At 31.2% G+C, this 72,089-nt stretch overlaps 7 protein-coding genes and 1 pseudogene across 15 annotated transcripts; 4 read left to right on the top strand and 4 right to left on the bottom strand.

Moving 5' to 3' along the window:
* Positions 1-24,480: 24,480 nt before the first annotated feature.
* On the top strand, positions 24,481-29,328 carry LOC114419562 (dof zinc finger protein DOF1.4-like). Of its 2 annotated transcripts, none has more exons than XM_028385273.1 (2): positions 24,481-24,611; positions 27,771-29,328. In XM_028385273.1, the coding sequence occupies exon 2, from the start codon at positions 27,792-27,794 to the stop codon at positions 28,737-28,739; it is 948 nt and encodes a 315-aa protein (XP_028241074.1). In that variant the 5' UTR covers positions 24,481-24,611; positions 27,771-27,791; the 3' UTR covers positions 28,740-29,328. The 2 variants fall into 2 exon arrangements, with proteins under 2 accessions (XP_028241074.1, XP_028241073.1); XM_028385272.1 differs by lacking the exon at positions 24,481-24,611 and adding an exon at positions 27,384-27,571.
* A 6,448-nt stretch (positions 29,329-35,776) lies between these two features.
* On the bottom strand, positions 35,777-37,250 carry LOC114419560 (dof zinc finger protein DOF2.2-like). Its single transcript, XM_028385270.1, has one exon. It carries the CDS (start codon positions 37,237-37,239, stop codon positions 36,373-36,375), a length of 867 nt encoding a protein of 288 aa, XP_028241071.1. The 5' UTR covers positions 37,240-37,250; the 3' UTR covers positions 35,777-36,372.
* A 7,165-nt stretch (positions 37,251-44,415) lies between these two features.
* Positions 44,416-45,902, top strand: LOC114419561 (uncharacterized protein C6G9.01c-like). Its single transcript, XM_028385271.1, has 2 exons — positions 44,416-44,801; positions 45,178-45,902. The coding sequence occupies exon 2, from the start codon at positions 45,194-45,196 to the stop codon at positions 45,578-45,580; it is 387 nt and encodes a 128-aa protein (XP_028241072.1). The 5' UTR covers positions 44,416-44,801; positions 45,178-45,193; the 3' UTR covers positions 45,581-45,902.
* Positions 45,903-47,913: 2,011 nt separating this feature from the next.
* On the bottom strand, positions 47,914-50,590 carry LOC114419559 (40S ribosomal protein S6-like). The gene is made up of 6 exons (XM_028385269.1): positions 50,436-50,590; positions 50,291-50,355; positions 49,647-49,704; positions 49,436-49,544; positions 48,871-49,143; positions 47,914-48,356 (listed from the first exon to the last, which is right to left on the bottom strand). Exons 1-6 carry the CDS (start codon positions 50,439-50,441, stop codon positions 48,118-48,120), a joined length of 750 nt encoding a protein of 249 aa, XP_028241070.1. The 5' UTR covers positions 50,442-50,590; the 3' UTR covers positions 47,914-48,117.
* Positions 50,591-54,564: 3,974 nt separating this feature from the next.
* On the top strand, positions 54,565-57,009 carry LOC114419557 (30S ribosomal protein S5, chloroplastic-like). Its single transcript, XM_028385266.1, has 2 exons — positions 54,565-55,315; positions 56,522-57,009. The coding sequence occupies exons 1-2, from the start codon at positions 54,663-54,665 to the stop codon at positions 56,769-56,771; spliced, it is 903 nt and encodes a 300-aa protein (XP_028241067.1). The 5' UTR covers positions 54,565-54,662; the 3' UTR covers positions 56,772-57,009.
* Positions 57,010-57,320: 311 nt separating this feature from the next.
* Positions 57,321-58,899, bottom strand: LOC114419558. 2 transcript variants are annotated; one of them, XM_028385268.1, is made up of 4 exons: positions 58,584-58,899; positions 58,335-58,492; positions 57,646-57,685; positions 57,321-57,592 (listed from the first exon to the last, which is right to left on the bottom strand). In XM_028385268.1, the coding sequence occupies exons 1-4, from the start codon at positions 58,668-58,670 to the stop codon at positions 57,554-57,556; spliced, it is 324 nt and encodes a 107-aa protein (XP_028241069.1). In that variant the 5' UTR covers positions 58,671-58,899; the 3' UTR covers positions 57,321-57,553. The 2 variants fall into 2 exon arrangements, with proteins under 2 accessions (XP_028241069.1, XP_028241068.1); XM_028385267.1 differs by having other exon boundaries at positions 57,321-57,685; positions 58,584-58,893.
* Positions 58,900-60,043: 1,144 nt separating this feature from the next.
* On the top strand, positions 60,044-65,153 carry LOC114420668 (annotated as a pseudogene). Its single transcript, XR_003668396.1, has 7 exons — positions 60,044-60,316; positions 60,350-61,129; positions 61,236-61,457; positions 62,239-62,301; positions 62,475-62,535; positions 62,639-62,937; positions 63,734-65,153. The product of XR_003668396.1 is annotated as a pre-mRNA-splicing factor CWC22 homolog (transcript).
* A 733-nt stretch (positions 65,154-65,886) lies between these two features.
* On the bottom strand, positions 65,887-71,432 carry LOC114419556 (protein SMG7L-like). Of its 6 annotated transcripts, none has more exons than XM_028385260.1 (6): positions 71,162-71,432; positions 69,697-69,878; positions 69,002-69,604; positions 68,773-68,895; positions 68,464-68,672; positions 65,887-68,087 (listed from the first exon to the last, which is right to left on the bottom strand). In XM_028385260.1, the coding sequence occupies exons 2-6, from the start codon at positions 69,754-69,756 to the stop codon at positions 66,068-66,070; spliced, it is 3,015 nt and encodes a 1,004-aa protein (XP_028241061.1). In that variant the 5' UTR covers positions 69,757-69,878; positions 71,162-71,432; the 3' UTR covers positions 65,887-66,067. The 6 variants fall into 6 exon arrangements, with proteins under 6 accessions (XP_028241061.1, XP_028241063.1, XP_028241060.1 ...); XM_028385262.1 differs by having other exon boundaries at positions 69,697-69,846; XM_028385259.1 differs by having other exon boundaries at positions 69,697-69,824.
* Between the last annotated feature and the right edge of the window lie 657 nt (positions 71,433-72,089).

Genomic DNA, 72,089 nt, shown 5'->3' with positions numbered 1-72,089 from the left:
TGTGAATTGTTGTAGATCCCTCATAAACTCTTCCCAGGGCAACCAGGCGAGAAGGATATTCTTCAATATACAACCCACATTTGTATGAGTCACCGGTGTCTAGATCGTTCCCTGAGGGATCAACACAACTCTCCTTTGTGCTGACACGAGCAGCTGAAGGACCAACATCAGGTTCAGGAGGCAGTGCGAGTCCCTGTGATTGCATTTGACTGAGGGATAACATTAGTCGTCGAGTGACTTTTTCTGTGATTGAATCCTCTAGTTGGTCCTTGATTTGTTGCGTCAACTGTTGCAGGTATTCGGGAGCAATGGAGGAGGTCCTTGAAGCTGATCCAAAGTATTGTTTGATGGTTATACCGGCTCCTATAGCACGCACACGACCAGGGTGTTCTGGTCGCCCAATGGCAGCAGTCAGTATATCATGACGTCCATGGGTAACAAAGGAACCCTGTGAGGCCTGCTCCTCAAGCGCATCCTGTGAAGAACACATTTATTTTATACTTAATCACACAATAAAAAAAATAATTACAATTATGAATTGAAAGTGACTTACAATCTTGTCAGCAATTTCCTTTGCTGCTTCAGATGTCATGTCACCAGTTTTCTTGGTGCGGGCTAGCTTCCACTTCACGTGTCGTTTGATGGGAGATGGAGGATCAATGACGGTGTCAGTGCTTCCGGATTGAGTTGCTTCCTCTAATTTTTTCTTTCTCTTCTCATCCATCAACTTTTTTTCTAAATATTCATAACCCCCACGAGACATCACGTGAGGGGCAGTGTTTTGTTTTTGGACGGCCTGTGCTTTTTTTCGCACATTCTGTAAAAATGAAACATTAATGAAACTCATGATTACAATGTATTATAATAAGTTCATTTAAAGTTAAAAAAATGAAAATTCCAAATTAGTTACCTCCCATGAAGGGTCTCTATGGCTCTGGCAAAATTGGGTCCATTTCTCCTTGCTAATGCCGTACATTTTGCATACAGTGTCATCAACACTATCTTTGTCAGCTGCAAGTGCCCATTTCGACGTCAAATCAGACTTAAACTGTCTCCACCGCTCCCCCACAGTCTGAAGTATTTTCTTTTTTGTCCTTAAATCAGATGCTTCAGGGATATCAAATTCAGCCTAACAAAGAGTAAATTAGGTTTTATTAATACTAAATTCAAATATTTGGCTAACAAACAATATGGAACATGAAATAATACATGATACCTGAATATCCTCCCATATCAAATCCTTCTGAGTAATAGGGACATGCTTCCAATTTTCGTATGTGACATCCACCTTATCACGAGCAACGATCCCTAAATATGTTCTAAATTTCTTGCTGTGGGGACCGTCTGCTTTGCCAGTAACAGGATCCACATGGACAAGGGGTCTCTCTGCCCCAACTGGTCTAGTCGCCAATAATCTTAGGCGTGAGGCCTTTCTAGTCCGCTTCAATGGTGGTGACGACGAATGCGATGCTACACCAGTAGAAGGAGGAGGAGGCGGAGGAGAGTTTGACTGTGTAGCCATTTGGCTGTGAAAAAAAAACATTAATTCAATATGTTATCAAAAATAAATGCGTATGAATGTAATTAAATGAATTGAAATTAAGTACAAAATAAAAAAAAATTACATTAGACGATGTTAATTAATTCTCCTTCATCGTGATCATTACGATTAGCATGAACATCGTCAGTTTCTTCTCTGACGACATTAGGTGACAATTGTGTGGACAAAGGACTAACATAAGTATCAATGTATGAATAATCATCTTCAACATTGACACCTATTGTTTTTCCATGTAAAACCACTGACCACCTTTGACCACAAGGGTCTTCGACATAAAATACTTGTTTCGCTTGTTCTGCCATAATGAAAGGATCATTCTGGTATGCGAGTTTGTTAAGATCCACCAACGTAAATCCCACATCATCGGTCCGCACACCGGTATTACTGTCAACCCACTTACATTTGAAAACACAGACAGTGAATTTGACTTAGTTAAGCTCCCAAATTTCTTCAATGAAACCAAAGTAAGGGATGAAAGCTACACAAGGATTGTCATCATGTACACTAGCGAAGTGTTGAGATTCAGCCCTTAAGGTAACCCCACTGTTTTGCATTGTACTTTTTTGGTCTTGTGCTTTTGTATAGAAGGAATACTTGTTTATATCATATACTTGCCAAGTTATAACATTTCTTTTAGGCCCATCTGCTAGCTTTCTCAACATTTCAGAAGCATTATCATCAGCCAAGATTGTGTGTTTAAACCAATCTAGGAAAGTCTTGTTATTTTTTTGAACACTGAGTTCTTCGACATTTTTGGATTACTTTGTTTGACTAAATTTTCATGACGAACTATGTATGGCAAAACTTCATTACTATTATTCAACACATACAAGTGAGCTTGTTGCAAATCTTCTACACTTGGAGTGATGACATGCAGTCCTCTTGAACCCTTACCTCTTACTCTTTCGTCATGCCGAGACTCGGGAAGCCCAACAGGTTTAGCTTTTTCAATGTACTCTGAACAAAATTCAATGGCTTCTTCTGCAATGTACCTTTCAACAATAGATGCTTCAGGACGGTGTAGATTTTTGGTATACCCTTTTAAGATCTTCATGTATCGCTCAACCGGATACATCCACCGCAAATAAACAGGACCACAACATTTGATTTCTCTGACTAGATGAATAATTAAGTGAACCATGATGTCAAAGAATGCAGGCGGAAAATACATCTCCAACTCACACAATATAATAGCAGCCTCATTTTCCAGTTCGTCTAACTTCACAGGATCAAGAACTTTGCTACATATAGAATTGAAGAAAAAACACAGCCGAGTTATGGCAAGCCTGACTTTGTTAGGCAAAATGTCTCGTATGGCCACCGATAACAATTGTTGCATCAAGACGTGACAATCATGAGACTTTAAGCCTACCAACTTAAGATCCTTCAAATGCACAAGGCTCTTAATATTTGAAGAGTATCCTTGTGGAACTTTGACCCGTCGTAGGCATTGACAAAAACTGAACTTTTCCTTTCTGGACAAAGTATGACAAGCTGGAGGCAAGTATATTTTTCTACCATCAGACCTTGGATGTAACGACGCTCGAATACCCATCTCAGCTAGATCTTGACGAGTATTCAAACCATCTTTTGTCTTGCCGTGAATGTTAAGGAGCGTCCCAATGAGACTATCACATACATTTTTCTCCACATGCATAACATCAATACAATGTCTAACATCTAGATCAACCCAGTACGGAAGATCAAACAAAATCGACCTTTTCTTCCATATGCAAGTCTTATTTTTGTCTTTCTTTTGGACCTTTCCAAATATTGTATTTAGGTGTTGAACCCGCTGGAAAATCTGGTCACCGGTCAACGGTACCGGTGCATTTTCATGCTCTTGACTTCCATTAAATGCTTTTTTCAATCGTCGGTAAGGATGATGAGGTTTAAGAAAACGTCGATGCCTAGTGTAAACTGTTTTTCTTCCATGTTTCAGTTGTATGTAGCTTGTGTCTTCTTCACAGATGGGGCATGCACGATGGCCTTTAACACTGTAACCGCTCAAATTCCCATATGCTGGAAAATCATTAATGGTACAAAAAAGCATTGCACGTAAATTAAATGTCTCATTCCGAAACCCATCAAACACTAAAACTCCTTCGTCCCACAACTTTGTAAGGTCTTCAATCAAGGGATTGAGATAAACATCGATGTCATTTCCTGGCTGTCTTGGGCCCGTTATCATCATAGACAACATCATGTATTTTCGTTTCATACACAACCAAGGAGGCAAATTGTAAATCACTAGCAAAACTGGCCACGAACTGTGTTGCGTGCTTAAACTGCCATATGGATTCATTCCATCAGTGGCTAGTCCAAGCCTAAGATTTCTTGCCTCTTTGCCAAAATCCGGATACAAACGGTCTATCTTCTTCCATTGCAAGGAATCAGCCGGATGACGAAGCATTCCATCACAGTTTCTCCCATTTGCATGCCATGTAAGGTCTTTTGCGTCGTCTCCATTAGCAAACATACGCTTAAACCTTGGAATGATCGGAAGATACCACAACACCTTCGCTGGGGGGCCCTTGTTTGAGTTTTCATCACTACTACACTCCTCATCATCCTTGAGTTTGTACCGTGATACCCCACACCTAGGGCATTTCGACATTTCTTAAAATTGATGTCTGTATAATATGCAATCATTCGGGCAAGCATGAATCTTCTGATACTCCATACCCATGGGACACAATATTTTCTTTGCTTAATAAATATTACTAATATAGTATGTTAGATTGTTAGCCTAGTTCATAATATTTATATTAATATTTTATTTTCTGTCAGATAAAGATTATATCAATAAAAATGATTTTAATATTTAATTATATCATTAAGGATAAATTTATCTAAACTAAGTAACTTTATATGATAGAATAACAAATATTAATTATTGATGAAAAAAAATCAACATCATATATATCAGCACCAAAAAAAAAATATTATGTATATTTTTTTACTGCACCATATCACGTATATGTCAAATTATAATTATAATAGGATATTGACCTTTTTTTTTCTATCTACAAATGACATTATTTACTCTACTTTCACTTATTTAAGAAAGACACTCACCATGAGCCTGCCCCACTCATTCTCTCAAGCAAAATGCTAGGTGCTAAGAGAAATCCAATTAATAGCAACTATGAAATCCAATTAATAGCAACCAGATCACAATTCTGCACCATCGAAGACCATCCAATTAATAGCAACCTTCCTACCCACATGCAAACTTTAATAAACAAGTGACTAGCCCATTCGAAGATAGCAAGAAAATCCTATCCACCATAGTCTGGGCACAAGGTTTCAGCTATTATCTATAAAAAAATTCATCTTTCATTCTATTAAGTTTCAATTATTTTTATTGCTGAAAATGATCTTTAATTTTTGTTTTAGCTTCAGAAACTAGAAGAGTTAAGATAAAACAAATTAATGGATCAATCAAGTAAAATGTATTTGAACAGAAATCATACTACCATTCTTCGAATTGCTAAGAAACGACAGTTTGCGGTGAGAAGAACTTTTTTTGTGAAAGAGAGATGGAGGAATTGGGAAGGGAACTTTTTGTTGAAGAAAGAATTTTTCAATTCAAACTTCTTCTATACGCAACGAAAGTCTATCAGGATCAATTCAGCAAAATCATCCTTTTTCCAATAATTTATTATTTTTTATCTAAAGTTAAGTAGCTTGGGCTTAACGTGCCTGAAAAAAAAAAGTAGACTTTCCTTTACAACTTATCAACTTAACGTAATTTAACTATAAATATTATTAAGCTTGGGCTTAACGTAGATTTTCCAATTATATTTTATAAAAATAATTGCAACTCCAATAAAAACAATTTAACTATATATTATTATTAACGTAATTTCTATTTCTACTACTCTTAAAAACAATTTAACTATATATTGTTATAAATCATGTGGATACATTTTTCCTTTTCCCATATAACCCCAGAATTTCAACAGTTGGCATCAATTTAACTATATATTGTTACAATCTAAATACGTCAGTGGCATCAATTTTTCCTTTTCCCATATAACTCCAGAATTTCAACAGTTGGTCAACTTGAATCTCCTATTATAGAGGCATTTTCATTCACACACCCCAAATTGTTGGAAAAATAAAATAAACAATAAGCAAGAAAAACACACACGTGCTTTTCTCCTAATAATCACCTCAAGCGCAACCAGGGAGGGGATATCCCCAAAATGCTCCACAATTAAGAAAACATGTGACATTTTCATGAATTACGGAGAACACCAAACAAAAATTAAATTAATGCAAATGGCAGAGTAATATATAAAAATGAATTCTAAAAACTGTAAAAGACAACAGAAGAGGGGGGAAAGAGAAGCGCACCTGGAAGCGCACCTGAGTTCTTCGAGGAGAGGTATTAAATTTGAATTTGTGAATACTACTCTTGCAGTAATTGTGGGACCAATTTGAGGGTTTAGGGTTTTACAGGAGAAATGACGTATAGGCCCAATTTAAGAATTTAGTTTGACAAAAATTGGACACCATGATTTTTATAATTGGTTTCGGGTCTTATTTAACGTAGACCCAACTGAACCTAATATAGGATAACCTTTTTTAAATTTTAAAAACTTTTTAAAAATTAGTAAAATGTTTACAAGAATTTTTAATGTAATATATATTTCTTCAAAATCAATTCTTGATAATCTGAAACAAACATAAGTAAGAATTAGAAAGAACGTGAAAAAATTATTTTATTATTTGATAAATCATGATATTAAATTATAACTTTGATTTTAAAGACTTTCAACTAGATAATTAAAATTAATATTTTTTTATTAATTGATAAAATCGTGATATTAAATTATAATTTTGATTTTTAAAGACTTTCAAGTTTCAACTATATAAATTTAAATTAATAAATCTAATTTCAATTTTATGATTAATTTCAAATATCAAACAAGCATTTTTAACATTTCAAATCCCAATAGTATATTCCCCAAGTTTAATAAAATTCATATCAACCCGTTAGTTAGGTGCACTTCATGCAGCTAGCAATAAATCAATAAATTAAATAATAAAAAAACAAAAATCATGAACTCGGAGTTTATATAGATGCGTGGATGTACCTTGGAGTGTTGGTACTATCTAATACACTTTTTCTAAAACTATTATGATTTAGAAAATTTACTATGCATTAGCTGTGTACATAATTTTATATGGTATATGAATTTTAAATTATTTTAGAAATCATATCAATATTAATTTATGGTTAAATAATAAAATTAAATTATTTTACATTATTAAAATATCATCATTAAATTTTATTATTTGTATTCTTAATACAATACGTGATTTTTTTTATGTCATTCAAATTTTTTAAGAAATGTGATTAAATAATTTGTTTTATTCTTTAAAAATTACTCTGAAAATTATTAAGATTCATTATCTTGTGTTTTTACTTTATTATTTTTCAACTCATTAATTGATTGACGTGTCTTATGATTCATTTTGTCCTAAAATTGTTAATGTTTATTAGGATATACCTTTACTAAACTATAGTTTTTAAAAACTAGATGAACGAAAAATACGTTTTAATCAAATAAATAATGTATGCATACATTCTATGACTTTTTTGACAGTAAGTTATAGTATTGTAAATTTCTGTAATAATTATATTAAAAATTATATCAAAATATTTTTCAATTAATTGATATTATAAAAAAATTGTAACAATTTTTGTTTGCTACTAAGTATATAAATCAATTAATAAGATTGTTTTAATTTAACTAGTGATTTTAAATTTAAGTTTTAATACAATATTAAATATTAATAAGGATGACTTTTTTATAATAAGAACTCGGTGATAATCATTTCATAAATGATAATCATACTAAATTTGAGTGTGTCGTGGTTACCAGACCAAATATGTTATTCATGTTCTCAAACTTAGTTCGTGAATTAAAATTTAAAGTTTTATTAAGTAAATCTAAAAAAAATATTTAATTGAGTATTAAAATAACTTTTGACAAAAAATATTCATCACTATTTAAATATAATTTTTTTTCTTTGTTTCTTCTTTCCTAAATAATTTTTTTATTAAATTTATTAACAAAAAATTCACATAATTAACAAATGAAGTTAAAAATAATAAAAAAATGACAAATATAATAAAAATAAATTACATGTGGATTATAATTAACTCTATATTTAAAGACTTAAAACATAATTTCCATGTCTCATGAAAATAATTTTATTTTTGTTCTGAAAAATTTGTTTAAAAATAATAAAAATATCATTTTTTTTCAAATATAATAATTAAATAATAATATATTAATAATAAATTTTAATTTTTTTACTATATAATTATTTTTACCAACATTCTATAAAAATTCTATAAAAGTTAAACTCTATTATTAAAAACAATTTTTTTTTTCAAATTAATTAATATCAAATAATTTATATAAATATGTGTTATATTTAAATGATAATCATGAAATAATAAAATTAAAATTACGAAATTCATTTTAAAAATTTAGTTTAATTTTTAAATGTTTACCTTTTGAATTTATTATTGTTTATTAATTATTATATATTTTTTAATTAAAATATAATTAATAACGCAATATATGATTTTTTAAAAAATATATAAACAATTAAAGAAATTATATTAACATCAGTTATTTGAAAACTGATGTCGTTAAGCACTTACAACATCGGTTTTCAAATAACAGATGTTAAAACTGAATTTAGTATGATTTTAACATCGGTTATTTGAAAATCGATGTTGTAAGTGTTTAACCACATCAGTTTTCAAATAACCGATGTTAATTTAACATCGGTTATTTGAAAACTGATGTGGTTAAACACTTACAACATCGATTTTCAAATAACCGATGTTAAAATCATACTAAATTCAGTTTTAACATCTGTTATTTGAAAACCGATGTTGTAAGTGCTTAACAACATCGGTTTTTAAATAACCGATGTTAATAGGACGATGTTAAAACTCATTTTTTTAGTAGTGTCTATATATACACAATCATGCACTTCTATTACCATCCTTATAACTTACACTATATATTCTTCAAGGACCACCTCTCTCATTACCGACTTTAATGTTGGTCCCCCTTTGTACGATGAAAACTGGGAGTATGAAATTGAACTTCGTATATATTTACATAAGGAGAGTACTCAACACAAAAATCCAAATATATCCAATATAACACCCATATATCAGAATTCTCAACGACTCAACGAGCGTACAGAGAGTAGTTGACTGTGGATGATGCAAAAAAAATAAAATTGAGTATCTAAACTAGTGCAGATTGAACACATGGTAAAAAAAATATGCAGTGCAAGAAGCAAGAACAAAGAAACATTCCAGTTGTCCCGCAAATCCCTCTTATACTGATAATGTTTTTTTACAGTTTTTTTCTTATATAAGCAAAAGAAAATTTATTAATAATGAAGTCTCTCGCTAATCAGAGAATTTCTTGTAGTGAAGCGATACTCAAACCAACGTATATACATCAAGGAACACCAATCAAAACCACATACAATAGCTTAGAGTTTAGAGCACATGTTAATAGAAGCAATAGGATTTGATCACTGCTATGGAAAGAGCAAGGGACCTCCTAGCCTTAGAACTAAACCAATGCCAAGACCTTGCTTTAATTAGTTTTTTTTTATAATTATTTTCTAAGAGAGTAATAACATATCCTATCATTAATTCGCTTAATATATATTTTATATGAAAAGTATTAGATAAAAGATAAAATAATTAAAAGAAATGCATGTTAACAATTTTCAAAGTCTATCTTGGATAAAAATAAAAAAATATCCTTTTTTTCATCCTATAATTAAAAAAATTAGAAGTGCATTCAATTTGATATATATTTTATTTTTGGATCATGTTAATCAATGTCTAAACAAAAGTGATTATGAAATATGAATCAATAAATAAGTTTTTTATTATAATGTAGCACTAATGACTTTAAATACCATATTTTTTAATAACATTATATTATACTTTTTTTTATATAGACCATAGGTATATATATCTTCCACTCCACCGTTATGAATGACAAAATATTTCTACCAAATATTTAACATAATTGTGTATAAAAAATTGAAACTCAAGAATACTAGTTATTGAGTATGCTTAGTAGTGTTTCTTTTAGTGGCGCATGTCTGTCTCTATTTCTATTTTGTTAAAGTATTTTTATTACACTAAATTTAATATATTTAATAAATTTTCTTATTAATATTTAATACATATTTTACATGTAATTACTTTATTTTTCGATATCACATGTGATTAATTTATCACTTGAAAGTGTGTAAACTATATGCATATTTCGTTGTAAGATCATTGAGAGCCTATCACCAAAGAAAAATTATTTATTTATTAAATTAATATCCATTTTAAGATTTTTTTTGTAAAGAATAAAAAAAATATAAAAGGGTGTGTATGGGTATTTGATTCATTAATTAATAATAAAATATTATTATTTATTAATTTTTTAGACAAATCTGTTAATTTAATAGATAGTAAAATAGGATATTTAATCTTAATAGTTTTTTATTCATTAATTAATTAAGATATTCCATTTAAAAGATAAACCAATAAACTAATAAACTTAATTAAAAACATACACTATTATAATATTTCATCATACATATACAATGAAATTTAATTGTATACTAATAAACTAACATGTACGATTTTTGTTGGACGAGATAAATCTAATGCTTTGGTGTAACGATTTTTAATCTTTGTCAATCCGTTTCTTTCCACTGCACAATGCCCTAAAAACTCAAGAACAATAACGAGTTGCAAAACAGTAATAAACTAAGACATGTAATAGGTAATTAATTTAATTAGACAGCCAAAAAACTAACACATACAACCTAAAAAGTAAAATAACAATTTAGATAAAGTAAATACTGTTGTTATGTAAAAGAAGAAGAAAGATACAGCAATTATAATTTTTCTAGTATGTTCAACAGCTATATTGGATAATAAATGACTAAGCATTGGAAGGAAAAGGAGAATGCAGTATTCCTTCTTTTCCATTGATTAATCCTGAAAAGGAGGAGAAAAAAAAGGTAAATAAAATGGTCCTATCATATAGCAATGAATTTAATATTATATTTTTACTGATTAGAAACAGCTATAAGGTTTTATTAAGGTGCATATCCCGTACACGATAAATCATTAATTTTAAAAAATAAGAAACAACCATATCTTTAATTTGATTTTTAAAAATTCCACTCAAATTAATTTAAAAAATTCATAAAAAGTCCTTGAGAAAAAAATATCAAATGCCTTTCAAAATCAATGTAAGATAATTTACTATTTTTTTCGAAACCTATAATTTAGGTATTTGCTCAAAAATGAAGACGAGTACGTGTATAACCATATTATAATTACTAATTCGGATGATAAAAGAATATTTGAAGTAACAGAGTATATAGAAACATATCATACTCATCTGCAACATTGAAAGTGGATGAACTCACTTCATGTGCAGTGGTTTCATCGAACAAAATCAAAGAATTTATATTACCAAGAGATGAATTATTTGATAGTATCCTTAGATTATATAAAATGATGAAGAGAAACATGAATACCTACAGTACATTCATGTCCAAGGGAAGGATTTAAGTAAAAAAATAAAAATGAAATTAAGGAAAAAAAATCCTATTTCTTCACTCCACCAATTGCCATATTTCCATTTTTATACTCACCAAGAACATGTTAACCGGTAGCGCATCAATACTAAGGTACATCTGAAAAAAATATCAATGGGTGTGAGTGAGAGAAGAGAACAATTCCACGCAAAGAAGAAGACAAAAAAGGTGCATAAATTACATGTAAATCAAAATTTAAGGTAAATAAATTACTATCATTGTGATTGGCATGAGAATCAATTATCATACAACGCTTAGGTGTTCACGAGTCGGGATTCCTAAACCTATTTTTTAACCCAATCAAAATTTTAGATTTATGTAAAAGAAAAAATTATAGAACCAACCCAACCCATCATAAACGAGTCAGATTAGGTTAATTGAGTTTAAATATATTAAAATTTTAAAATAATAATTTATTTTTGTCTAAATTTTTTAATTTCATAATGATTAAATAAATTCAAAAAAAATTAAATTGTGAAAATATTTGACTAATAAAATTAATGATTTTAATATTAATGTATTTTTTTAATTTTAAATAGAAATAAAATATGATATTAGCACCTGAATATATAAACAAAATCAAGACAAAAATAAAAATAACTTTAAAAAGAAAAAAATCATGAAATTTTAATTTTATAATTTAATAAATTATGTGAGTTAAAAATTACTAATGTATTTTATATTTAATAATTAATTTATATATATAACAAATTAAATTATATGATATGAGTTAAATTAAGTTTAAAAACAGTATTTATTACTCAATTTATATATAACTCAATCTTAATTGGATTGGATCACAGTTTGACTTGAACCCGTGAATATCCTACACATAACACATGCATGAGTCTCCTAAATAAATAATAATCATATTTAAACAAAAGAAAGGGGAAGGAAACATTCTTAGTCACTGTCATAGTGGTTGTGTTAAGCAGAGAAACTCATACAAGAAAAAACCCGAATCGAACAGAGCATATAAAGATGAAGAACTCACGTAGAAATGAGAGAGTTTAGGAGAACAACCTCTATGCCAACAGCCTCATGAAGTGCCTCCTTCCAACACTGCACATTGTGTTTCTTCGTCTTAATGTTGCTCAACACGTTCCTATTTTCCTTGGAATTTTTATCCGACTGCATTAGCTTCTGCAAAGCGGCAGCACATTATCGACCTATGAAGAATCAAAATGAATTAGAAAGGTGAATGGAGCAAGAAAGAAGAATTCTTGAAAGAAAAAGAAGAAACATTTTATGCTTCTGATTGGAAAGGGAGTTTTGAAACCATCCTTCTATTTTCCTTCTTTCATGTTGTTATTCTTGTTTTAATTTAGCCACAACCACAGACACATACAAAGAAAGAAATAGAATGACATTAAGACAAGAGAGAATGGGTAAACGTGAACAAACATGTTAGGAGAGTGAGAAGTTACTTATGAGCAGTTCTACGTTAAGGGAAGGGAAAAAGGAATTGCACCGTTTGAAAGAGAGTGGACAATTTGTGTCGAGTTTTTTTTTTTTCAATTTATCCTTGAAATAATACACATTTTATTTTAGCACTCAAATAATCAGGGGACAAAAACATCTGGTTCTCCAAAAAAAATAGATTTTCATAATTTTTTTACCCATTTTTAAAGAACAAAAAAAACGAGATAATTTCAATTTTTTACTTTTCTAGTTATTTATATATTATTATAGATTAAGGATCTGATGAGTATTTACTTTCTACATTCATTAGTTCATGTTGTGATCACATATTTAGATGTGTAAAAAAAATGATTTGTGAAAATTTAACTATTTGTTTTTACAGAAACTTAACAATTTAATTTTTAAAAAAATATGTATTGAAAACAACAACATTGACCATGTATACACGAATGCTATTGACATGACCATAAAAAATATTAATTGCAAAACATAACATTGAAAAAATATTAAATTAAAAGTAAATGTTAACTAGTATTTTAAAGATATTGGTTAAAAAATTTAATGTAATAATATTTTTATTGAGAGACAAAAAATTATGTTGTCTATTATTTGTTTTACATTTTTGTATAATATAATAAATACTTTTCTTTTTAATTCCTTAATCAATAGATACTCATTATCAAAAGACCCTAAATTAAATTAACTTATCTTTACATTCAAAATCAATCCAATTTCAATACACAAAATGCTTAACTGACTACTGATGGAGTCCTCTCAAGTGTCACAATCGGAGTGCGATCATCGTGAACCATCACTTGGATCATCGGAATCTCTCTCCTCATGTTCACCATACATGAGAGTACATCAAGAGTGTTGTCTTGAGTCAAGTTTATTTACCTTTCTTTTTTTTTCTTTATATTTTATTTAAATTCTATGTAAAAGAATTTTGTTGATTCGAACACATCCTTAGTCATAACATAAATAATTTACTCGTGATTAGTTTTTTGAGTGTAATGAAGAGGTATTTAGAATTTTTTATTTGACATCTAACTAATTATCTTACCATCAGATCTACTTATTTTAAGTAATATCTTTAATTATGACTTTATATCTAAGTCAAAAATTGAATCTAAATTTTGGTTAAGAAATCAAGTGTTTGTTAAACCATTACAAGGTTGATGGTGTTTCAAAAAATTTATTATGTAATGTAATTTAATTCCATCTTTCGAGCCTGAAAAATCTTAGAAGTACTACAACAGTACCAACTATATAGTACTAGGTTAATTAAAAATCATTATAAAAATGGACGGTGTAAGATGTTGATAAGTTCTTTATTTGTAGTCTAACTCCTGAACCTAAATTCTGATAACTAATTACATCATTTCATTTTTATTAAATAAAACAAATGATAACGAATCTCAAACATTATATTAAATTTTGGTTACCTACTCATTGCAATCCTGACAGTTATAGACAAAAAGAAAATTGATTTAGTTTTAATATTAATAAGCTGTTAAAACACATTTGAGAAGTCCTTTTGACCTAGGATACAGTGAGAGCTTGTGTCTGTGTTGTGCGGAATCCATTTTCAGTTCCATGGATACCATTGGCCCATAAGTTTCCTCACTGGGTTAAAATAAGAGAAGAAGTTTTTTTATCTGGCAGCCCATATTTGATCAATGAGTACTGGCTTAAAGGACCCCCAATTCCACAGTAGCATGAGCCCCTAAAAAAGTAACAAAAATGTTTTATAGCATTATTCATAAAGTACGTAAATACCCAGTCTTGGAACAAAATAAGTATATGTTTGAATTGAAGTAAAAAAAAAAAAAAGAATCTTGATCATTTTTATAAAATTACTTTTGTCACCTAAAAATTAAACGTGCACTAAAAATGCAAATCTTCTATTTTGTAGCCCAAGTTTGATCAATGGTTACCGTCGTACTGACATAAGACCATTATGGTCTAATATAGCTTGGCACGGCTTAATTAGTGGCTTTCCCTATATTAATGAAGTTTCATTTTTTGTTGGCACTTGTCCGCTACAATTTTTTTATTGGTAAACATTAATTACAGGTAAAAAAAAAGTTTATAATAATTTATACACATTAAACTAAATTCCATGATACTTATTTGCTGCATATGAATGTTAAGTAGTTGTATATAGCTTGCTATATATTACTAGTATATTTTTAGTTTTTCTGCGATGGCCCAACATTCTCTCATTTCTTAAAGGGTAAGCAGAGAATTGCTGAGGCATGCCAATATCTGGCAGCATATATTGTTTATTTTATTACGTACCCAAGTGTCACATTGTTGTTTTCTTCTCCAGATTTGAAATTGAGGGTGGACTACCTGCTCTACTATATATTTCTAATTGGAATGGAAAAACACGGTTCCCACTATCATTATCATGACGTTACAAGATATATGCCGAGAGACTTTTATATAAGCATATGAGACGTATATATTAAACTAATAATAAATTATTAATTATTGTTGTTAATGTAAAATGATTATTTAGTACATAAATTTGTACAATCATTTGTAAAAAAAATGATAATATGTCACATATGTATTAAACTAATCTACACTACTATCTTTTCAAGAATTCTTTCATTTATTAAATATAGAAGTAGGTGGCAGTGGGTGACTGAGAAGTCAACCCCTACAGTTTTATTTGCAGGAGAAACCATCAAATCTCAACCAAAAACCAGAAAACCCAGCAATTATGTTATGGTATCATGAGATAATGGGTATATCTTGACTTCTTCGGTCAAAAAATGAAATGATTAGTAGATACAATATATGAAGTTATAATTGTGCAGATTTGAACAAGCAGAGATGCAGAGAATTACGTAACCACGGGCAAGGTTTGGATTTATATTAACTACTTTTTAGTTGTACGGCCATGTCTTGATATTTCATCGGTTTAGATAAGTATGGAAAACTGTCCGAGTGATGAAAATTGGTGCTGAAAAAGTATGACTCGTAGAAAATAGCTATAGCTACTAACGGGTGATTACTCAAAGGACTAATGTATTTATTTTGGTGTATTCTAATTACATTATGAATGGGACAATCTCTAACATAAGTTGTATTAAGACTTGCACTATTCATAATATAATTAGAGTGCATCAGAGCAAATACTATAGTGTGTTAATACCAAGGATGGTAGGATAAGTAGCTGTGAACACCATCATTTTAATTCTGGACCAAGTGATCCTAAATCCTCAAGACATCACATTGGTTGAAGTGCCTTGCTAGTCAAGATGATGCACTCGTGAATCACAAAAGACTGGGAAACTTGTTGTAAAATTGATTTGAATGAAATTAATTTTAATTAAAATTATGAACGAATATAGTATGTTTGAATTTTTTTATTATAAAAACAAGTTAAAGTAAAATTTAGTATAAATTTTCAGGGTTAAAAATCACTACAAATTTCAAAAAAAAAATGTCACGGATTAACATAGGTTTAGATATATCCGTAGCTCCATGCCAATATTTTAGCCTAGAAAAATGGTGTATATATATCACTAATATTTAAAATATTAGATTGATTAATCATGTTTTTTATGGCTTAAATTAAATTAGGGTACCCTATTTTGTTTGATTTGTAATTTTGATTTCTTTATTTTAAAATTGAGTTATTTAGTCTTTTTATTTTTTAAAATTCATGATTTTAATCTCCTCATTTTAAAAAATATAAGTATTTAGTCCTCTTATTTTAAAAAAATATAATATTAGGTAAATTCTCAAGTTTGTCTATTTTTTATTTCTTTTTTTTAATTCAATTAAACCTTAAACCTAACATATTCATTTAAAATATCATTCAAAAATTATTTAATTAATTACAAAATAACAAATAAAATATAAGAAAATTAAATATTAAACCAAAATTGTGAATTTTTTAAAATACGGGATCAAAATTTAAAAAAAAATTAAAATATGGAAATCAATGTTTATATTTTAAAATAGGAGGACTAAAATTATAAATTTTTTAAAATATGAGGATCAAAATTGTATAATTTTTTAAAATAAAAAAATCAAACGTCTTAATTTCAGAATAACAAAAAAATCAAAATTACAAATTGAATAAAATAAAATAAAAAACCAAAATTATATTTAAATCTTTATTTTACAATGATCACACAAATTTGTACCTATGTCGTAATACATTCTACTCAAACCCTATCAGATCCACCCTAATAGGTTATTAATCATGTTGTTAATGTGATGCTTTATGTGATGTAGTAAACGAGTCCACGTCACATCTCTTTCTCAATTGTAGGTTCTCCTATGAGATATGGATCAAATGTTTGGTTTGGTTATGATTTGCTATAGCCACTTAATGGTAATTAATTACATGGGAGTGTACTCTCAACATTTTCCGTCAGCAAACTTGGGACACATTTTTCTAAACGTGCTGGTATTAAGATGGGCAAAATTTCCAAGACGTTATGAGTTGTAATCTAGTTTGCTGTTATGTGGACCATTTGGAGACAATGGCATTATCTTCAACCTTGTTGATGGGGTGGATTTTTAAAATGTGTTGGAATTTATTAAGCTATAGTCCTGTTTTTGAATTAGAGTTAGATTAAAAGGTGCTCGTTTCTTTTTTTATTGATTGGACTTTTGATAAACTTCTTTTGTTGATAAAAAAAAATTATATTAGTATTAGATAAAAAAAACAAGTATTAACAGAATGAATTAAACAGGCTCAATGCATAACACGTTTTTTGTATTTTATTTTTTTGTTATTAAATAAATGATGTAATTGTTGTTTAGTCATAATTAAGGTTTTAGTATCGAAGTTCTTATTTCTTTTATATAATAGGGAATCGTATTCTGGAAAATGAAACCATATTTTGATCTGGTAATGCAAAAAAAACAAAAAATAAAAATCAGAAGAATGATCCTATATCCAACATTTCATTGTCAAGATGCATAGTTTAATTTACTGCATTTTAGATGAATAATTAGGTTAGCTCAGTCAAACTTAAGACTCGGCTCGATTTGCCCCAGTAATTATCCTATTTTTGTTAGGATCATTTGGAAAAGAAAGTTAATTTTAGCTAGACAATTCCCTGTCACGGATAGAAAAATAAACTAATAAAAAAATCCTTATTGATTGAATATGGATAGGATTACAACCCATCATCTATAGAACCTTGCAGTTTAAGTCTTGTGGACCTAATTTGATTCACTTTCCTCAAAAATCCTAATCAGGGCCCATAGCAAAGGTATAAGATTTATTGTGCTCTGAAAATTGCAATCCTATGTTCAGCAGCTACAGTTCATAACGGTAAGATAGAATGCTACAAAAAGAAAAGTAAGCACATAATTACGAAGGAATGATCATTAAAAATCATTAGTTATTGTTCGTGTACCTATATTGAACATAAATTTTATAAGAAATGGGTTTTTATATAATTGACTCAAGTACAAATGGAGTTAAACAATCTATTTTTAATGACAAATAGAATATTGTCAATTTTTTTATATTTTAAATTCTATCAAATGTTATGATTATTACATCTAATGCATAATCTTTAATTTATCTTTCATATTTATGTATATATAAAATTAAAATTTCATAATTTTTAATTAAAATTTAATAATTTAAATTATATTAAAGTACATAAATATATATGTAAACAAATTATAAAATATTAAAATATTAATAATTAGTATTTTTAATTAATTATAAAACTCTATATTATTTATTCCCTTTAGGTAAATAGTTTTCATTTATTTTAAATTTATAAATTTAATTTAATTTTTAATTGATTGAAATATATAAAAATTAACTTGAGGTAAATAGCTCTCATTTTACATATAGACAATAACAGCAATCGGATTGTAAAGTGAAACGTAAAAGGAGAAACGTTTACCTAAAGTTAAGTTTTATATATTTCAATAAATTGAAAAAATTAAAATTCATTTTCTAAAGTTAAAATAAATGAAACTATTTACCCAATTTTTTTTTATGATAACTATTTACCTAAAGTGCATAAAGAATATAGATTTTTATAATTAATTGAAAATATTAATTATTAAGGTTTTAATATTTTACAATGTTATTACATATATTTATGTATTTTAATATAATTTTAATTTTAAAATTTTAATTAAAAATTAAAAAAATTATACACAAATGATATGAAAAAAGATATGAAAAAGAAATTAAAAATGATGTATTAAATATGATAATCATAATATTATTGATGATAGAATTCAAAATATAAAATAATTGTCTATATATTAATCATTGAAGATGAAATTATTTAACTCCATATTTACTTGGATCAATTAAACAAACCCCTAAAAAATTGTTCAACCTATATATATATAATTGAACATGACATTTAATAATAAAAAATCTTAAAGTTCAATGCTAGTCATTCTCACTTTTTGTGTGTTACTCAACCTATTCATATATTTCTATCTAATATAAAATTTCTTACTCATACTAAAACCAAATTATTTAATTCAGATCAATAGTAGATGTTTTCAAAGATTAAGAATCCCAAACCAAATTGATTTCTAACTCTTAGTTAGGCTAACATAATTGGGCTCCCGCACCCATTCCAAGGGAAAGAGGAAAATATTAGAATAGTGATTATAAGGCATCTCAATACATATAATACTGTAGAAGAGTGCTTCCCCAACATTCTCAAGGTCCCACAGGATTGAAGATACTTGAAACTTCCATAAGCAACCGTCCAAGCCATAAGTATTAATTTGATTTAAATGGCAGTAGATTCTGCTGCTAAAAAACCGTGTATGACCAGTACCTTACTGGAATTTTCTATGCTTGCTGTTAATGACACTTAATGGTCCAGTTCCCAGGTGTGACTGTTCAACATTGCTGACTAATTACTTTTCGTTATGATCAAGTGGTCAATTATTATATTAATTACCACGGCACCTAGATCAGGTGCATAATTAAACAATTCCAACATGTAAAAGAAAATTAATTCTATAATAATTTGACAATCAAAACCTTGGACTAAGGTCTTTTAGCATGATATGTGAAATTTGAAAGCAATATACAAAAATACATGCATGTGTAAGAACTATTAACAAACAGTAACGAGATACTTAAAAGAAAAAGAAAAATACATGCAGGATTGATAAATTTCCAGTCTTTGTGTACGTTTTGTTGTTATAGGTGACAATAGAAAGTGGATAAAATTCCAAGGGATTGGCCGTGGAACAAGACAGAGTTTTGCACATGATAAGTCACAAATTTAAACTTTCACTTGTCTGTCTAGGATGAGGTAAGTTTAAGTACCCTACTTTTTTAGTTCAGGAATATTTGCTGCCTTAGACAATCTAAGAGTGATGACGTGCAATGCAAAATCTTGGTGAATTACCTCAAATTCATGCTGCATTCATGGCAAATATATTTTATGTGAGGCTCCAAACCTTTAAACGTTTGCAATGCAATCATATGACTTATTAATTATTCCCTTGATTTATAACCTACCCAGATTGTCAATGAGGTGAAATTATGGTTGGGTGAGGTTAGTCTCCATCTTTTTTACCTTCATAAAATTCGTTTGTTAAGTGTGTATTTGGAACTACATCCAAATTCATTAAACGTACATATTTCGTGATCAAACATGAAAAATTCAATTGACTATGATGTTTGACTTCTTCATTGGACGTGATTCACTCCATCGGAATCGATTTTGAAGCGAAACAGGGTCGAAGTAGCTTCCTCGTACAGGTAAAATCAATTTTTACTTATGAATCTTTGATTTCTCTTATTTACCCTTCATCTAAACCCGATCTCTAACACTTAATGAGTTTTATATCTAGGTCTTTGATTTCCTATAATTAAACTCTCTTCACCCACCGATTATTGATAGGCATTTGATGTTGTGTGTATGTGTTTTTTTGCCGTTGCAAACTTGCTCATTTGATGGGCATTCAATTTTTTAATTTAGTTCTTTTTGTTTTGGATAATTAGGCAAATTTGTTGTAATTAATGTTGATAATTCCTTTGTAGTATGGATTGCAACCACATCTCAAGTAATGCAACCTTTTTTTGTTACATTTGGGAGAGAAAAAGGAGCCAATTATTTTGTTCGAGATGATTTAAATCAAACTAGACTTGTTACAATTAATGGGTTACCAACTACCATTTGCTTAGACTCTACTTAAATTTTCCTATATTCTTTTATCTCACAAAAGAATGTTATCCTTTTTTGTCTCTCTGGTAGGTCTTTGCTACTTTCAAGTTTTTTTTTTTTTTTTTTGCATTTTTACAATTTGTGAGTCTCATTTTAATGCATTGCTTTCAAGTGCAAAGGCTGTTGAATGAGTTTATTGGAGGAGAGTGTTGAAGTTAAGAAAAAAAAAAGTCATATAAAAACTATTACAATGTGAGTTTTTTTTATAGATATATATTGTTTATGTTTTGTGTTTTGACAAGTGTTCAACCTTTTATCTGATAGTATACACTAATTTGCAGAAAAATTATAATTATTACTTAAATCGATTTTAGCTTTATACAAAATCCTGATATTGTTCTAGTTTGGCCTTGCATCTCTATATTTTTTTTTCTTTCACAAAATCTTCAAACAAGTTTTGTATTATCACTAACTAAATCTGATATTATTAAGTGCTACTAATATGTAGACCCATTTATCCGTCTATTACATGATTCGACACATGGATGAAAGAGTCTAAATAACTTGTTTTATAATTTAAATAGGACAAACTGAACACAGCATAGCACAAGCAATAAGAATTACAGACACCATTTCACTTTAGGGAGATAGCAATAGCAATAAAGTATATGACACGTTTAATGAGAGACTGAATAACTTCTAGGAAGCTAAACAAATGTAAGGTTTGGATTTTGATCTTATGTGTCTTATTCTAGTACTACTTCAAGGTTCTTAAACTCCACACAAAATCAATTCTGAGTATTTGTTGGATTTTTTTTATTTTTTATTTGTCTTTACTCAATTCATGTAAACATATATGGTAGAATGAGACTTAGATATTTTATAGTGGTCTAGTTTTAGATGATATCTTTTCAATCTAATTGGTCTCATAATTTTTAAAATCTGGTAGAATATGCATGAATATTTTCGTTAAGCATGTCAAAATTGTGTATAGACTATTAATTTGAGTTAGGTAATGTTTGAACCGTGACTTGGGAGTATTTCCCTTTAGAGGTACATAAAAATCAACTTTCCTCAAGCCTCTAACCTCTCCTAACACCTTCTAAATTAAGGAAAAATTAGGAGTCCTAAACTATACCAAGAGAGTATGTTGAATCTTATCTAAAAAATTTGTACTGTATTCAAATTAAAATTGGTAGTGACTTGGATCGAATTAGATTAAACCCTTTAGTGGTCCTCTAGATTTATGGTTTAACTTTCAAATGCTTTTGGTCCCATAATATTTAAAGATTTGTAAAATATTTGACAAATATAATGCCAAAACATGTCAAAGTTATGAAGTTGCGGAATTCTCTACAAGTGCACCATTGAAAGAACTTTTAGAATATGGAAAAACATATTTGTAATCTTTCGATCCATGCCTAAGTATAAATTTAAAATACAAGTGCAAATAGTTTGTGCAACGATGGTTATAAATACACAATTTTAGTAGAAGGAGTTTTGAGAATAACATTGATTTTCCACGTTGTGAAAACATAATGTTTGATTTGGATGACAATTATTACAATACATTTAACTTGAACCAAATTTAAGTTATAAACGTCATTTATTTATCTCACATGAATCGTATTCAAGATTTAATATGAGATAAAATTATATAAGTATTAAATCAAAATTATTATTATTGTGGTAGAACAAAGTTGTGTTATATTATGAATTATTTATCTTTTTTGTATTTTTCTATCACTAATTTATGAATACATAGTTATGTTAATTTTGATTGCAAACTTTTATTAAAGAGATGTATTTTATTTCACAAACTAATATTTTAATTATTAATTTTCTTATAAAAACTTATTATAAAACTACCTTTTATTTCAAATTAATAACCAACATATCAATATAACAATAAATAATAAATAATTAAAACCCATTTTAGTAATTACATGTTCAAAATTAATTTTGATTAAAAATATTCAAACATCATTCTCTTGAAAAATCAATTTCTAATATTTATTGTCCAAACAAAAATCACATTAATTTATAATTAATTCTATAAAATTAATTTCATCAACGGTTAATTCAAACATGTACTTAAGTTATGATGAACCATGGCATGTGTTTTCCTCTTGTGGTCTAATTCTTTTTCGATTATTACAGGACAGCAAACACCGTCTGCACATAAGTACAGGAGGTACATGATGTATGAGTCCACCATATGAAATATGAAATTTCATTCACATTCTTTTTTAGACCATCACAAATTTTTAAATTCTATTATCATAAAATATGTGTACAAAGATAATTGAGAGAAAAAAAATTGTGATTTTTTATAGCTTTTGATATTTCAAAATTCATATTAAGTTTTAATTAATTTAAATCACTTTCAGTTACTATGTCATAGATGCAAAATACTAAATAATGTTAATGATTAGTTTTTATCAAAAAAATTTAATTGATTGTCAAACCATCTGATTGATTATTTATTTTTGAATTTCTAATTATATTTTTATCATTTACAAAATTTTAAATTTGAGACCTTTAAAAATTCAAATTCAATTTCATTGGAACTAAGATAATATGTGGTGTACTTGATTCTTTTATTTAAAAGAAAAGAATCTTCTTACATTATATATTTTTTTGGTTCATAAGATTTAATCAAGATCTTTTCCTTAAAGCAAACGAGATGTTGACAAAAGATAGTGATTTGGACCTCATATTAGAGAAGCACATACCTGACTATAATTATCACAAGGGAATAGTCCATATTGTACATGGTCTAGCAAGGCAAAGAAAAGAAAAGTGAAGGGCAGCATGGTCTTTTTCATGCGCAAGACATGAAAAATGGAAAGGATGTAGAATATACTAGGCCATAATGAAATGAATGTAAATTCAATTCATTAATATACATAAATCACTTTTTATTTTAAACATTTTATTAATATTTCTTATTTTTTTTCTATTTTTTTATGATATCATAAATTCTATTATATTTATAATTTTTTTATTTTTTCTCTAGATATTAGATAACATATTAAATGTTTATCAAATATTTTTTATTTCAATAAAATCTAGTAGTCAACAAGTGGAGAATAAGATCTATGTCTCGAGATCGTTGTGGGTGCACAAATATATAGTGATGTGATTAGGGAAAATTATTTAGATAACATTTAAATATAATTATTGATGAAATGAATTTTTGTTGAAAATTTACTTATTTTCTGAATGAATTGGAGAATTAGAAAGCAAAACACAGAGAGTGGTGGAGTTTTGATGGGTTGGGATTTGATGCATTGGTCCCCCAAGACGTCTACTCTGTGCTTTAACGTGCGCGTTGGGTTTCTTTCATGCTTTGCCAAATTGGAATCTCTTGTCCGGTGGTGTGGGTAGGGGAGGACCCACCACCACATCTACCTCCACATTGTACCTCTACCCCTAAATTCACCAATGTCCCTCTATACTCTATAGTCTCGCGTGCTTCTTTTTTTTTTTTTTGTTCTTGCTTCACATTATAAAAATATGCAAAATAATTTATGGACACTTGGTGAGCTAGATAATATTTAAAGTAATATATATATATATATATATATATATATATATATATATATATATATATATATATATGACATATAACATGACTTGATAGAAGGAAAAAAAAGAAATTGATTCACTAAGATTGACTTAGCAGTGGGAGCTTAGATTTGAATAATTTCCATTGCTTAAGGGAGGGAATGCTTGTGCTTTGCAGATTCTTGAGGTTGCCCAGACATCTTTAGCGTTGGGGTTGGACGCTGATACAGCTCTCTGAGACGGTAGTTTCTTTGCTTTTTTTTTTTTCTTTTGTCCCTATTGTTTACCCATACCCAAAAAAAATAATTTAGACTCAAATCTTATTATCATCATTGTACATCAAAAGAAGATAGAGAGATAAAAAGAAATACTAAATATTAATAATGAGGTGTTTCATATATAAGAATATATATATATATATCATTATTTTATAAAAATAAGAGAGAAATTATTTATGTAATAAAATTAAAATAATAATTTCTATAATATTTTTATTATTTTATTATATTTTTTTAATCTAATTTTATATTTATTTTGAATTTACAAAATATTGTATAAAAATCATTTTAATAGGCAAGCATGTTATAGTGTGTAAAAACTTACTCTATCAATCAATTAGGAATCGTCATATATTTTAATGTAATTATAATATAATAAAAGTTAATAAATATATCATATGTATTTATGATTAAATAATAATTTTAAAAAAATTAATATTGTCTGTGGATATATTATTTATTCTAAAAAAATTGTATAAATAAAAATTTTCAAGAATAATATTTTCAAATTGCTTACAAATTATTTTATTAATACATTTAATTATTAAATATAAAATAGTTTATTTTATAATTTTTTAAGATATTAAATATATGAATATAGTATTTTTACGAAATAACATAAGAAAAATATTATAAAAAGTTACAAGATTGCTCTTAAAATCAACATGGCCCCACTCACTTTCTACATTGATAACGATTGTTCTAAATTAATGTTTTTCAAACCCAAGTTAATGGAGATGTCTCTCATTCTCAGTGTATGGTAACCATTATATTGATTAAGTGGGTTAAATTATTCTTCACTCGCAATGAAAATAGTATTGCTTAAATCATGACCCATAGGCCATAGACATAGTGACTGATCTCAATTAGTGAAGATGGTGGTAGTTAATAAATATTAAAATTTACTAATGATTTTTATATGTATCTATTTTGCATCTTGTCTTGTTTCTATAGAATCATACAGTTTATGACAAAAATGATAATTAACAATTGATGAACTTATTATATACCTTTTATTTAATTGACAATTCATGGACTTATTATCTCAATTAGTTATTGAAGATAATCAATATTACAATTTACATTTCCACTTCACATGTTTACAGAAAATTAATACTAGATGAGTAATTTTTGTGTGGTTTGTACTTATAAGAATCATATTATAACGACTTTAGAAGAAGGAAAAAATAATCATATTATAATTAATTTTTATGTAAAACTATATATAAATCTACATAATAATCATACATGTTTATTTTTTATTTTATGATGAATCCAAATAATGATTAATGAATGTTGTTGTTTTTTTTCTGAAGAATGATTAATTAATGTACACAACCTTACATATATTAACTAAATAAAATAAAATATTTTAGTGACCAGATACCAAGGTTTAACGGAGAATTTAACTGCTAAAAAATAATGATGAGTAGGGAGGATGAGAAGATCCCTTGGAGAACTCCAAAATCTGTTTATTCATACCCATATCTGTGCTTTGCTTTATCTCTTTCTTTTTATTCTTTGTCCTTCGAAGCTGAGCTGCCTACCACATGGTTGTGGACATTTAAGGTTCCATGCCTCCATCTCATGACACTCACCGTCTTCACTCTCTGACACACTCACACCCTATTAACGGTTTATTGTCTTTGAATCTGATTAAAAATTAGTAAAAAAGCTAGAACAAAATTCTCTAGCTCTTGGTCAATATGAACGAGTGAAGAAATAACACTCTTCATTGCAAAGCGTGGTCTTCATTTCGAGTCTTGAAATGTAAATAGCCACATGGTGTCTTTTTGTCCTTTTCATTTGGAGCTTTTTAGCCCGTAACACAAATTTATTGTTCTCACTTCCCTTTTCTACCATGATATACTTTTTTTAATTTGTTTCTCCCTTTATATATAAATCCAAGCAAAGAAGAGTAAAGCATTTACATATATTGCCTACTTAAATGTACTTACGTTTATGTACTTACTACTTATTAATCTTTAAATAGTTCATGCAAATTAATGTCATATTCTCTCCTATTTTTGTTCAAGTTAAGACTTGATATTAAATTTCTTCACCAACAAGAGGGGACAGAAATCTTTTTGACAAGAAAATAAATTGTTATCATTTAGAATTACTATAGTAATTAATAATTGTAGCAAGTAGAAGTGAGATTTGCTCTTATACATGCTTTGGACATTGAGCTCTTAGGGATTCCCTTGATGTGGTTATCTATATGATCCTCTCACTCTCTCTGCACAAGGGAATGTTATAACATTGGAATATATTTGTCATTCTTTTCTTTTAATTATTTCTTGAACCACTCAAGATCCACCCCCTAATTCCGCTTTACCTCTATGTCCTCTTCTTGGATTTCGAATGTTCTTTTTATATTCCTTATCATTATTCCAATTCCATTATATTAATCACCCAAATTGGATTTTAAACCAAACCCCGTCACGTGAAACTATACACAACTGAGTTTTGACATATTATATTATCAGGGGACTAATTAATTAATAATTAACCACGTTCACCATATCATGCTAGATAGCCAACAAGTGGTGAGTCTCTTAAATAAATTCTTCAATTTGAGTAATGTGAACGAAAAAAAAAGAAGAAGAGAAGCTATTAAAAATAATTAATGTCTGTCAATAAAAACTAATAAAAATGAATGAATAGTCTCTGTATCAATATGATAATGTCAAAAAATATCATGTAGATAATCCACCCTTTTTTTCTTCACTCTCCCTCTGTTTACGCACATAACCATTTGAAGCGTAACTCAAGGCGGCACACTCTCTTTCTTTGTCCCTTTATCCTCTCATTTCAACGAGTTCAATTTAGAGAGAGCAAAAAAAATGTTTGGTGGTAAATGTGAGAAAATGGTAGCAGTCACCCCTCAAACAGCGTCTAACAAATGGACACAGACACAACAGGTTCACGTCTTTCTCTCTTAATTATTAGACAAATACATGTCCACCCCAATTTTGTTGCTTTCCTTTTGGAAGAGAATATCTCCCACTGTGTTGTTATTTTTACCCTAGAACTCCAACTTAAAACACTTTCTCTTTCTTCACATCTTCTTCTTTTCCTTTTCTCTCGTCAGTTATCTTCTTCTTCTCTTGTTTATCTCAGATAGATGATCACAAGGCCCCTATGGGAAGAATCATGGAAAAACCAAGCCAAGATCTTCTTCAGCAGCAGCAACAAGCCCTAAAGTGCCCTCGCTGCGACTCTTCAAACACCAAGTTCTGCTACTATAACAACTATAGTTTGTCACAGCCTAGGCATTTTTGCAAAGCTTGCAAGCGTTACTGGACAAGAGGTGGCACTCTCAGAAACGTTCCTGTTGGTGGTGGCTGCAGAAAAAACAAGCGTATGAAGCGTCCAACAAACGGTGATTCTTCTTCTGCTAACTCTCCTTCTTCGTCCACTCCTAGCGCCAGTTCAAACCCTCCTTCGCAGCCCCACATCGATAATATTATTGTTTCTGGCTCCGCCACAAACCATATAAATAATATCAACCCTTTGTTTTATGGTGGTGATGTGATGAATAATGTTCCTTTCCCAAAGTTTAATCTTCTTCAGTCTCAGCTGAATGCTCTTGGGTTAGGTTTTTCATCTGGGGTTAGAGAGAATGGGTTTAGCACTACTTCAAATAACAACTTTTTTTCTGCTTATAACTCTATCTTTGGTTCTTCTTCTTCCTCAACTTGTGCACCCTCAACTCCTGTTATGGCTTCCTTGCTGAGTTCCACTCTTCTGCAACAAAATTTTATGGGTGGTGGTGGTGGTGGGGTGAAGGGTCGTGATCATGATCAAGGTGACAATACTTTCCATGGCTTGGCACCGCTACAAGGGTTGCGAGTGGAAGGGGATAGTAATAATAATATTGGCTCAAAAGAAGTGAAAGGTGAAGGACAAAACAGGTTTGAGTGGAGCAATAATAATAACAACAACAACAACAATGGTGGTGGTGGTCAAAACCAGATGGAGCATGTGGGTTTGTCTGATCCTAATTCGCTTTATTGGAACACTGCAACGGGTTTGGGTGCTTGGAGTGATCAACCTAACATTGGTCCTTCAGTCACTTCTCTGATCTAGAATAAAAGATGAAGCATCTTTTTCAAAAAGCTATATATGAAGAAGAAAGTACTCTCTCCCTCGTTTAATTAAGGTGCATCTTTTGGTCCTTCAGGCTTAGGTTTTGTTTTCTTTTTTTCTGCTACTTTTTCTTTTTCTTGGGGTGGGTTGGTTAGATTTACTACTTACATTAAAAAGAAGAAAATTAAAAAACGAAAAAAAAAAGATACTTGATGAGATGAGATGAGAGGAGTTTGGGATCGGAGTGATCATGTCAGCTGCAAGAATATTAGTTACTACTCTTCAGCCTGTTAGTTTTATGTGTCAAGGTTGAGAAATATTGGTTATATTTGCGCTGAGAGGAACCTCGGATCCTCTTCTCTCATCGTGCCACCATAGTGTGTTTGTTTCCTGTGGAGATAGATCAAAAGGGGATCCTTTGGTGCAAGTTCTCCATAGTTGATCGAGAAAGTTGGTCTTTTTCATTATTGTATATAAGATGCAATGACATGTCCTCTTTTTTTTTTTCTACTTTCTGATGTATTGTGATTAGTTAGATGAGGTAGGGATTTAATTACTTGGTATATGCTGAGATATTGGTTTTCATTTACCTTAACTTTTTTCTCAAACATTTGTTTGGGAATATGGCAAAGTAGGAGAATTATTATTGGGGGTGATTAATGTATGTGGGGTTTTTGGGTCGTGTGTAATTGGCTTAAGTTGTGGTTCTTCTCTATTGGTAATTCAAGATGCTTTGGTCCCTGAAAAGAATTTTACTATTTTTTTAATTAAAAAAAAGTTCTGTCGATTATAAAGGACAATTATGTTAAATACTACCAAACCATGCTGAAATGGTGTATAACTGTAAGTGGGCTATGAAGTCTGGCTAAAATCTGTGGCGCAAAATAGGAATGTAAGCAGGACTCTCGGACTCATACGTTGTTGTCCTTTAGTGACATGGGGCATTTCGTCTATTTATCATTTCAGGTGTCTAGAACCAACTAATAAATAGCTACTGTGAAGTTTCAAACTAGACACTGCATTGCATGCATTTCACACAAGAATTTCTCCACTTCCTCTTCCTACCAAGAATTTGTTCCGCAAAGTTGGAATAGTAATTCAAAATCTTATAATTTTTTTTTATAAATTTTCTTGCTTAGTGAATAAGAAGGTATTGAATAATTTTAACATTTAAAAGATATTAAATATATATATATATATATATATATATATATATATAATTTTTCTTCGAAATATGGCATAATGAAATAATTTTTTGAGAGAAAAACATTTACTGTATTAGAAATATAAAATTGATCTGATATTTGTTTTTTAAAATAATTAAAAAAGCTAATAGAATATGATTAATTTTCTTAAGGATCTTAGTTAGCGGAATCTATGTAACATTAAGAAGAGATTTGTTTTTAATATTACTTTGTTTACTCTTGATAAATTGTGCTTTTATAAGAAGATATCACTTTGTTACATTACAAGTAAGCTACACTACTAAAAATATTAGTTATCATGTTAATTTTACTCTTGAAGAAGAAACTCGATTATTTTAATTTATATTCTTTTTTATGTAATCATTTGATTGTGCTAATTTTCAATGATGTTTTCTATACATATTAATACACTAATCTTCAACAATTCAACTCACATATTTATATAGTTTTATTTTAAGTATCTCATTATATCCCAAAAATATTGTACTTGGGTATGCTATTTTCATGTTGTTTAATTTTTAGTAATTTTAGAGAGAAAAAACTTCAAATTTATTAAATTAAAAAATTAAAAAGAAAAGTGAATGGTAAAAGAGTGTAATAGGAATAGATAATTATTGTAGACAATAACTTTTATTCTCATAAGAATATCACATAAACATTAATTCTCTTCTCATGAAAATAGAAAATGATTATATAGTGAGAGCACAATTTTTTTAAGATTAAAATATATTCAAAAATGTATTATTATTATTATAACATCTTAATAAACATAAAAAAATATTGACATTTTACCCTCATATTTTGTAGAATAAAAAAAAGATAATGCGAAACAAACTCTCAAAACACTAATGTATAATTTAAAAAATTCTACCAAATTAAGTAATCAGTATATTTCGCTTAGAATCTTTGCCTCTCTTCAAATCCAGCACCCTAACCCACTTCAAAAGTCAGTCTCCAAGAAAATTCACGTTTCTCAATTTAGGACTTATTTCTCCATTTAATTTAAGGCTGAATGTCAGAACGTGACTGAAAAGCCTTTAAAGTTGGGACATAGCTTACACGTTCTCAGTAGTCAGTATCAAAATCAGTGTGAATCTCGTATGTAGTTGCGGATGTGTGTCATAAGTAGAATGACATATTTAAATTACTTGTATCTTTTACTGCTTCTTGTTTGGTTACCAGGAAAAAGAGTAGAAAGGACGAGACGTAGAAATGTCTGTATTTTTTATTGTGCAGAATTATATGAATTTTTTTAAGAATAAATGGACTTTTTTTTTTCTCAGGTAAATGAATGATAATTTAATTTTTTTAATTTAGTTCTAAAATATATAGAAAAACATAATAATTATATTTTTATATAACTTAATGATAAATTAGTATTTGAACTTTATAAATTAATGTTAATTAATTTTTGTAAGATATAATCTAATTGATACTTAAATATTATAAGATAATAATAAAATAATTTAATAAAATTAATAAGAATGTAATTGTAATATATTTTATACAATTAGGAATTAAATTAAAAAATTTAATTTTTCAAAAATTAAATTATCACAAATTTATACATTCAAAAACTAAAATGATTATTTATTTATTTATTTATTTTTTAAAATTTTAATATAATCCCCTACTTATATTTATTATCTACCAAATAAATTTCATTTAAATATTTCCTATCTAGCTATTTCACCCTATTTTATTTCATTCCATTCTATTATCTCCAATTCTTTCCTCACAGTCACAACCAAGCACACACTTAATATTTATTATAACAGGAAAAAGAGATAATGTATTTAGCACAAGGGATTAATCTTTTAGGAGGATGTTTGAATTTTTGTTAAAAAGAAGTGTTCACATTTTTTTTGTTATGACGATATTAATGTGAAATATTCACTAATTTTAACTGATAATTAATCTTTGCTGAAAAATATGACTTATTATATTTAATGAAATTTTCTCTTCTAATTATGTTTTTATTTTATCAATGTGATTTGAATTTAAAACCTGAATTAAAAGAATCAAGTCTAATTTTACTAAGACCAATGACTTGTTATGGAAGGTATGAAAATATCTATATTTGATAATTCAGTGGGTGATGGAAATTTTAATATGACCAACGAAAAAATTTCAAATTTTTTTAATTGTCAAATAAATATATATATATAAAGTTAGACTTAATATCAAGATAAGTTAGTAAAGGACACTTTAATTAATTCAAGTTATAATTAACTAACAGAAAGTATAAAAAAAAAAAGAAACATAAGTGTTAAGCAACCTTATTTCTAAATGAAGAAAGTTTGGTTGGAGTATAAAGATTTAGGAAAATAGAAACCTTTGATAAGTATAGTTGTCATTTTAAAAAGAATTATGTAATACCAACTAATACCAATTCAAATTACTTGAGCAAGCAAATAGTTGAGAATGTTTATTTGAAAATAAAGCAATAGAAATAATGAGTTGGAAAATGCATTGATCAAAAGACTAGGATAAGAATATCCTTTTTCATCATATACAATTAAATTATTAAATCCACTCTTATGTACAATTCATTCCTACAATTTTAGTTTGAACTTACGAAATTATATTAAGCTCAATTCCTTGAGTAAGAACTCATTTGCCTGTCTTCAACTTGGAATTCAATTTGTCAACGAAATTTTCCCCAGCAGACAAGAAGAGAGGTTGTCGAGCAGAGAACATGAACTCGACTTCAAATTCTAACATCTGTGACGTCTCTAGTCTCTATTCTTACTGAGTGAAAATATTCAGATTTTTTTTTAGTTTTTTTCTAAGGTTCCACACTTAAACCTTGTATACATGGTGGAAGGACCCACTAATGGAGTGGTGGAGCCCTAATAGAATTCGGGGAAGAAACCGAGGGATAAGAAAGAAAAAATATATTATGTAATTTATAATAAAATTCGGAAGGAATAAAACCTGTACCTAAAAAAGTATAGGATGTAACTAATGAGGCATAAAATGTATCTTAAGTCATGAAATACCTTACATAACACTAAATTGGAGCCTATAAAAAAATAACACTAAATTAGTGAGAAAGGTGATTAATTAAGTAGGTCCCGTTCAGGTTGATTTTTTGTTTTTAGTTTTAAAATTTTTAAAAACCAAAATCAATTAGTTTTGAGTTTTAGTTTCAATTTATTACTTTGATTTTAAAAAACTTATTTTTTATTTTTAAATTTTCAAAAGTTGTTGCAAATTGAAAATGAATAAAATGAGTCAATTGTTTATCTTATATCACTTCATTATGAAATAATGATAGTTGTAGTGGTGACAGTGACAATAACAATGTGATGACAATGATGATGTGAGAGGTGGAACAGTATTGGTGGCGGTAGGGATGGTTGTGGAATGATGGTAGCAACAACAATGGTGAAATGGTGATAATAATAGTGGTAACAATGATGATAATTGTAATGAAAAGGTGATAATGATAACAACAATAATGTAATAGTGGTAGTAATGGTAATGGTAACATCGACAATGGTGACAATGTTGGTGGTGGTAAAATGGTGATGATGGTGAAGATGTGTTTTTTTAAAATTAAAAGTCAAATTCATAAAATATTTTTTTTAATTTTAAAAATAAATATAAAACTTTCTTGAAATTGACTTAATTATCATTTGTAGTTACTGTGAACCACAAGCCAAGTAGTCATCTTGCCTATAATGGGTCCGCGACAAGAATAATGCTACTTATATAGTTAGGGTACCTTTATTTAAATTTAAAAATAAAAAATTATATGATATAGCTTTTCTCAAAATTATATTTAACTTTTGTGGAAAAATTTATAAAAAAAATTAATTTCTTTTTAAAAAACATTACATGACTATTATATTTTTAAATATATCTTAAATTGAGAATGGTTTTCTTAAAAATAGTTAAACAAATAAACGATTATCCTCTTAATCTACTACAATCATTTACAAATTTTCATATTTTTGCCTGAGTTTGACAATAAAATATTTAAATGAAACTTTTATAAGAAAAAAATTGAAAACAGTTGTTATACATTATATTTGCTGTAATGATCGTGTTATTCGTGTAGGAAGTGTTTTTTGTCTCAATATCATCTTAAAAGCCATCTCGTTTACATTTGGGTATGATATGATTGATAGGCATTGGTATTTGCACCCTCAATTTGCTATTTAAACCCCCCACATTTCAGAAGTTTGTTTCTTGACAAAAATATTCCTAACAAAAATATTGCATATATCACCCAATCTTGTCTGGATACATATGCATATCACAGTATCTTATCAAGATACCCAACATAAAATTATTTCCACACTATATATTTTGTTGTATTCTTCAACAAAATTTGTTTAGAACAAAAAATGTGTTTTTGTTGTGTAGCTGGACAAAATTTTGTCAAGACATGCATTGGTGCAAGAATTGTCCAGATGTATAATGAGAATATGTTTCTATAATATATCTTGACAAAATTTTGTTTAGACATATAAGGAAAATATTTTTTTTTTGCTATTAAGGAAAATACTTTTCCGCTACGTGATGTGTACGTTGACAAGATATTTCGATACAATAAAAATGTGTTTTCGTTATATTACTTGTATATCTTGACAAAATTTTGTCTACATATAAAATGAAAATATGTTTCTATTGGATATATAGATAATATATTGTTTAGATATGTGTTTCCATGATATATTTCAACAAATTTTTGTTGAGATACACAATGAAAACTTATTTTCATTGTTGTGCGGGTGTTAAATGTCAAATTTTTTTTTTTAAAAGGTGAGGATTCTTATTACCAATTTGTGGATACCAATATCCATAATTTTTTTTGGTGTTTTACTAATTGACACTAACAACATTAATGAAATTAGGCAAAAAGCAATATATATTGAATTTTTAAAAAAAAATTAAATGAGCAATTAAACTAAGTAGAGTGACCAAATTGAATAATGATTAACAAAATAATTTATTCATAAGTGTATTCTTTAAATAAGTTTTTATTTATTTTAAAATTATTTTAGATTAAAAAGACAAGGATAAATGATCATATTGGCCGTGTAAGTTGATGATAATTTAGTCACTAGAACCAAAATTCTTATTTAACCCTTAAATGGATAAAAAATAAGTTAATTATATTCTGTTATTAAGTTTTGTGAATCATTTTGTTATTGAGTTGTAATATTTAAGAATCAATTTGGTAATATATAATGTTACAAAAGTATTATAAAAATATTATATAAATAATATTATAACTTAAAAATATAATATAAATAATATTATAACTTAAAAATATAATTGACATTCAGCTGTAAAAGTACGCTTGGACGCCAAATCACAATATTAAGCAGAACACAATTACGTTTCTAAAAAACAAAAAAAAGGGAATAAAGTTAAGCAGTTAGATTCCCAGCCTAAAAAGAAAAGCAGAAGTGATTTAGTCACCCCACATGCACAATTAATGGGGAACCAGCTTTCTCATCAACTTTTTAAACGGAGATTTCACCTCTTTTATGCATGGGGTTGAAGATCACACATGGATGATGGAGTTAAAATAATGCATAATTAAGGATGTGATTGGGGATCTCATATTGATCAGGTTAAAATAATGTGTATGTGTGAGGGATAATTTTTATCTTACAAGATGATTATGTAAGATTTGAGTTGAATTGTGTTGTTGGACCTATAGTATTCCTTGTTATTGGATTATTATTGGACCACCTGCGGGCCCAAACCCGTAAGACATGGTTCAGTGCATAATTCGCCCTTAATCCTCGTTAATAAGCAATCTACTTTCCCCATCAAGAGTTATATTGAACACTATATGTAAAGGATCGGAAAAAATAAAAGGCTCACAAACTTTACCTTAGACTAATATTAAATCAAAATTACATGTAAAGTTTCCAAACCTAACACAACCTAGAAAGTCTCTAATTGTTACCCAAGAAACAAAATGGCTATGGTTATTGCTAATGCTATGTTTACCTCGAATACCAGCATAATAAAATCCTCTTCCATCAATAACTTCGTACCTCATTGCTCAAAGACTCTTCGCTATGCGAAGGTATGGGGGAGGGATGTTGTACGCAGTCTTACCCTTGCATATGCAAATAGGCTGTTTCCAGATTCGAACCCATGACCAACAAGTCACCAAGGCACAACTTTACCGCTGCACCAGGGCTCGCCCTCAAAATCGTCTTCCATCAATAAACTAGAAAATTAATTCAATACATATATATATCCCGCTACTTATTATGATACTAGAAGGAAATCAAACACATGAAGGTTGTGACAAGACAAAATAATTATTCTCTCCTCTATTCTTAATTATTTTTTTTGTTCTAGCTCACAACCATTTTATTCAAATCAGTAATACCACCGTGAATGATAAAACTTTTTGTCTCTTCGTTTTAAGGGTGCTAACTAATGCTACAAGATTATTGAGGAGGACCAAACCCAGGGCGATGAAGCCAATGACTTGGGACCAAAGAAGAAGAACCTCCTTTGACGACATTGTTCTGATCAGAGTTTCCACCGATGGAAGTGGTGTTGACAGTAGCAGCACTCCACAAAGAAGCATCAGAAATACTAGCCCTATGGTTTGTACTTGTTGAAACATTGTTGATCAAGCTTTGCGTGCGAAGAGCCGAATGAGAAACAGCACCGCTGCTAGCCATATTTGATGGAATCAAACGTTGTTGCTGTTGTTGTTGTTGTTGTGCAGGATACATAGATTGTTGCTGGGGGAATCGCGGTGGAAGCGAATAAGCAGCGTTGAAGCCAGACACAAGAGGAGAATTAGAAGAACCAGCAAAATCACCACCAACTTTCAGGTACTGATTGAAAGGCTGTGATGTGTTGTTGTTCAGAGAATGAAGTGTTGCAAGAGAAGACAAATACCCACTTCCACCAGCAAGATGATAGTAAGGGCTAGTAGACTGAACCATAGTAGTGATAAGGGGTGGTGAAGGCCTCATCAACAGATTCTGCTGTGGCTGTGTGAGCAAATTGGAAGATGAAGAAGAAGAAGAAGAAAAAGATGAAGAATTTGTTTTGCCACGCTTCACTTTGCGGGAACCGCCACCAACGGGTATGTTCCTGAAGGTTCCACCGTGTGTCCAGTACCTTTTACACGTTTTGCAGAAGTGACGAGGCTGCGAGAGGCTATAGTTGTTGAAATAGCAGAACTTGGTGTTCATGGAACCGCAGCGTGGACATTTCTGATGCTGCTGAGGAGGTTGTTGTGTTGCTGCACGTTGAACTTGTCTTCTCTCCTCTCTCCCTTTTTCTCCTTCTTGTTCCATATCTTTGTCTCACTGTGATCTGAACTTAGTGTAGTTTGTGTTTTTTTTTTTATATCTTGTGGATGGGGTTAATTTGGTTTGTATTTATATATGTGTACTATGAAACATGGTTGGTGGCTTGGATTCGAATTTTAAAAGCTTTGTGTTTAAGATTTCGGGGGGCTGTGTAATGGCTCCACGTGTCCATTGTCCTTGAGATTCCTCTATACTTTGTGCATGCTTTTTTTACTGCCTATACCTACAATAAACTCAAAAGGCAACGAAACCATATCTGAGATTTTATTAAAACACTATGAGCATATCTGAAACTATGTGTTGGAATTAATTCACTAGGATCTTGTTGATTTTATTAAAACATTATTTTTGACCATATCTGAAATTGTGTTTTGGATTAATTATTAATTCACTAGGGTCTTATTAAATCTAAGTGGATTCTCGCAATCTAGGCTCAATAAATTTGAGAGGATTGAAGTGTTTAAGAATATACCAAATGAGAAAAGATGAGAAAAGGAAAACTTGGTGTTTATGCAGATTTGGGTGGTTGGGGGATTGATGTGAAACGTGTACAAAATCCAAAAATGAAGGGTCTCAATCTGGGGTTGAGATAGAGAAAGAGAGAGTTTTAAATGGGGACTTGGATGTCAGATTATTATGATAAAAGTGTAAACAAAATAAATGGGGGTGGACTGTGGAGTCCCTTCTCTGACCAACTCAGAGAACATGAAAATGGAATAGAAATAATGCACTGAAAAAGTGGTGAGGTTTGTGAGGGGAAATGATAGAAAGAAAAAGGGAACAAAGGCCACCTGAAACTTATTTCACACGGTTGATCTTTCTCTATCAGCTCTGCCGGTACAAGGAGCAAATTAACAAGAGAAGTAAATACCAGCTTTGTGTGACATGGTACGTTGGCAATGGCAGATCACCTTAATCATCTCTTAATCATGTAGTCTGGTTAGGAGTTCCATTTCAAGTATCTGTGTATAGAAAAAAATCTATTAAAAAAAAGTAGTTTCTTAAATGGATCAGAGTGTCTAAAGATATCTCATGTTCATAAAAAATAAAAAAGAGAAATAAATTACTTAATCAAGATGATAGAAATAATTAATTCTAAATCGTTTTATAGCATTCTCAAATTAATTTCCTTTTTTTTGGTAAATATTTAATGCATTTATATTTTTAAAGTATTAAATACATCTATTTTTATTTAATATTTTTTTATAAAATAATAGTACCTCTTTTTTCATATCTTTAGATATTTTATCCTTCTTTTTTTATTCCAAATCAATGCATGTTTTAAAATTTTAAAGTGTAATTAATTTCTTTTTCTCAATTATACCCCTACTTAAGAGTCATTATAATTTTTTGGGTAAATCATGTTTTTGGTCCTTGAATTTTTCGAGTCTTATGGTTTTGAACCAAGATACTGAACGGAAAAAAAAAAGTTTGAGTATCTTCAAAAAAATGATATGAAGTATCTCATTTCTAACATTTCTAACAAAATTAATAAATAACATTTGTTGATAAACAATATTTAATTTTATTTTTATTAAATATCATCCCTTATATTTAGTTAATATTATTTAAATTTTGAAAGTCCAAATACTTAATTTAGTCTTAATCCTAATTATTTAAAAAATTAAATTAATAATTTTACCATTTACAACAACAAATTAAATTTTGATGGTTTAATTTTTTTAAAATTTAAAATTTTATTATGCCTTCAACAAGGTCTTTTGATCCGGGGCATTAGCCCAACAATTGTTTTGGGCTGAGAAGACCCAGTTGTTTTGGGCTGGCCCGGCATAAACACTCTTATTCACTCGAGGCATGTTTTACAGTGTGTTGAATCGCTGAAAGAAAAACCTAGACATAACACTCTTCGATTTCTCGCTCTAACTCATGCTCGTGCTCAGTTCATACTTCATACAGTAAGTGCTTTATTTTTCGCTAATTTGAAATCGATTTAGTGTTTCTCTGTTTTGTTGATTTTGTCCTGTTAAGTGAAGTTGGGTTTTGCAATTTCAAATTGATTTCAAATAAATATAGATTGCATTTGTTTGTATAACCAGGCTTGTGTAAGTGTAAGTGTAAATTTATCTTTAAGTAGATATTGTACGGTTAAAATGAAAATTATTTATAACTTATAGGTTTTAAATATCGGTTGTGGATTGGGATTTGGGAGCATTTGTTTTTTTTGGAAAAAATGTAAATTATATTAAATCCAAAATGATCCAATAATAAATGGGACATACCTCGCAGTTAAAGAAAATCAAAAGTCTCCCTAATACAAGAAGACCTATATCAAGATGTTAAAACAAATGTAATCGGTGCGCTTGTTTATACATAAAAAACTTAATCTTACTAATAACCTATAAAGAAGTGAAATGCCTACCAAAAGAAACCAATTTGGTCCCAATTGTAGCTGTGTTGTTGTCGTGAACAATTAAAAAACCTTATGTTACAACCTAAATCAGGGTCGCGGACGGTTTTTTTAAAATCTCATCTATTTTGTCTATGATATGACAAGCAAAACACCTGTTCTAGCTTTGAGAATGGAAGTACATTCTGGTCCAGTGTGTTGTGATTCAATTTAAGTCTAATTATACTATCTCTAGTAGTGATAGTAATGCAACTTTATACGATTATGTGTTGCACAAGAGAGCTCATCTTAATTATATATAATGTACACTAAATGAACATGTGATTCTTTAAAACATTGGTTATCTGTTTGAATTGTACATCTACTTCAACGAAGATCTTATTCCTTATGAATATGTTAACTTTTAGGGTTATGTTCATGGTCATTAAAAGGGTTTGTCTAATTGACACCAAGTAAAAATGGGATAAAACAATCTTATTTTTAATAATAAGTAGAATTTAAACAATTATCTTATTTTGAATTTTATCATGACTATCACATTTAATGTTTTATTTTTAATTTATCTTTCATATAATTTATGTGTAAAATTAAAAATTTATAATTGTCGATTAAAAGTTAATAATTAATAATTTATTTACTTTAGTATGATTTTAAATATTAACTTTTAATCAACAGTTATAAAGTTTTAATTTTACACAAATTATATGAAAGATAAATTAAAAATAAAACATTAAATACAATAATTATAACATTAATGATTGAATTTAAAATAAGACAAATGTCTTAATTCTATTGATTGTTGAATATGAGGTTGTTTAACCCCATTTTTAGTTGTAGTCAATCAGACAAATCTTCATTAATACACACACAATGTCATAGGGTAAACACACACAATGTGTCATAGGAAAAATTAATTAATTTTGTTTTGTTTTAAATAATTTTGTATGAATTATTAACTATTCATGTTATGGTTAATAATGAATTTTTGTTCAATTTAGTGTTTTATCTTTTTTAAAAAGTTTATTTAATCTTTTATCTTATTTTTTATTCAATTTAATCCTTTAAATAAAATTTTAATTTATTTAAGATTGACTTCATTAATCATTTAAAAAATAACTTCTTCTTTTTTCAGTTTTCTCCCCTCCTCCTCCACTTGATTCTTAACAAAAAAAAAAGTTTATTCTTAAATGATTAACGATATCAATCTTAAATAGATTAAAAGATTAACTAAATAAAAAAAATAAAGATAAATGATCAAAATAAACTTTTTAAAAGATAAATGACTAAACTAAACTAAAAAAATAACTAATCAAATTGAACTTTTTAAACAATAAAGAACAAAAATGAACCAATAAAATAAGATGAAAAATCAAATTAATCATTTGAAGGAAAAAAAACACACATGAATCTTTAATATATTTTACTATTAGAAACATATACACGTGATCATTTATGTGTTTGCATTTTTATTGTGTTATATTGTATATAAATTAAAGAGAGATAACAGGTATTATTGTACATTTGTTTTATTGTTGAAAAAATAATTTTTATATTTCTTTTAAAAAACACATTTCAATTTTTTTTCAGAATAAAAATAAAACTAAAGGAAGTAATGCGATAATATATAAATAAAAATGTAAACTTGATCGTAACATTTTGAATGAATAAAACGAAAATAAATTTTGCACAGAATTTGAATACTAATCAAATTGATTAGAATAAGTAAATTAAAACTTTGGGGATTATTAACGGATATTAACATGTTTGATTTTGTTGATATGTTATTATAAAAATAAGTATCTGGCAGTTATATTTCAAATGTAGTCCATAAAAATTAAAATATAAATTTTAGAAATTTAAATTGAAAATTTATTTTTTCAAATTTAATACTTTAAATTTAAACTTCAATTTTTTTAAAAAATAGAATTTTAAAACTTCAAATTTAAAATATGAATATTAAAATTTAAACCTTGCAATTGAAATTTAAAAAGTTTTAATTTTAAAATTTATAATGGATGACTTGATAAAGCAATAATGTCTATTAAGATGAAAAGATTACCTAACAATGAAATCAGTAACACTAAGAAAACACCGACAATTTTATTAATTAAAATCCATGTTTTGATATAGTAGCATGAATATAATTGCTCTCAAACAAAAAATATAAAAAAAAATAGTATAGAATATTGCATAATTGTAATATAACTAAAGAGTAAAAATGAATTTGAGACCCCTTTATCAATTAAGACTATTTTTGTGCTAATTTATTCTTTGTTATAATTAATGTTAAAGAGTGTCTCATATTCACGAAATTCTGACTTTTATAATGTTTTGGTCCAAAGATTATTGAGCAAAATAAACATGTCAAAAAGCAGTATGAGAAATGTTCATTTTATATATAAAAAAAGTATTTTTAAAAATAGAACATTTTTACTCACTTCTTCATAGTATTTTTGGAAGTAGTCTTTGTTTCCTCATCATTTTTGGATTAAGTAGCAATTATTTGCTAACACATGTACAATAAATAGTAAGAATAAATTGAAAAGTCGTAAGAAGGAAAATTTTATGAATACGAAGTTAACATATGATATTTATCAAGTCAATTGTGATCATCACTTTTTTTTGGAGTTTTTTTTTTTATTATTGTTGCACCGTTGCAACATTAATAAGTAAATATATTCATCATAATTGTGATTATAATTATTAAAACCAATCAACAAATATTGGTTGCAGGAAAAATAAAACAATTAGTTTTATTTATAGGATTAAATTAATGTTAAAGGGAAAAAAAGTGAGACGGCAGAGAGTAGAAAAACAACCGTAGAATTAAAATTGTGCTATTAAAGTAATTAAATTAAAAAGATTTCATGAAAAACATAAATATTATATTAAGAGTAGACATACAAGCACGACAATGCCTGTATATCTATATTTTTATTATGTTAAATTTGATATTTATATATTTCTCTCATTATGCATTGACAACTATATTAGTTTTACTCAAATAATTAATTTTTTAATACATGAATATCGATATATTTTTCTTTTTTCTTTGTGTCTATTTTATTTTTTGTAATATGATAATTTAATATATTATTTTATATAGTGAAATATACGAAAAGAATAAAACAGATTTTAAGATTTTTGAAGTTGAAGTGCTTCTTTTTTATAAAACATATTTTCATATTTCTAATTATAAAATGCTAAATTAGAGAAACAAAAGAATTTCAAAGCTAAACCCCTAGGTTCTAACAAATGTGAGTTTTCAGATTTTGCTATAAAATGAAAGAAATTGTAATGGAAAAAGATTTTAAAACTAAATGAAAACTCACATAAATAAATAAACAAATTATATTTAAGGGAAATCACAATCACAACAACCATACATAAAAGAATAATTTTAATCATTGGCCGTTTCCATGAAACTTTTTCTTCTACGTACGTGAAATTCTTATAACTTATCCATCACCATCTAAAATAAAAATCTACGAAACTTCACATTTGTGAAAAATGTTACCTTTACTTTTAGATACCATTTTTGCCAACATAACCTTCGTTAAACTTCCCAAATGGGTTGATTGGTCATGCACACTATTCCAATGATTAATTCATAAAAACTTGTTGCCTGCCCAGGATTGATTCGTTGTGTTGGTTTTCTTAGGAATAGTTAAACACACAGATCATATTATATATCAGGGAACAAAGGAGAATATCACATATAGATAGCAAATTTTTATGTATAAATTTTTTATATTTATACATACGCAGGCTTACACTTCTAACATACATGAGCAAGAACAAATTAAAGTATATGCATAAGCAAAATCCAAACCACATTTCATGGAGATTTCTATCACCCTCTACTTTCCTCATCAACATATAGAAATTTGATATTACAATTTAACTCAAAACCTTAAACTCAGGTTTATGAGTCTTCTCCTTACTTATATAATGTTTAACTTTTTCACTTCTACTCGATGTGGGACTTCACCTCATACTTGTGCTCCAACATAGACACATGAACCTAAAATGAGTTTAACTATATATGATGTTTACCAACATTGCTTATAAAATTCAAACACAAGTAGGGATTAAAAATAAGAATGAAAATGCAGTGAAGAAAAGAACATACTTGAGTCATACTATAGTTGCAGGCAAAGCCATGTAGAATACAGATCTTGGGATCGACATTGAACTACGAAGTACGGACACTCCAGTCCCTTGCCGTGTCCGGTGTCCGACACGCGTCCGTGTCAGTGTCCGACACCGACACAACACCCGTACTACGTTCTATATTTTGGACAATACAGGTGTCCACGTGTCCGTATCCGTGTCGTGTCCGTGTCGATGTTGATGTTTCATAGACATTGAGAACTCACTCGCCTTTTCTATGATTGTTGTCATTGATTTTGAAGGAGAAGTAGCAATGAGAAGAATAATGGTTGCGGTTTGGCAGAAGAAGAGGGAGAGATAGGAGAGGTTGAATAGAAATTGCAATTGGTTTGGGAGTGAGGGAGCCATAAGTCAGAGAAGTGCAGTTACACATGACCAGTTTGTAACATGAATAAAAGAGAGTGTGCAATTACACATAAACAGCTGAGGGGAAAGATAATAATAATAATTTTCTAATTAATTTAGGGATAAAAATATCAAACCAAATGTATACACTAAACAAAAATATCTCCTTTATATATTATTTAAATGTGTACACCATATCCCTTTATATATTATATATTATAGATAACCCAAAATCTGAATATATTATATAAATGTGTACACCATACACCTTTATATATTATATATTATAGATAACCCTAAATCTGAAACTACCTTCACTCCGCTCTGCCACGGCTGAGAAAATAGCGACGCGGAAGCACGCTCGTCTTCACGATCCGGCGCGGCGTGTCCTGCGATTCCGCTCTCCGACGAGTCGGCGCAGGGTAAAGAATCGCGCGATTCGTCTGGAAATCGAGATTCTAGCACGATTCATCCCAGATATAGAGATTCAACCACGATTCTGGAACAAAAACGAAACAACCTCCGATTCGTATCGGTAGCAGCTGGAATCGTATCGAATCGTGCGATACGTATCGTGAATCGTACGATACTAACTACCGTGCTACCGGGTGCTTTGCTCTTCAATTCTGCAGAAATTCAGATTGGTCAATTAAATTAAGGGGTAATGGGTTTGTTGGAACATAGGCTTGGCTTGAGTTAGATTTTTGTCACAACTTGAACGATAAGTTCTTGTTGATTTTCATTCTTTACTTTCTTCATTTTTTTCATCCTTACCTTTAAAATCTGATATTGCTGGTTTTGGTTAGGTAACTTTGGTTCTATATTTTTCTCTTTGTATTGTAATGTATCCATTCATTATTTGCTCCTTTATGAATATCCAAAATGAGAATCTAAATCTGAAATAAGAAATTGCTGGACCTAGCAATTTTGGTTTCAAATCTTGAACCTGCTGGTCCTAATCTTCTTTTGCGAGTGCTTTCCTTCTTTGTGTTTGTTGAATATTTCAGTACTCAGAAAGGTTGTAACATGATATGCAGCTTTCTTTTCACTCCAATGACGAAGAAGAATTCTAAAAAGACAACAAGCCAGTTACAAGAGAATACTGTTGCAGAAGAGGAGAGACCTTCTTCTACACCCAAAAAAGCAGTTAATGAAATTGATGAAATATTCGCTGGAAAAAAGAGGAAGAAATCTGAAATGGTAAACACCGGAAAACCTGATGAAGTAACTAAGAAGACTGACAAAACGAAGAAGAAAAAGAAGAATATGAAGAGGAAAACCTATGGGTCAGATGATGGCAAGTTTGTAGACCGGCCTTCTCGACCAAGAAAGAAAACAGAGGATGGACTTACCATCTACACCGAAGAGGAGTTAGGTATTAGTAATGCAGATGCTGGAAATACCCCTCTCTGCCCATTTGATTGCTCTTGTTGCTTTTGATGGTAGCTGTATAATGTTATATGCACTTAATTCCTTGCTGTGGTGATTGACAGTGTTGTGATTGTCACTTACAGTCTTGGATTTGTAAGCTAGGGACATAGCTTTTCCTTTATTACATTTATAGTTGGGCCTAAAATGGCTTGAGTTATCATGTGCTAAGCTTGAATTCTTTAGATCTAGATATGATTCATCAGGTGATTTCAGGTAGAATTTTGCAGCAATTGATCTGCCTCCCATGTAACACAATTGTTTAAGCATTACACTCATGCCAGCATTTTTGAGAAATTTACTGTAAAAGGAGGAAGTGTGCTTCTGGGTGCTAGAATTGTCTGTTATATATATTTTAAATCTTGGCATTTTCTCATGTTTAACCAAACCCAACTTTATGAATATATACCAACCAAAAATTGCCTAGCATCTTTACTTGCTTGAAACATTGATAGTTGAGTTGGTATTATTAGTATGTTTTGTAACTTCATAAGTCTGGTTTTTACCCCCCCGAGAGGGAAATCAATTACTCCTGTCATCATGGTGCATTGGTATGATGGGTCCATCCTTCATCACTCCTCTTTCAATTTGGTATTTTGTGTAACTGGGTAATATTTGTGTCGTTGGTCAAGTATATTACCCCTGGCCAAGCATAGAGTGTGTTACAAACTACACTTGAGAATGCACTATTGAAGGTCTCACGTACTGTTGATTTGCTGGTCACTTTTAATATAATTACTAAATATGAATCTAGTCCATATTAAATGTGGTAACTCAATCATATCCTCTCAGGCTAGTTCATCCTTTTAACAAAGCCAAAGAACAAACAAAAAAAAAAATCCTTTGCGCATACTACTTCTCAGTGTATTTGGTCTGGCAACCTGACCATAAAGTCTCCATCTCTATACCAAGATCCTATTTGTTCCATTTCCCGTATCGATGCTTCATATACAATTTGTGCTTACCATTCTTATAAGCACCTGAAGAAGTCAAAAGTGTAACTAAACCTTACAAATTTAAAAAACAAATACTACTTATTATCATCATAAATATTAAGTCGTTATGAAGGCATAAATAATAGCATTACCTCCAGTCGATCGAAAATAGATTATCATCTCTTTTGCTTAAACCCACCTAAGTCTTAAATAAGTAGCTCTACAAACTACAAACAAGAATAATTTGTCTCAGCTTCCACTATTGCAAAAGTTATGTGGACTATCTAATTATTATCATCCTTTACGAGAGCTACTAGTAATCGTCCACTATAAACACCGTTCTAAAAATTCATCCAATCTTGTTAATGACTTATATATGTACTTAAAAAGTCAGTCTTACATGCCTAAAAACAGACAAATATGATATAACTTGTGTAACATTAGGACCTTTGCCTTTTGATCGACTATTGAATATGGAATAAATTATATTGCGAGGAGATACTTGTCTTGTTTGTGTTCACGGTTCCCATTGAGTATCAAATAATTTGGTATCAATATTGTGACCAACAAAAAAAGCATTTGCCTCTTATAACATTTATCACAACACAATGTTGTTAGGAATACTCTTTAGTTCTTCAGCATGGTTATGCTCCTTAAATTCCTCAAACCATTTTCTAGCTTGTTCTGTTAGACTGTTTGGTTTAAGGTGCGAGAAGAGAAATTAGAGAAAAAATTTATACTTTTTAATGTTATAGATTTTAATAAGTTGGAATATGATTCGATGAAATCAAAGGTTTGAGAGGAAGGACTTTTAGCTTATTACAACATTAAAAACATTCTAAATATAAAAGAAATTCTAAAACATTTTTTTAAAATCTTTAATAAGGGCTAAAATTATAGATTTTAGAAACGTACCAACTTACTTACCAATCGGTAACTAAAAATAATAGCCATAGATATTTTTTTAGCACTAATTTTTTTAAAAATAATAACTACGACTCCAAAAGTGAAACACAACTCGGTTATTGAGAAAATAAAAAATTGATATTACATATTCGTTTATATATACATACATACCAAATCATGAAATTAAACATCAACTAATAATTTTCAGCAATGATTAAAATTACTTAATTCAGTCTAAATCATTTGACGAGCCAGTAATTAAAACCTAGTAGCACACCAATTTCAAGCTGCAGCATGTTAGAACCAGTCCTAAACATAAAACTACAATTTTTTTTACTGTATACAAGATTTAATTTGATTTCAGTAAAAAAAAATAAAAATTGAGGTCATATTTAGAATCTGCGACTACCTTTCGATTTGGGCAATTTTGCCAAGTGAAAAAACCTGTACATTGCGCCCTACAAGCTTACAAAAGAGATTTTGTTCATGTTAATCACGGCGGGGTAAAATGAAAAGGATGATGCATCTTTATAGAAACCAACAACACATCAATTCGATTGAACTCTAAAAATCATTGCAAAATACTTAAATGAACTCAAATGTATTTAAAGTAAAAAACCATAAATGTTTATCATAATCGCCCTCAAACAAGACTACCAAAAACTACGGTGAAGTTTAAACTTCACCATATCTCTACCAGGAAGCAACCTATGCTGTAACAGTTGGTTTGGCAGCACTGGAGAGTTTGGATCTCCGCTTCGCCAAGCTCTCACTCCGGCGATCTCTCTGCTCCTTCAATCTGGAAGCGAGGAGTTTTTGATACTCTGCTGCTTCTGATTTTGCCTTAGCAATTCTCTTCTTCTTGTCGGCAATCCTTGCTCGTTTCCTTTGGAGTGTCAAAGGAGTGACTAGTCGTTGAATCTTTGGAGCTTTGCTCACTTTTTTCCCTGCAAACAAGTATTCATTACTCAGACTATAATTCATCTCAAATCATGGCCAATTTAATTGGATGTCCATGAAGAGTCCATAAATGTTGAGTAAAAGTGTAAAACATTTTTTATATTTAAATAGATCCCCTATCAGACCATAACATAAGCATGCATTACTTGGTTTCATATTTGGAACTGAACAAGGAGATTGTTTCTAAATAGAAAATGTTACATTGACAACTTTCCAAGGACTGAGATAAAGCAACACTATGAGTAAAAGTCAAGTTTTGCTTTCACTGAAAAATTAAAAATAAAATTACAATTCCACAATAGAAAATACAACTATGTGATAAGAATATCCATCAAACAGATGAATAAATTCAAACTTGGAACTAGGTAGTTGATACTCGATACACAATAGGATTATAGGAGTGAGTTACTTCCAACATTGTTTTTCATAAGCAAATATATTTTCCCTATCTGCCCAGCATACATACACAGATAGAGAATTTGTGGACCTCAGGAAACTTACCAGCTTTTGTTGTAAAGGTTCGACGGTATGTGTTAACATACTTTCTCACGTCGTCCTCCTTGGACAGGTTGAACAGCTTACGGATTTTGGATGCTCTCTTAGGACCCCTCATCCTTGGCTTCTCAACATCAGTGAGACCTGGCAAATCACTCTCACCCTTCTTCACAATTACCAGGTTCAAAACAGAGAGATCTGGACTGACAATGCAACCACGAACAGACTTCCTTCTACGCTCTCCATTGCGCCTTCCATATCCACGGAAACAAGGAGTTCCTGCTCAAATGCAAAAAACATTAACAAGTCTGCAAATAAACATGGCTGAGAATCCTGCAATGAAAAGGTTTCTAGTTAAAGCTAAAAATCATTGCATAAAGACATAGGCATTCTCCAACAACAACGACACAAAATAGGAAGTAAAGAAAGAAGCAGGTACAGAGAGAGGAATCCATTCTAAAATTATCAAGGCCGCAGCCAAATGCAGAACATGGCAGTTGGATCAATGCTGCCAACATCAATCAATTATAAACCAAAACAACAATAGATTGAAGCAGTAGAACATTCCTACCTCTATGGAGCAAAAGTCGAACACGACCAGGGGTCAGCACTCCCTGCTTCATAGGGAATCCTTGTTTGTCACACCCACCGGTGATTTTGAAAACATATCCTTTAAACTCCTTCAGTGGCAAAGTTATAGAGGTTAATAGATCATTTCTTAATGCTCCACAAAAAATAGGAACAGACACAGATATAATAAGATTTCCAGCTAACGAGCATACCTCACCCAGAGCATCACCAAGAACCTCCTGGGAGATCCTCTTGTCCCAAAATGCTCGACTGCAATATATAGCATAAGAATACAATAACAGAGGTTGGTCCAGTGGTGAAGGGAGAAGGGAAGGGGGGAGAGATCGCGGGTTCAAATTTCCCCGCTAAAAAAACTAACAATACTAACAACTAGCATTTACCGATAAAAAAACCATAACAGACTAACAAGTCACTTAAAAATCCCCCATAAGAAACTAACAAAGAAACAAACTTCCCATAGTAACTACACAGAGTAATAGTGAAATTCAAATTCCCACGAATATCAAGTCAACAAAGACAAAATGTTCATTATGCATGCATTTCCTCAAATCTATGGAGAAGCAGATAACATGCTTGCACTACATAAAGCTAACAAATTTTAATAGGAAAAAAAGCCAACCATAAGAAAGCAACAATTAAACTCAAAATCCCTTTTGCAAATTCGAAATCGTAATCAATAGGAGTCCCAAACACAGAGCACAAAACAACATTGAAGTAAATCTTCGTTTCTGAGCATCCCCGCTTTAAAGTAACGATTTTTCTTCTAAGCACAACACAAGACACGCGATCAGAAGAGTGATACAAATGAAAATTGAAGAGAGAGTGAAATGATTACAGCTTCAGGTCGTCATCGATTTCCAGCTTCTTCTGGCACCCAGTGGTGGGATTTGCAATGTTGAACTGTAGAAAAATCGAATATGTTTCAGCGATAAACACACAAAAATCCAAACAGGGAAGCAATTAGGGTTTAGAGACAACACCTTCATTTTGCAATCTTGTGCTGATCCCGCCGCGCCTAACTCGCTGCGTGCGTTTGGAAACTATAATATACCGTAAACTCGGTAACGACAAAAAAGGATAGGGTTTACACTTTGGGCTTATATGTCCACTTTTGCTTCCTGTGCACCCCCATTGAAAACTTGAATAGACAAAAATACCCTTTTCTTCTTTCGTTCTTTTTCCGGGTCTAGTTATCATTCCGCATCGGAGATCTGGAATAGACAAAAAATTAGCACTTCTGAATTGTCAATTTTGGATTTATTCATACATAAATTTGGAATGGGGCGAAAGCCTGATGGAGCAATGACGCGTGAAGGCATCCAAATTTTATGCTTATGTATGGATATTTCTAGAATTATGCATACATGATTTCGGATTGTCATACACGTAAATATGAATTCCCAATTCCAAAATAATGCATACATAATCTGAAAGTGCTAAATTTTTTGTCTATTCTAGATTCTCTAATTCATAATGATAACGAAATATGAAAATAAAAAACCATGCAACTTGCCTCTTCGATGCAAATAAATGGACGATGACCCATGGAGGGAAACTATACTGTCGGAGGCTTTCAAACAGAGGAAAAGGGAGCAATTGTGGTGACAACGGAGGAAAAGGAAGCAATGGTGGTGGTAGTACAAAGGTTCCATGGAGGTTAATCTTGAAATATTTGAAAATAAGTGGTACAAATAGCAAACAATGGGGTGTAGGAAGTAATTATCTTGTTTTTGTCAAATCATGCTTAACAAAGTCTCCCTAAGATATGCTCAACAAAAAATCTTACTGACATATATAACAAAAATACATTTTTGTTTTGTATCTCGATAAATCTTATGGAAATACACAACAAAAACATGAATTTGTCAAAATATTCAATGAAAACAACCATCTATTGTATTATAAGGATGTCAAACATAAAGAGTACTTTCATAGAAAAACAAATTTTAAAAGTAGAGGGATTTAAAAGCAATTTGGTGGTGTCAATAGTATTCACCCCAAAAACCAAATATATTATATTTAGGGGTGTCAATAGTAATACCCCTAATACTTTTTTCTCTTGCTAATATTTTTAGTCTCTCTTATCTATTAACAATATTAATTGATAAGGTAACAGATATGTTGGCAACCTAGTAACTTATCATGTCTTCAAAAAATTGGATGAAACAATCATGTATAATTTTTAGTAAAGTGTTTTCAATCCCTCATTAACTAGTTTGACATTGATAATTATTTTTAACAAGTGAGAAATTAAAAATATAGTTTATCCAAAAAAAAATAGTGTGATTGTCTCATTAGACTCCTTAATGACATGACAAGTCACTAATCTGGCAATGCAAACATTATGTCAAGAATCGCCTAAAGAAAAAAAATAAAAAACAAAGATTAAAGAAACATAACATTCGACCTTTACCATGGTCTTTCAAGACCTAAATCATCATCAAAACAACAAGAGATCATGTCATTTTAATCAAAATAATAAATACTCATTTTGAATATATATTATTTTATTAATAAAAAACAAAGAAAAAGAAAAAGTTTCCCTTACTCTAAGAATCACAAACTTAAGCCTTTGGGAATTGAGAAAATGAAGGATCTTGAGCCTTTAAGTGAGTAGAGAAGCTTAAATCTCCAATCACCAAAGTAAGAAATAGAAACTTCGGTTAGAGAACCACTTTTTGATCTTAGACCTTTAGAGCTTTGGAGACCAAGAAAAATGAAGAAAAGGGATGAAGAGAGGGGGAGAGTCCATGATTTGTAGAGAGAAAAATAAGCATGAAGGTGAAATAATTGCTATGATCCCCCCCCCCCCTAAATGATGACATTAATAGTTGATTCTTTATTACTAGCTAGTTGGTGCAATAACTCCGCTAGACATGACAACGGGGTGGGGACGGGTATTGCTTCCTCTGTCCCAAACCCTGACTCTCCAACATATCTTCGTACTTGTCCCTGATATCCAACGAGTTGAATTTTGTTATCTCATTTTCGTACTTGTTGGGTATTGGGTATCATCGTCCCTGTCCTGTTCCCGATTCAAATTTCTAAAATAAGTTTTTTTTTTGTAAAAAAATTATATTAAAAATCTTATTTTAGAAAAAAAAAATTGCTACACATTTATTTTTAATTACTTATATATAAATAAATTTATTGTAGTACATTTGTCTACAAAAAGCGTCAAGAAAATAATATTAAATTACATAAAAATTTTAAAATAAAATTAACAAGTAATAAATAAAATTTAAATAACTTCATCATCGGGGCGGATATGAGTACGAGTACGGGGCGAGTAGTGACATCCTTATCCCCGACCCTAACCCCAATTAAAAATAGTCGGGTAATCCCCGAACCCGAACACGTACTCGATCAACTCAGATATTTTCCGTCAAAGTCAAGGCGAGTACCCACAGGTACGGGTTTCATTGTCATGCCTAAACTTCACCATTAATGCTAATGGCATTTTGGTCACTCCACCAATGCTAACAAGTTGATGGCATTAATTTTTTTCCTTGAATGATGACATTAATGTTTGATTCTTTATTACTAACAAGTTGTTACAATTACTTTGCCATTAGTTCTAGTGGAATTTTGGTCACTCCACCAACTACTAGTGATTTCGTCGCTAGTGCCTGGCTTCAAAGGAGGAGAAGATGAAGTTGGACAATCTTTGAGAAATGTGACCATAACACTCACACTTTAAGAAAATGATATTATAAATATCCAATCATCATGAATTTTTCCTTTAATGATGACATTAATGGTTGGTTATTTATTAGTAGCTAGTTGGTGCAATAACTATGCAATTAATGCTAGTGGCATTTTGGTCACTCCACCAACTATTTCATCGCTAGTGCCTGGTTTCAAAAGAGGAGAAGGTGAAGTTGAACAAAGTTGAGAAATGTGACTATAAAGCTCATACTTTAAGAAAATGATATTAAAACTATTCAATTATCATTGATTTTTCCTTTAATGATGACATTAAGGGCTGATTCTTTATCATTAGCTACTTGGTGCAATAACTTTGCCATTAATGCTAGTGGCATTGTGGCTGCTCAATCAAGAGTAATTTCATTGTTGTGCTTAGCTTTAAAGAAAGAGAAGGATAAGTTAGACAATCTTAAAAAATGTGACCAGAACACCCACACTTCAAGAAAATGATGTTGAGAACAATTTCCACACATACTATCACAAATCTTCCTTCGATGTTTTAAGAGTTTTGATGTCCACTTTACTTAACTTATCAATGATTGAGCCCAAGGCAAACAAAAATTTTACTTCATAATAGATCATATTTAGGCTTAAGAAGCTAACCCAAATTATAGTACAAAACCTTTGTTTGAGGGGAGATAGATTGTGAGATCAATAGGTTGATTCTCAAACAATTGTCAAAAGACATATATGGTTCACATGTGACGACTTTTTTTTTTATCATTTTTCAAATGATTTTTTTATTTATTGAAAGTATATTATTAGTGCACCCTGATGTGATATGCAATACATCTCTAAAGTAATTTATCAAAAAATTCTATAGTCGATTTCTTATCCAATAGTAAGGTCTAATGTTTTAAACTAATACTTAAAATATCAGATATTAATTTATTTATATATATTGGAAATGATGAATAGTTTATTTTATAATAAAATTTATTTTATTTTTTAACTTCTTATTTAAAAAATACGTAAACTATGAGAAGAAATATTGTATTGTATTTTATTGACTTTAGAAACAATATGACCCATCATTTTTTTAAGTTAAGACTATGAAAGATATCAATTTTAAGTTTTCACTTTATTACAAAGTACAAAAGATGTCTATGGTAATTGTCATATCACAGTAGTCATAAGGGATTAGATTAAGTCCAATACACACAAAAACATTCAACATGACAAAGTACGGAAGATATCAATTTATATTAATTAAGTGTATATGTGTAAATAACTTTAGGAAACTAACTCTAAAATATATTTAATTACTCTATTATTAAAGATATTTTAATGATATTTAAATTTACCCTTTTAATTTTCCCCTTATTTTAATGATAATTTATTTATATATATTGGTTTTTTTTTTTTTACAAATTTTATTTTATCTTCATTTGACTTCAACACCATGGTGGTCACCTCTGCCTCACTAGTCCACAACAGAGTGAGTATTAATCGTTCTTCAAGATCAGGATAAGCTTTTTCCTTCTGCTTCATCCCCTTCCATGGCCGCACCTTCCCTCTCCTCCGCTCTCAACTCCCTCTCCTCTCTATCCCTCTCCACCTCCTCCCGCTTCTCTCTCCTCCCTCCACCCTCCCTCCTCTCCAAACCTCTCCCCCTCCTCTTCGCAACCACCACCCTCAAATCCAAACCCTCCGACGACATTGACACATCGTTCTTCGACAACATCAACCCGCAAGACGACATCACATTCAACCCTCCGGAGCCCCCGGAGGGCTTCGTGGCGCCTCCGTCCTTCGACGACGGCCCCCTGGAGACTGAGGACGAAATCGCCGCAGCCTACGAGGAGCTCTACGGCCCCGGCTACAGCGGCGTCTCGGTCCTCGGCAACGACGTGTACGTGATGGACGCGAAGGTGAAGAAGGAGACCGGGTTCGGGTCCGGCGCTAAGAAGGAGAAGGTGAGGGATGGGTTCGAGGAGAGGGTGGTGCAGGTCAGGAGGGTCACCAAGGTCGTCAAGGGAGGGAAGCAGCTCAGGTTTCGGGCCGTCGTTGTCGTCGGCGACAAGAAGGGCTCAGTGGGCGTCGGAGTTGGCAAGGCCAAGGAAGTCATTGCCGCGGTTCAGAAGTCCGCCGTCAATGCCAGGAGGAACATCATCAAGGTTCCTATGACTAAGTACTCCACTTTTCCCCATAGGTACGTTTTACATTTTTCATTCTCAAGTCTCAACCTTAGACTCCATTTCTAGATTTTGTAGTTCTGTGTTGGACATGTCACTAGCTGTTAACTATTGTATGGAATAATATAGGAAAACTGATACTGAATAGGTGGAAAGTAGTGTGGATATGTAATTGATTGATACTAAATTTCTAGGATTTATTGGCCTCTACTTTAGCATTGGATGAATTGAAATGTCCAAGGTTTTAAATTGTGGATGCGGTTTCCTCGCAATCCTTAATATTGTGGACAAATGCAGCTGATGTGGTCAAAATTGCAGTCGCATAGAGCCCAAAGTTACAGTTGCATATGGATGTAATTGTTACGAAGTTTCTAGGATTTATTGGCCTCTACTTGAGCTTTTGAGTATGACCATGGAAGTGCTGAAAGGAGCATGGATTTTTTACTCTGAGGTGATAGTTTTAGAGTGTGTTTGGATTAGATTCAATTTTCCGAGAATCAATTCCAATTCCATGTTGAAAGCCAAAGCAACAAATAGTTGATTTCACTTTTTCAAATTTTCGCCCTGACTTTGGGGGCCAAAATTGATTCTGGTAGCTATCCAAACACACCAGTAGGGTTTTGACACTTGTGATTGGAAGAGTATTTGATCGAGTCCAGTTCTGGAATGCCAAAAACTCAAAAGGTGTCTGATAAAGAAGCATAGTGATCCATCCCACCAAAAAAGTCTCACACTACTTTAGAAATCTGAGGTCAACAATAGTTTATAAGCACTCTTCTTTCTTAACCCTCTGAAACGTCTTTTAAGGACAAAACCATGAAGGACTTTAAGCCATGATCAATAGTAGCTTTAAGCAAGCCAGCAGTGAGAGCTAAAGGTAAGCCTAATAATGCAGCAGACTTGAGGTTGGAAGTTGGAACACATATAGTATTATGATCACTTTAAGGAATGGTAACTTGAATCCTATCTCCCATTGCAACCAAAGAAACTTTGTGTTCCTTAAATTGAATAGGACTTAAAGTGCTTAGTTTCTTCCTGATGAGAGTTGGAACCTTTACTAGGAGTAGAAGTATGTCAATGACTCTGATATCTGCAAATCTGGATTCATTGCCCTCATGTTTGATGAGTTATTTATGTATGAATGATGATGAGTCAAAAATTATGAATCACTCTTGTTCTAGATAACTGATACTAATTTTTGTGTTGTAATTTTTTTTCTCCAGAGCTGACGGAGATTATGGAGCGGCAAAGGTGATGCTTAGACCTGCATCTCCGGGTACTGGAGTTATTGCTGGTGGGTCAGTGAGAATTGTTCTTGAAATGGCTGGAGTTGAGAATGCTTTGGGAAAACAACTAGGGAGTAATAATGCACTCAACAATGCCAGAGCAACCGTTGTTGCTGTGCAGAAAATGAAGCAGTTTCGTGAGGTTGCTGAGGAGCGTGGGATTCCAATGGAAGAATTGTGGAAGTAATGAAATTTGTGAAGGCAATGTAATTTTTAGATGTCAATCTTTGTGATATAGAGCCGGTCATAGTCCTGTTAAGGAAGTGAAAACATTGTTTCAATTTTTGTTGAAAGTTTTATGAAAGTGAACAGTTTCTTCAAAAAGCTACTTGTTCAAACTAAATATATTCTTTACCTGCCAGTTTGATTTGTATTTATGGTCGTCCAATTTATGCTTGGTTAAATCAATGTCGATGATTCAATTATTCTTGTCTCGTCGTTATATTAAAGAGACCATTTTCAGTTGCAGAAGGATTGTGTTAATCTTTTACCATTAGGGAGTGTGCCCTCGTCGCCTTCATTTAAGGAATCATGGTGATTGGTTAAGGTGTCTCTGAAGGGGGCGCTTTTTGCCAACCCTGTTTGCTCCACCATTATTATTTTTCTTAAGGGCTATTTCCTGTTGTCATCAAGTCTCAAACCATGAAATGCTTACATGCTTCTTTTTAAGTTTTTGATTTTGATATCAACTGATGAGATTTTGAGTTGACGAGAAAATTCAAGGAAAGAAAAACCATTACAGAAGATAAAAATGACTACATATAATTGAGGATAAACACAGTTCATCTAATCTGCCCAGTTACTTCTATTGAGATTTGAGAAGTTTCAGATTTACACGTATTGAGACTAAGAATATTGAGATCCTCTTTATTACACGCTAAACCAAAACTACTTCTATAGAGTATTTCTCAAACATTTCAAGAGTATCCTCAGAAAAGCTCCCAATCTCACGCATCTTATAAGAAAAAGTCATTTGCTCTTTAGGTTCTCTAAGCCCATCTCACGCATCTTATAAGAAAAAGTCATTTGCTCTTTAGGTTCTCTAAGCCCATCTCACGCATTTGATGTTCAACAGAGACTAAACCAGTTTGTGCAAGAAACCTGCAGAAAAAATATATTCAGTACTGCAAAGGAAATCCACTAGAGAAAATTCTAGCCAACAACTGACTCATAATTAGATGCCAAAAGAAAACCAATGCTTTTCACAAATTTACTTATACATATGCTACAATGATACAACATGCATTTCCTTTTGTATTATTCTCTTTGCAATCTTCCTCGTGAAGGGAACACAAAACGGCCTGCGGAATCACAATATGCTGACTAATCATATCTGCACCCGTGTTCCTTCCCATGCTATTGTACCTTGAAAAACTAAATCTAATCCATGAAAAATCCATGGATTAGAACATCATCAATCCATCACAAAGCATTTTGCATTACCATGTGAAGTGCCAGATACACACATTTAGTGACACACTTTTATAAAACAAAACACACACACAAACATACATGAAAAGCTTAACTTCCTTATTACAATGACAACACTTCCCATCCAAGTTGTCATTTAGAAACCAACATAGTTAAATAGAATGTCACATCACATTCACAAATCATAAGGCCCTAGTTGGTACATGATCAATTTAAGACTCCACAAGGATGCAAACTGCATAGAAAGCATAAACGATGAACGAAATCTCAAATTAAATTTGAAAGCAATACAATTTACAATAGGGAAGAATGAAAGTACCAGCTGAGAAGCAAGAAGAGGGTGAGGCAAATTAGAACAAGGAATGCAACATGGAAAATCAACCATGAATCACTGGAAGAGAATGCTAAGGCCAGCATAACAGTAAGACAGAGACCCAGCATTAAAAAAGAGGACTTTAAAGTAATCCATGTAGGACCCTGAATCAAAAAACAATAAAATCACAAAAATCTAATGAAAAAAGAGTATAAAAATTAAAAATGGGAGAGATCGCTGAGTGAAAATACGGACATTAACACCAGGAGCTAAAGCTCCAAGGAGAACTGCTGTGGCTGAAGAAACATCTCCAGCTTCTGATTCTGTGTTCCGATGTTCCATTTAGCAACGCAAATTGTAGTTAGTTGATTAGGGTTTATAGCTGTTGACCCAAATCCCAATTTTCCGTTAAACTCTTATTCTACCAGTTTTAGCCTTTCAGAATTAAAAAAGAAAAGGATAAAATATTTTAGGTATATACTAGATCGGGCTTTGAACAATTGGGGTTGAAGCGTCCCAAAAGCAGAAAGGTTTCAGTTAAAAAAAAGAAAAAGAAAGGCGGAAATGTTGGACAAGAAAAAAAGATGTTGCTCCGGACCAAAATTTCATGTAGGTTGAAATATCAATGTTGGGTTATTGGGTCAAAATTTGTGGCATTTTAATTTTGTGAAAATGAAAATTTTAATCTTTTTTAGGAACAAAATCTAAATGTTTTTAATTTTATAAGAATAAATTTGACCTTAATTTTATTCTTAACACAAACTAATCCAACATGTGAACATCCTTAGATTTGTGTGATAAGAAAATGTAAGCTCACTTATTTTTATATTTTTTCTCTTTAAAAAATTAGGTAAAAACATATTTTAGAAATAATTTTTAGTTAAATTTTATTTATTTTTCTATTGAACTCTTCGGATTAGTCATGTTTTTTTTTTTCTTGATGAACCATACCAAAAAAATGAAAAAAAACACTTAATTCTTTTTAAAAAATGGTAAAAATATTTTAAAAAATTTTCTTACAAAAATATTTAAAAGGTTAAATAATCATCTGGATTCTTTCTTTTTTAAAAAGTTTATTTTATTCATTTATCTTATTTAAAAGATTTAAAATAATTTTGTATGTTTTAAAAAGTCCACTTTAGTATTTTATTTAAAAGATTTAAAAGGATCATTTAAATATTTCAATATATTTAATTTTGTTTTTCGTTTTATATTTAAACAATTGAAATTAAAGGGTTATTTTAAATAAAACAAACAACCAAAGTAAATTTTTTAAAAGATAAAGTAAAATAAAAGATTAGCAAAATTTTTAAAGGGTTACTATTTAAAAAATAAAATAAAATAAAAGATTAAAATCAACTTAAAAAAAAGAAATAGACTAAAAAAAAAGATAAAAGGAAAATGTATCTTTGAAAACAGCTTTATAATTAGCAAAATCTTTTTCTCATTCTCAACCCAGAAGAGAAGAAGTGTGCGCGTTACCGTTTCTCAAACTCAACTCACATCACATCACATCAGAGCTTTCTCACTCATTCTCTGTCGTAGTTCTGCGATTCACGACTGAGGTATGAATTCTCCATCAATTACTCTCTTCTCTGTCACTGTTCCTCTCTTCCACACTTCGTTTTTCTCGCTTACATTGCTTTTCCAAAACCTCCATGCTCGACGCTTCTTTTTTCTTTCTTGCTCTTATTACTCATTCATTTGATTTTGGTATGGCGAGAAGACGTAGCAGCGAGTCGAGTGAGGATGACGTGAGGAAACGCAGTGGTAGTGAATATGAGGATGAGGAGAGGGATAGGTATCGGTGCGGTGGTGGGAGTAGTAAGAAGAATTCCGGTCACTGTGGTGACAGTGATTTGGGGGAAGAACGGAACGGAGCTATGAAGGGTGGTGGGATGCTAAGTGATAGGAAGAGTAAGAGTAGGGAGAGAACGGAGGAGTTTGAGAGCTCTGAGGAGGAGGGTCAGATTGTGAACAAAGAGAGGGTTAGGGAGGAGAAGGAAGGGGATGGGAGATAGTGGCGTGGAGGGACAGAAGATGAAGGAGATGTCCGGGGTGGTAGGGAATGTCGTCGAGGGAATGCTCCGGGTGAAAGGCGAGGGGAGAAGGAGAATCACAGGGAGCTGGCCAAGAAATCAGAAAGGGATAGAGATAGGGATAGGGATAGGAGGCATAAATTTGAAAGGGGTGGCCTCAATGAGAGGGATGGCCGCGCTCGTCATGATTCGGAAGAAGAAGATGATAGGGAGTTGGGTAGGAAATCAGAGAGGGATAGGGATAGGAATAGGAGGCAGGGAGAAGGATGTGAGCAGGCGGCAAGAAGAAAGTAGGAAGAAAGAGGACAGAAATGGAAGAATGGTTGAAGATGCAAATCCTCAATGACAGGCAACAATACCGGGAGGTAACCTGAATGGTGATGCATCTAATTTGGGCAAGAATGGAGTTGTTTACATTCCCCCTTTAAGCTGGCAATGATGATGAAAGAAGTTCAGGATAAAAGTAGTGTAGAATATCAAAGGTTGACGTGGGATGCTCTGAGAAAGAGCATTAATGGGCTTGTAAATAAGGTTAATGCTACTAATATAAAAATATAATTCCAGAATTGTTTTCGGAAAACCTGATCAGGGGAAGGGGACTCTTTTGTTGGTCATGTATGAAGTCGCAGATGGCATCTCCAGGATTTATGGATGTTTTTGCTGCCTTGGTTGCTGTTGTTAATACCAAGTTTCTGAGGAAGGGGATCTTTTACTGAGAAGGATTGTTTTGCAGCTTAAGAGAGCTTATAAGTGAATGACAAGGTGTCTACCTCGTTTTCTTGGATCAATTTGATGCTTCAAATTTAATTTTATTTGCCTTTTGTTTTGTTTCTGATTGTGTTCTTCATTTGTCTTTCATCATTTATAGCCTCAATTACTAGCAGCTGTCAAATTTGCAGCACATTTGGTGAATCAACAAGTGGCTAATGAGATAATTGCTCTAGAGTTACTCACAGTTTTACTCTAGAAACCTACTGATGACAGTGTTGAAGTAGCTGTTGGTTTTGTCACTGAATGTGGTTCAATACTGCAGGATCTCTCACCTAAAGGCCTTCATGGTGGCTATTCCTTTGAACTATATGGCAACAATGTGATGACTTTGCCATTTGTCTTTTTTCTTGTTTCCTATTGCACTTCATTTTACATCTGGAATCCTTTTTCTTTTTCTGCTTCATGGTATTAACTACTGTAGGAAAGCATGGTAAAGCTAAATAAATGATATTTGAGTTAAGATTATACCTCCTACTCTGCAAGAGATGGGGAGACTGGAATCAAGGGTTTTAATATTCCAGTTGCATGAAATTGTGTTAGAGTTTAAGGGAAGATTAAGGAAACAAGTTAAGATCAAAGGTGCTTGAAGGTGTGTTAGATGATATGAGGTTTGCAAGAAATAAAAATTAATTTATTGGGGTGCTGTGAGTGGTTAAAATAGGAGCCTGAGTCCCTTATTTACTGAGTGTGGGGTATGCAATTCTTATTTAAAATATCAAAGCCGTAATGTTATCATTTATTATTAAAACCTCCATGTGAACTTTTGTATCTAGTTTTTAATTATTTGATTCCGAGAACTAAAAGTTTTATAACTAATTATAATGCCCAGACAAAAACAAGTATGTATGTGTCTAGATATATCCTTCTATACGGCTATACAGCTGTAATTTTTATCAACACAAATAGACTATGTATCTAATTATTGCTCTACCCAAGTGCTCCACTTGCTTCAGGTCTTCTGCTGGTTTATATTTGTTTATATTCCTGCATGCTTGCAGAAATATGCTAATGCAAGAAATTTATGTATATATGTGCAAATGATGCTTGAGATCAATTTCAGTCTTGGAATTTTTTGTTAAATAAGATTTGTAATTTTTCAGGTATCTTTTGAGTGTTTTCGTAGAATTCTTCATGAAGGAGAAATTGACAAAGCGAAGTTTCAGGTACTTCTTTTTTATTGCTTGTGATGGGAAATAGCACATTAACAAAATAACACAGAATTCAACTTTGTTAATCAGGTAAAAGGAATAGTTTGAAATTGAAATGTGTTACGATTGTTGTATTGCATTTACGGGGCTATCCAGCTGTTCGTCCTGAACTAGATCTTGCGGAGCAGGAAGATCAGATAACTCATGAAGTCTCCTTGGATGAGGAGATAGATCCAGAGATTTCCCTTGGTATATTTTATATTGATAAGTTTGTATCTGTTTCGAATTTGATTGGTTGTGGAAATACTCATGTCATTTTGATTTCTTCATTTTCCGTTTTGTTTTTTGACAGATATATTCAAGCCAGACCCCAATTTCTTGGAGAACGAAAAGTGTTATGAAGAGTTGAAGAAATCAATGCTGGGCGAGGAGTTTGAGGATGATGAGGAAGGCTTGGATGCTGAGTCAGATGATGACGATGAAGATGAAGAGTCTGATGAAGAGGAAGAAGAACAGATGCAAATAAAAGATGAAACAGAGACAAATCTTGTCAATCTTCGAAGGACAATATACTTAACAATTATGTTTAGTGTTGATTTTGAGGAAGCCGGTCATAAGCTTCTGAAAATTAAGCTAGAGCCGGGTCAAGAGGTGAGCCCATCTCTGCTAGCAGTTACTTCTCTGTTGCTAGAACTATCTACTGCTGCCTTTTACTTATTCTAATTTTTTTGGGTACATTCAATTTATATTTTAATAATATGGAAGAACTTTAGAATCTAGTACAATGATTGGTGTGATTATATTGAAAATGATGAGTGCTCTTTTTCTTTATTTCTCCCTTGTATTTAATCACTAATAACTAATTTGCCAATTTGTTTCTCGGCACGTACTGATCTTTTATATTTGGATTTAACCGGGTATGACTTGGGGTGCAAGGTTATTTGGCTCTTTTGTTTTTATTGTTGTCTGATTTGATGCTCTTTTAAAAAACTAGTGCTTACATCATGTCTAACTATTATAAGTTACTCCCTCCATCCTTAATTATAAGATTCTTTCAACTAATTCACGTCCTTTAAGAAAAGTAGTTAATTTAGTCCATCACATTTAATCTATCAATTATTTGTAATATCATTCCAAAATTATCCTTTTCTTATCTCTCTATCAACTTAATTGTGTCTCATTAACGTTTGGAGAGAGAATAATTAAGTAAGGGTATATAGGAAAAAAATAATTAATACATCTAGAAATTTGTAAAGGGTCTTATAGACAAACAAATTTCTGAAAAGGGTCTTGTAATTAGGGATGGAGGGAGTATAACCATTGTAAGCATTGGCTGCATCTATACATAGTTACTCAGATTGAACATTCATTTCCAGCTTCTGATTTATCATTCTCCACTTGTTATACCTTTGAAGTTTTAGTTACAATTTTGTATAATTGGTGGCAGATGGAATTGTGCATTATGCTTTTGGAATGTTGCAGCCAAAGAGAGAACTTATCTTCGATATTATGGTCTTCTGGGCCAGCGTTTCTGCATGATCAACAAAGTACACCAAGAAAATTTTAAAATGTGTTTTGTGTAGCAGTACTCAATGATTCACTGTCTTGAAACAAATAAACTGCGAAATGTGGCAAAGTTTTTTTCTCATTTACTTGGCACAGATGCTCTACCTTGGCATGTTTTATCTTATATACGCTTGACTGAAGAGGACACAACTTCTTCACGTATATTTATTAAGATTCTCTTCCAGGTACTGAGTTTCTTTATGCACTTGCTTCATTATTTCACTATGTTTGAATTATGAGGTTTAGAAATATACTTTTCTTACAATGAGACCTGCAGAAATTACGGGGCTTGTCTTCTAGATTGCATAAATTATGCCTGCATCTCTGTATGTGGAAGATGTTGGTTTCAGTTTATGATGTTGCAGGAATTATCAGAACATCTTGGAATCCAGCTGCTAAATGAGCGGTTAAATGATCCAACAATCCTAGAATCTTTTGAATCCATATTTCCAAAAGATAATCCAAAAAACACACGGTTCTGCATTAACTTCTTTACATCCATTGGTCTTGGTGGTCTTGAAGGATATGCCACGTCTTAACCTGCTATAACAGAAACAAGGTTCAGAATCTGCATCAGATGATGAGTCAGGGAGTTCTGATTCATCAGATTCTGGATCAGCTAGTTCAGAGTCAGACTCAGCAAGTTCTGATGAAAGTGATGGTGAGAGTGACAGAAGACAAAGAAACCAGAGGAGAAAGTGAAGCAAATTTATGCTATTGGCGAAGGCCCTTGCATCCACAAAACTGATTGATGTATCCATGGTTTCTCAATCTTTAAATCACTGAATTAACTGTGAAAGGAATATTTGGGCTTGCTCGGCAAGTGAAAACTGTGGCATGTGCTGTGCTGTTTGAGCAAATTTGACATGGTTCACATTGGTCCATGATCACCCCTTCGTCATCGTCAGATCTTGAAAGATCCAATGGCTAACATGGCAGCGGGAACAACAACTGAAGAGAGAGAGAAGTGTGAAGTTGGTGAAGGTTTTTGAGAAGATGGAACGAAGTGGTGGAATGATAACTGGGTTGCGAGAAAGGAAAAACTTGCTAGAGTTAGACACGGTTCTGATAGTGGGGTCGGTGTTTCTGGCTTTGTTTCAACACTTTTACTTCATAGGACTTCTAATGAAGTCTATTTTTTTTTGTTTTTCTTTTTTGGGTGTGGGAGTTTTGTTCAAAGTTTGAGTTTTTATGCTTGCAATGGAAATGAGCCATTGTCAAGAGTTTATGTTTCCTTAACGACATAAAATTCTTTTTACCGGTACCATTATGATTGCAAAGATAATGTTTTGGGTCTCGAACATGAGACATTCATGTTATTAGCATAACATTCTAATCAACTAAGTTAACAAATTAATTATGTAAAAAGTAATTAATGTTGATATATATATATAATATTAATTTTTTTAATGTATATTTAATACACATATAAGTTTACATAATTAATTTTGATTTAATATGTAAGAAGCTTATGGATTGAGAATTATAAGTTTCACAATCCGTAAGTCTCTTATGGATCTGTATGTATTATATGTAAAGATATTTTTGATTTTTTCTTTTTATTGTTGGATGTATTGGAAAAAATGTGGTGTTGGAAGAAAATCCTTAATGTTTTTATATGAAATTTGTTTTGAATGTAACATGCCTGTTATTACCGACAACCTGAAAAATTGTAATGTTTGCAACTACAAAGTTCTACCATTATCTTTTGAAGTTGTTGATTTACAATTTGTTTTCAGACCTGCGACCTTTTGTACCTCAATTTCAAAGTAAAGTTCCGTCAATGTCTATTTTTTCATTCCATTAATAAATCTGAAACCTTAAGGAATCAATATCCCTACCCCTTTAATCCAACATGTGTTGGTTAACCTCACAAATGTATTTTATTACTATTTATTATATCAGGTATCATGATTAGAAGGCCTGTTTTCACTAATCGAGTACCCTAGGGGCAAATATTCGCGCTTCCTCGTAACTTCTACAGCACAAAATGTGCACCGTGAAGATTATGCTTAAACTAGCTAGACAAGGGCAGAATGGAAGATATTGCATCCACTTTCTTTGAAATTAGTCTTTCATGGAATGGTTAAAACACTATACACATAAATATATACATAGTTGCATACACTGTTTGATACCTTGTATTGTATGGAATCTAAGTGAAAGGAAGGCGTACAATTTTGTAATGAAGAAACTAAATTTCAGATGAGGAATTTCAATTTCCCATGTATGTAGGTCCTCTGAGGGTAGGATCCTGCTGGAGTCTCCATTCCCTTTCCTTAAGGTATTCTAGCAGTGGCAGTGGCTCATTTCTCTGTTCTGTCACAGAACCACACCCATAAGGGCTTGGTCTTTGAAAATTGTGGAAGTGATTGGTTATGTGTTCACCAGCACCAAAAGCACAGGGATAACCTGGCTGCAATGGTTGGGGACCTGGTGGTTTCATATAAGTGTACTGGTTAGGAGACAAAGGGTTACCCCATTGGTCAAATTGGTTGAACCTGTAGGTGTCATGATGGAGGAAATTTTCATGATTTCCAGGAACATTCAAATGAGTAGGCTGCATATTGTTGTTGACCCTCTCAGGTGGGGGATTCTCTCTGTACCAACGCAGCCATTCTGAAGAAGTTATTCTACCAGGTGGCGGCGCGTATCCATTGGAATAAAATAGAAAACTAGTATCATATCCAAGGGGTCCATAAGTAGAAGGCCAAGCTGAATAACCATTTATTGGTGATGGGTTTTCTTGCAATAATGGAGCAGACATAGTAGATTGTACAATGACATCGGTATACCAAGGAGCATTATCTGGCAACAGTGGAGCAGAAGGAACTGGAGCAGTATATGTAGCAGAAGAGGAAGGGAAGTTTGAAAACTCATCCACCAAACCGATGACTGGATTCTGAGTTCTATTGATGGAAAGATCAGCCAAGTATGAAGAAGCTAGTTCCTCAATGGGGTGCAACCTGTTGGTGCTCAACCCTCCTCTATCAAGGACCCATGCATTGAGTGAAGGATGCCCAGCAGAGATTGGACCTTCAGAAAATGTGTTTGCATTTGATTCCTTCATTGAAGGTTCTTGCACTTGGAACGATTTGTTGATCCTTGAATTCATAATCTCACCTTGGAATCCCCAAGGATCAATTTGAAATGGATTTTGTGCCATAGGCAGAGATGTAGTACGGTGCAGACAATCATCAGAAGGTAAGACTTTATCATCCTTGTCTTTTGGTGATGATATCTGCTCATGAGGGGAAAAAAGTGCGTACGATGGTGCTGAATGATACCTCGCTAGAGGCCTGAAGAGAATAACTTCTTCTTCTTCCACAACAAAAGGTTCTTCATTAGTGCTGGAACTACTTGGATTATCCCTTGTATCACATTTCCCATCTTCTCCATTGTCTTTGTGAGTTTTCTGATTAGGGTCATCCCCACTTGTCCTTTTGTCAGTGGACTCTATGTTACCTGTTTCTTTCTTCTCATGATTATCATCAGATCTAGCAGAATGAAATTTTCTTCCTAATTCATCAGATATAATCCACTTTTGCAAATTATTAGATCTGTTAGCAATCCTCATTGCTGCTTCACTCATGCGCTGAGTGCGCAATTCAGTGTCACTCTCAAAGTTGTCAATGTGTTCCCATCCATCTGAGAAATCTAATGAGACATGTGAAAAAGCTATAGATACAAAGCCCCTCAATTCATAGTCTTCCCAAAGAGGGGTACTATTAGCTACAAGCTTCTTGGTTTCCTTTCTATTCTCATTTAGTTCATTTAGAAGTTCAAGAAGCACATAAAAAAAATAAGAAATAGCTGTTTCACTCTTTTGATCAGTTGCATATACTTCAATTTCATCAAGCATGCTTGCACACCACTCCACGAAAACAAGTACAGAAGGCAATAAGGGGCAATAATTCAAAGGACTAGACTTCTGGCATCTTTCAACAAAACGGCCCATGAAAATGAATGCAGCAGCTAATGCCAGTTGAATCAGCACAAGTTGCTGACAATCATTTTTGTCTTTTGATTCATCTTTCTCATGTTTATCAATCAGATTCTTTAGGGTAAATATGAGTATGGAAACTATTTGTAAGGCTCGGAAAGGACCCTTTCTGGCCAAATCCATTTGTCCATAGGACTCCAAGACGGTCTTTAGTTTTATATCTTCTAGCTCCATCATTTCATCAAACACTTCAATAGTAGATGCCAATGCAATGGGGAATTCCTCCAAACTGCTTCAGGAGATAAGGAGATAATAACATCATATGTAGTAGAAATTGAAATTATGCATTAATGTGCATTATATCAGGATATTTTGTTATCTTGACTTATGTAATATTCCCAATTTATCATAATATGCAATCAATTGCATCAGTGGTAGACACTTGTGTATATTGCCTTTTCCTAAAGAAATGACAGATGAAACTGTGAAACTTGAAAGAATAATATTTTAATTTCAGTGATGCGTTATGTCCTAAAGAAACGCATGGAAGAATGATATGCTATTAATGGCTAACCAAAAAGATATGCACAAAATGAAATGCTATTCAAAAATAGGAAAGGAAAAAACAAGTAAATTCTAGAACAAAATAAATTGAATCCAAGATATACCTTGATGTTATGAAGAGGTAACTAACTGTTCTGACTATAAGAGACCATAACTTTGTGTCAGTAAAATGATTACTTTCACCTTCAAACATGTTGCAGTTCGAGCTATCATCATTTGGTCGTGCTCCATTCTCTTTGCTGATCCTTTGAGAAGGTTTGAAGAAATCAAAGCAGACATCACTGGAAACACATTCCAGATGAGATGACCTGTTCTGCAAGATCATTAGAGATGGCAGCTTGCGAAGCTTAGAAACATTAAACATATGGATAAAATAAATTATAGTTTATCAAAGAACCTAAATATTGTCTTACTTTTTCCAACAGTAAAATAAAATTATCCCAGGCATCAGGAAAAGGTTCTTTAACTGCTAAACTTCTTACACAGTGGTACAAAGCTAGAAAATCATCTCCAATATATGTTGCCAATACAGCCAACTGCAAATGAAAAAGGTTACTTACTTGCAAGGAAGAGAGTAGAGGAAAAAAACTTTTCTTATGCAACAGGTCTAGAGCTAATTTCAAACCAAGACAAAAAGTTTACCTGGTTTTGAGGGTTTCCACTATCTGGCCAAATCCTTGTTGCTTCCAAGTAGTGTGTGGCAGAAACTGACCAATTTTGCTTTTGAGTATCAAGGTTTTCAAAATGTTGTTTATACCTGGCCAGATCCCCCATGCAGACTAAGCAGCGATGACATAAATATTGACATTTCTGCAGGGGTTCCGGTTCAAAAGAAGTTGAAACACAACCCTTTTTATGAAACAAAGCCTCTTCTGGGACTCCATAATGTTTTCTGAGTTTTACAATCAGAGTTTGGTAAAACTCAGCAGCTTCTAAAAGAAATGACTTAAATGCTTGTATATGATTGTCATTGTCTATCTGCACAACGCCATCTTTTGACGTTCCTGATTTTTTGTTCTCTGCATTACCAGAGCTCTTCTTTATTATTTTGCGAAATTCATCAATATGCTTATAGTGAAGCTTCCACAAGGAATATTCAACTTCTTGAAGTTCTGAATGAGTGTGGTTATTGAGGATTTCTCTCTCATAACTTGACCTGATGTTAAGATACAAGACTTGAACATCTGAGTGTACAGGGCCTTTAGAATGGATCAATGCCCACAGCTGCCTTTCAGAGTTTCCAATCTGAACATGTCACAAGTTCAAAATTAAGGATATAGAAGAAAATACTTTTCCTAAGCCTTCATAGCTAGGAATGAATAGTTTCAGAAAGTCACCTCAAAGAGAATATGTTTTTCTTTATGAACTCCAGAAGGAAGAGATGAATTAGTTGTCATAGTCAAAACTGAGGGGCTTTCTTCAAAAGTAATGATGCATCAGCTTGGCACAAAATGCAGTGCCTGACCTATTAGTATGCTGGTGTCATTCTTGGTGCAAGGAAAGATAAATAATTGGAAAGCTACACCTCAAAAGATACGAATATAATCTTAAAGCTCAATTTCAACAAGGTAAAAAGTGTAGATATAAGGACTTTAGAATCACAAAATGTGAATTTTTAATTCCATTGCAAATAAACAAATGCATTTTAAGAGTTGGGAAAAACAATCTCAAATGAGTCTAAATTGGCTACACTGTAAAAGTTTATACACAACCAGCAAATGGAAAGTAACATTATTATATTATAGTAACTAAGATATTTCACTTTCAGTAAAAGCAGTTAAATAGGTAGTAATGTAGCACTGTTTGGTGATATGTATTAAAATCCGAAATTATTACAGTTTAAGTTCTAAAAAATGCAGTGTACATGAAAAGGACTCAGATCGAATGCCATTTTACACAATGTAATTGCAATGCAATGCAATGCTGAAGTATACTTGCTATCAGAAGAAAGAGATAGCAGAAGAAAGAGATAACACAAGAAAGAGAGAGAGAAAGAATGATATTTCCCAATTATCACCTTGTTTCTCCCAAATTTCTCTCTTTTGGAGCTTAAAATTTGAGACTAACAGCTTGAGAGTTCTAATCAGAGAGAAAACTAGAAGATTAACTAGAGCTTGGAGGAAAAGAGTAAAACACCATTAAGCACACAGTAGCAAGAGTACGAGTACCAAAAACATTCAACACAAAATACAATTAATAATCAATTCAACTAAGCCTAAGCTGAGATCTCCCTGATTGTAAGTTGAAGGGGAAAAAGTTATCTCATTGAGCACTCAAATGACTACCATCATCTATATGGAGAGCCAAACACAATAGGAAATAGCTGAAGGAGTTATAAGATTGGCTTAGTGGTAAAAGGAGAAGGGATGGAGAGAAAGGTCGTGGGTTGGATTCCCCACTAACAAAAAAACTAACTTTTGCCGATCCAAAAGGAAAAAAAAAAAAAAGGACATAGCTGAATATGATCTTTCTGAGAATTAAGGTATCAGTCAGAGTCAGACTAGAAAAACAAGTCTTCTACCTCTGCAACATACATTAGGATACAATTTGGAGAAAACATGGGACAAAGAACAAGTGAGGGAGGGAGTTACAACAAGTTTCATTATAACACCAAAACTCACACCAAAGGCGGAAATTGTTATTTCACAGTACAACCATGAACCACCACCAAGACCACACACAATCAAGGGATGACAAGGCACCCCATCAAAGATTTTGATATGTTAAAGGTCAAAAAGCAAAAAGAATTGCACTCAGAAAGTGAAAGACAAGAGTTTTGTGAAAACAAAAGAAAAATATTACCTAATGGAGAGTTAAAACTTGAATAAGCATAAAGTCCAAGTGCAGTTAGCTGGCAAAGTACAGTGTTAGACGTAGAAAAATGAGTCCAAATCATCCAATCCAAACAAACAATAACATTCACTTTGTGAGGAAGGGAAGGAGCAAGGAGAAATTGAATTGAGGCACAGGTATGGTGTTGTTTCAGTTGTCAAAATGGACAAAGTAAAACTTGGGTTGATGTTGATCATCAAACTATCTTATAGTCATTATTTAATCAATGTCTCTTCAAACTATCTTAAACCAATTCTTTGTCTTTTAATATTGTTTGCAGATATTTATGCCATTAAAAAAATTCTTAAGAAAATTGGACCAAACGAATAATTTAAAGTGTGGCTCATCATCATCCATTTCACTGACTAAATATGCAGGATCACTTGTAAATCAAGCCAAGATTATTATCACTGTACGTTGGGAATTATCCGGTGCTTCACGGAACACCGTGATCATATTGTACACGGGTCATTCTCGTCATTTGCTATACGGGGAGTTTGTTAAGAGTTTCCCAATGTAAACATTATTAACGGATCACGGTAAATTTTACTACTTTTCTTTTATTTTTATTCTGTACATATCAATGAAAAATGATTAAAATAAAAATAAAAAAAAGTTTTCAAGAATCTCTCTCGATTACAAAATGTCATCTCAAGCCACACATAAAACTTATTTTTATGTAAATAAAAGGAAAATTATTCCAAGGGTTAAAAAGTATGATTAAGATACTTAAAGACAATTTTATTTTTAGTCTTTTGTAATTTTTTGATTTTGTTTTTGGATTCATGCAATGTTTGTCACTAGTTTTGATCTCTATTGTGAAATTGTCACTAATATTAATATGTTTTACATCCTTGAAAATACAATAATTTTGGTTTTGCATTCTTATAAAATATAA

The sequence above is a fragment of the Glycine soja genome, chromosome 7 (assembly GCF_004193775.1).
Source record: "Glycine soja cultivar W05 chromosome 7, ASM419377v2, whole genome shotgun sequence".
NCBI classification, from domain to species: domain Eukaryota; kingdom Viridiplantae; phylum Streptophyta; class Magnoliopsida; order Fabales; family Fabaceae; genus Glycine; species Glycine soja.
The sequence above is the reverse complement of the archived record's forward strand: the minus strand, read 5'-3'. Positions and strand labels throughout refer to the sequence as shown.

Coding starts and splice junctions, on each gene's coding strand:
- LOC114419562 (XM_028385272.1), top strand. CDS start 27,494: ATGTTTGGTGGTAAATGTGAGAAAATGGTAGCAGTCACCCCTCAAACA. Junction 27,572..27,770: donor AATGGACACAGACACAACAG/GTTCACGTCTTT, acceptor TGTTTATCTCAG/ATAGATGATCACAAGGCCCC.
- LOC114419560 (XM_028385270.1), bottom strand. CDS start 37,239: ATGGAACAAGAAGGAGAAAAAGGGAGAGAGGAGAGAAGACAAGTTCAA.
- LOC114419561 (XM_028385271.1), top strand. CDS start 45,194: ATGACGAAGAAGAATTCTAAAAAGACAACAAGCCAGTTACAAGAGAAT.
- LOC114419559 (XM_028385269.1), bottom strand. Junction 49,705..50,290: donor ATCGATGACGACCTGAAGCT/GTAATCATTTCA, acceptor TATATATTGCAG/TCGAGCATTTTGGGACAAGA. Junction 48,357..48,870: donor AACCTTTACAACAAAAGCTG/GTAAGTTTCCTG, acceptor ACTTGTTTGCAG/GGAAAAAAGTGAGCAAAGCT.
- LOC114419557 (XM_028385266.1), top strand. CDS start 54,663: ATGGCCGCACCTTCCCTCTCCTCCGCTCTCAACTCCCTCTCCTCTCTA. Junction 55,316..56,521: donor TACTCCACTTTTCCCCATAG/GTACGTTTTACA, acceptor TTTTTTCTCCAG/AGCTGACGGAGATTATGGAG.
- LOC114419558 (XM_028385268.1), bottom strand. CDS start 58,670: ATGGAACATCGGAACACAGAATCAGAAGCTGGAGATGTTTCTTCAGCC. Junction 57,686..58,334: donor CTCTTCTTGCTTCTCAGCTG/GTACTTTCATTC, acceptor TTTTTTCTGCAG/GTTTCTTGCACAAACTGGTT. Junction 57,593..57,645: donor TAGTCTCTGTTGAACATCAA/ATGCGTGAGATG, acceptor TTTTCTTATAAG/ATGCGTGAGATGGGCTTAGA.
- LOC114419556 (XM_028385260.1), bottom strand. CDS start 69,756: ATGACAACTAATTCATCTCTTCCTTCTGGAGTTCATAAAGAAAAACAT. Junction 68,896..69,001: donor GTGGAAACCCTCAAAACCAG/GTAAACTTTTTG, acceptor TTTCATTTGCAG/TTGGCTGTATTGGCAACATA. Junction 68,673..68,772: donor TTATTTTACTGTTGGAAAAA/GTAAGACAATAT, acceptor ATGATCTTGCAG/AACAGGTCATCTCATCTGGA.